General features: G+C 37.1%; 1 protein-coding gene across 1 annotated transcript; it reads right to left on the reverse strand.

Moving 5' to 3' along the window:
• Positions 1-21,635: 21,635 nt before the first annotated feature.
• LOC131061618 (uncharacterized) lies at positions 21,636-47,032 on the reverse strand. Its single transcript, XM_057995392.2, has 2 exons — positions 46,662-47,032; positions 21,636-22,081 (listed from the first exon to the last, which is right to left on the reverse strand). The coding sequence occupies exons 1-2, from the start codon at positions 46,906-46,908 to the stop codon at positions 21,975-21,977; spliced, it is 354 nt and encodes a 117-aa protein (XP_057851375.1). The 5' UTR covers positions 46,909-47,032; the 3' UTR covers positions 21,636-21,974.
• Between the last annotated feature and the right edge of the window lie 25,057 nt (positions 47,033-72,089).

The following is a 72,089-nucleotide window of genomic DNA, read 5'->3' on the forward strand; positions in this document are numbered from 1 at the left end:
GTCATATGGTGTCGTTAGGGATCATATGGTGTCCTGAGGGGTCATATGGTATCGTTAGGGGCCATATAGGATCCTAAGGTGCCACACGTGTTAGAACACCATATGACCCCTTAGGACATCATATTATCATAAGGGGTCATATGGTGTCCTAAGGGGTCATAAGGTATCTTAAGGGGTCATGTTGTGTGCTCAGATGTTAAAAGGGGTCATATGGTGTTCTAAGGGGTCATATAGTGTCCTAAGGGGTCATATGGTGTTCAGAGGGGTCATATAGTGTGCTAAGGTGTCATATGGTGTCTTAAGGGGCCACACTTGTGCTAGAACACTATATGACTCCTTAGGACATCATATTATCCTAAGGGTTGATATGGTGTTTTAAGGTGTCATATGGAGTCCTAAGGGGTCATTTCATGTACTAAGATGTTAAAAGAGGTCATATGGTATCCTGAGGAGTCATATGGTGCCCTAAGGGGTCAAATAGTATTGTTAGGGGTCATATGAGGTCTTAAGGGGTCATATGGTGTCGTTAGGGGTCATATTGGGTCCTAAAGGGCCACACATGTGTTAGAACACCATATGACCCCTTAGGACATCATATAGTCCTAAAAGGTCATATGGTGTCCTAAGGGTCCATATGGTGTCTTAAGGGCTCATGTCGTGTACTAGGATATTAAAATAGGTCATATGGTGTCCTAAGGGGTCATATAGTTACCTAAGGGGTCATATGGTGTCCTAAGGGGTCATATAGTGTCCTAAGGGGTCATATGGTGTTGTTAGGAGTCATATAATATTGTTAGGGGTCATATGGTGTTGTTAGGGTTCATATGGGGTCTTAAGGGGGGACACATGTGTTAGAACATCATATGACCCCATTAGGACACCATATGACCCATTACGACATCATATGGTCCTAAGGGGTTATATGGTGTAGGGGCCACACATGTGTTAGAAAACCATGTGACCTCTTAAGGTGTCATATGATGTCCTTAGGGCTCATATGGTGTCCTAAGGGGTCATGTCGTACATACCAGGATGTTAAAAATGGTCATATGGTGTCTTGAGGGGTCATATAGGGTCCTAAGGGGCCACGCATGTGTTAGAACACCATATGACCCCTTAAGACATAATATTGTCCTAAGGGGTCATGTCGTACATATCAAGATGTTAAAAAGGATCATAGGTGTCCTAAGGGGTCATGTCATACATACCAAGGTGTTAAAAAGGGTCATATGGTGTCCTAAGGGGTCATATGAGGTCCTAAGGCACCACACATGTGTTAGAACACCATATGACCCCTTAGGACACCATATGACCCTTTATGACATCATATTATCCTAAGGGGTAATATGGTGTCCTAAAGGGTCGTGTTGTGTACCAGGATGTTAAAAGGGGTCATATGGTGTCTTGAGGGGTAAGTAGAGATGTGGACGGAAGGAGGGAAGGATGCATGAATAGAGAGAGAGGAAGAGGGGAGATAGTTATAAGTTTGGAGGGGGGAATAGATAAAGAGAGGTGGAGAGGGAAGGAGATAGAGGTAGGTGAGATATACAAAAGTGGAGGAAAGAGTTGGAGTGAGGGAGAGAAGGAGAGGTATTCAAAGAGAGGGAGGGAAGGAGCGGTACTCTTTACTCTACCTCTCTATCAAGTACCCATTTATCTATACTCTCTATCTCCCCTCTCCCTTATATATTTATATCTTCTCTCTCTATGGGCATCTATCTTCCCTCCTATTCTCTTTATCTCCCTTCTCCCTCTCTCTACCTACCTCTCTTTCCATCCCTATCTACTTTTATCTCCCCTAATTATCTACATCCTTCTCTCTATTCTTCTATTTATCTCACCCCTCTCTCTCGAGCTCTCCCTTTATCTCTCTCCCTCCCTCCTTCCATCTCCATACTCTCTCTAGATACTTATCTCTATCTACCCAAAACCTATCTTTAAATAACTCTCCTCTCACTCCAAGCCTCCCCTCCACTTTTGTATATATCATCTATCTCTATATCTCTCCTTCCATCTCCACCTCTCTCTATCTATTTTCCCCCTCTCAACTTATCCCTTCTCTCATATTCCTCTCTCTTTCTCTATATATATCTCCCTCCCTACAATACCTCTATTTCTATCTTTTCCTCTATCTACAAAAACTACCCTTACCACTTCTACCAATCTCACTCTCTCTCCACTCTTTCTCTATTACCTCTTTCTCAACCTACATCTCTCTCCCTCCCTACCTATATATCTACCTCTCTCTCTTTTCATTTCTCTCCACTTATCTATATCTACCTACCTTTTTCAATCCCCCCATGTAATATTTATCTAAATACCTAGATAGAGAGAGAGAGAGAGGTGCAAAGAGAAGGAGAGAGATATAGAGAGGTTAGATAGATAGAAGTGAAAGTGATAGAGAGAGAGAGAGAGTAGTATGAAGGGAAGGAGGTAGAGACTTAGGTGAGTTAAAATTAGTGAGGGATAAAAAGAGAGGTAGGTAGAGAGAAGGAGAGAGAAGATAAAGAGTGTGAGATAAAGAAAATAATATAGGGAAGGAGGGAGGAAGGAAGTGAGAAAGACAAAAGTAGAGAGAGATTTATGAAGATGAATAGAGCTAGGGAGGAACGGAAGAAGATGTATGTATAGAGAGAGAGAGAGAGAGGGGAGATAGAGAACTAAATACATAGCATGGGAGGGTGAGAGAGAGAAAGAGAGATTTGGGGAGGGGGATAGAGAGGTGAGATACAGAGGAGAGAATGTGTGTCACATATTTAGAGAACAAAAGGGAGATATAAAGAAGGGTGAGAGAGATATGTTTAAATATTGGAGGAGAGGAGATAGAGAGATAGAGATATGGGGGAGAGAAGGGGAGAGGGGGAGTGATAGGTCTAGAGAGAGAGAGAGAGATTAGTGATTACGAAAATTTGATTATGTTTGAAAAATTATAAGATCTAAATCTTGGGGAGAGAGGAGAGAGTGAGATAGAGAGAGGTTAAGGGAGGATGAGAGAGATAGGAAAATAGATAGGTCTAGAGCTTAGGGGAGACAAAGAAATGAAAAATAAATCACCAATGGTGGGCTCTCACGTGCCCCAAAGAATGCAAAAGCATATGTGTTGCATAAAAAAAATGAGTATAAATAGAGGCAACAATAAGCCAACAAGCAAGTTGGATATGATGATGGAGAGAATCTCGTCCTCTCATTTGATGAGCTTCCTTGGTTTTTTGACCATGAAGAATAGAGAATTCATATGCCTACATCAATAGAGGTCTTCAAGCAATAAGAATATATTGAAAAAATTTGATGAGTTGTTAATCTATGATGATAGGTATGAGAAAGAAGGGGAGAAGATAGAATTGTAGGCCCCAATATGGCACGAAGATGAGGGTCTTTTTCATGAGTAGCATAAGTATGAGGATAAGTGTAGTGTCAAAAATTACACAACCTTGCACTTTCACGCTGCACAAAGCCTCCCTTCAGCTTGATAAAAGATAAAATTATAATTATGATATGATAATATTAGAATGTTAGTTCTCTAGCAAAATTATTATATCCCTCAATTTTTTAGTTTCATTTTCTTGGACTAAATCACTAAGTGTGGGCATTTTCATGACGTGTTAGTGTGCGATGAAAATGCATGATTCGACTAACCATTTGAGTGTTAATCTCCCTAAAAATTTCTAGTATAATGCTCCCACCTACCAAGTTAGGTCTCGTAGACAAACTTTAACTTTCTAAGTTGAACAACATAGACCTTCCCTTTTGAAATATAAGAAGAATATCTCTCATTCATGCATGTTCACACATAGTTTGGCTATGCAAATTGACGCCTTGGAAAAAGGTTATTGTATACAACATTCTCTTAGGCTCTGGCATTTGATTTTTCATAGTGCATATGTGAAGTACAATTCTTTGGTGTTTTGGAAGACCATTTTTTGTTGTGATAACTCTCAAGAAGTGTTTTCTAGCTAGGTTGATTGTTTCTTCCTCACTATATGTTAACTTGAGACTATTATTTTAGCATCTCTGATATTATCATAAAATAGATCATTCTTTTATCAAAGACATCATATTTCATCATCTATTATCATTATCCATTATCTCTTTTATCCAATTTGGTTATTTGTGGAGGTAGAAATACTAGTACGAGAGTTTGACTAAGGCAAGCCTCTTAACACAACAACCTCAAACATTTTTCCTTCTTTCCTTATGTGGAGTTTTACTGAAGCATTCCTCTTTTTTGGATTAATTGGCAACTTTTTCCTTTGATTCCAATATCTTCTTTAAATAAATTAGGTACTTATTATATTTTATCAGTATATTTTATCATACCTTGTACTTCTATTTGTCTTTGGAATATGCACAATAATTATCTTCACCATTTTCTAGATCTCCTTGTTTTATGTTTATGTACGACAACAATGTGATACACTATCATCCACAAGAAATACTAGTGTCTGTTAGAAACATGGTTGTTGCACTAAAAGATTGACTTGTTAATGCTCGATACAATCATGAGATTTAATGAATCCATGAGAGGTGGTTAAGCCATGTTGCAAACCTAAGCATTGTCATACGTGCAACACAAGGAGACCAAGGGCGCACACCTTGCAACAATCCCCCTAGCACAAGCGGGGGATTTGAACCCATGACATAGGATCTAATACCACTTGTTGGCCCAAGGTTTGTCATTGTGCCAAAAGATTGACATATTAACACATGATACAAACACCAGAGATAAACAAACCATAAGAGGTAGTTAATCCATGTCGTGAATCCCCTAGGGTGGTGCTAAAGAACCAAGGGAATAAAGGCACCAACCTTCCATCATGTGGATTCAAACTATGCAAGTGATTTTGAAAGAAGAACATCTGCTAGAGTTTATGTGTTTACTTTATTTAGTGGTGCAATTAGTTGGATGAGTAAGCAACAAGTTGTGGTTTCTTTGTCCACTACTGAAGTTGAGTATATGGTAGCTACTCATGCCTATAAAGAAGCCATTTGTCTAAAGAGATTGTGTTAAAATATCAAAATAAAAAAGTCGCAATTGAAGTTGATTGTGACAATCGGAGTGAAATTTGCCTAGCTAAGAACCCAACATTTCATGCTCGAACCAAGCACATTGTTGTTCAATATCATTTTGTTAGAGATATGGTGAAGGATGATAGGATGAAGCTAGTAAAGGTAAAGACTATGATATATGTTGTAGATTCTTTATCTAAGGTTGTAAGCACAAAGAAGTTCATATGGTGTTTGGAGTCTATGGGCCTTGACCCATAGTGATTAAACGATGATGTTGGAACCCCTCCCATCGTTATTGTGTTGGATGGTGTTCAACAAGTGGGAGATTTGTTAGGAAATAGTTTCTCAATGTTGTAATGATTAAAAGGTAGTGTTGATAAAAGGATATTATTTATACACAATGATGGGGGTTTGAGGATTGCCCTTGACTATCGAGGCTTTAAGGGTAATGCACTGACCACAAGGGTTCAAGGACAATGCCCCTAGAAAAAAAATTTAGGGTAAACTTATCATTGTAAATCTTGACCATTTATCATTCAGTTATAGATCTAATAGTGGATATTTGGTATGCTTTGTTTATTCTAGAAGGCAACCCTATTTCATGAGGGCATTGAATTATGACTCTGTATTATAATGTATCAAAGAGTTTGATAGCTATTGAGTTGTCTTTGGATCCTATTGGTGATAATCCTATGAGAAGCTATTATGCAAGTATATTGTAATCTGTTGTTGATTTTTGAATAATATATTGGCTAGCTTTTGGAGTGTGAGGTTTTTCTCTTGAAAGGTATGCATGTTATTTATGTTTATTTTAATTTAAAGTTTTTGTAATTGTTGTAAAGATATGTAAAAAATTTGCATTACCCTCCTCCCAAGATTAGTGTAGGAAGTTGTCCCGCTACCTTAACTTCCTTTCACATATTAAAATATCAGGATCAAGAATTAAATAGTGAGAATTGGTGCACCAACATATTTAAAAATGGGCCCAATCTAGGGGGGACTATAACTCCTAGCACCCTAGTCCACCTATAAAGGGGTGAAACAAAGGTGACACACGTGTACAGAGACCCAAATCACCATATGGTCAATATGGCATTAATTTTTCAATTTAAAGCTATAAATATGCTTGGAAAAGAGCGAGGAGGAGACATGCCAAGGAAGGGGCACAAAAAGGAGTGTAAAATTATAAGGGTTACAATTTGCAACACTATATTTAGCCCCCATTTTAGTGCTCGATTATGAACTTACACTCATGGGTGGGAGAGAGAGAGAGAGAGAGAGAGAGAGAGAGAGAGAGAGAGAGAGAGAGAGAGAGAGAGAGAGAGAGAGAGAGAGAGAGAGAGAGAGAGAGAGAGAGAGAGAAGATGTCACAAAATATGAGGGAACAAGCCCCAAACTTAGGGTCTTAACTCACGCAATCACATACAAGGAAGGACATGCAAAACAAAGTCAAACAAAAAAGAAAAATAAATGACACACAAAAAGGGGTTAGTACTAAAACAAAGGCTCCAAGTCAACTAGTTGAAGAGACTTTGATAATCAAAATGGCTCAACTGTTAATATCATTCTTGGAATGCTATTGCAATCTAGCACATGTAGTTTTATAGAAAGAGAAAGAGAATACAACAAATTGATTAGACAAGAAACTATGATCCAAAAACTAGAAAAGTGTGTTTTTCTATGGGTTCATGGGAGAGAGAGAGAGAGGGGGGAAAGCATGAAGTTGTGTCGCACTTGGGGCTAATTGGGGGTAGTTCAATTGGACTACCATCTTGCCATGTGGTGCCCCGTGTTGCTAGCGTGGCGCCCATTTAGGCACTTTTTGTGAGCCCTTGAGCTTATAATTTTTTAAAATACTTCAAAATAGTTCGACCGAACTCAATTCGGTCAGATTGAGTCCGACCAGACCAAGTTCAATCAGACTCCCCTATCGGTAAGTGATGTGGCAACCAAATCACCTATTTTGTCTATATTTCTAAAACTTTTCACTTCTACTCAATTTTTCTTAAGGAAGAATATTTTTTTACAAAAATCAAAAAATACCCTTTTGTAGAGCTTGAAGTCACGAAGCTAGACATATAATTTTTTTAGTATTTTGATTAATTTTAATATTTTTTATTAATTAAACATTGCGAGTAGGATTTTTAAGTTGAAAAAGAAGTTGATAAGAAATTTTTATAAAATAATTAAATAATATTAAAAATATTTAAAAATATGTACAACCTGAGTTGGCCTAGTGGTGGAGAACTTGTGCTCTTGAAAGAGAGGTCACAAGTTCAAATCTCATAAGGGGTAGGGTACGTACACCTTATCGGCTTCGGCCAATTACCCATCAAAAAAAAAAATTAAAAATATATTACTAGATGAGAGAATCTTCTCCAAAAGTGTATAATTTTCTTTTTTGATATTCATAAATTTAGTAGACAAAAGGTGACACCAAATGAAAACTACCAAATTCAGCTATGTTGGACTTTACAATATTATTACAAGAAAAATATACATCAAAATTTAAATTTATTTTTTTAACACTACATATATATGTCATCTATTTGGAAAATTAAACTCAGAAAAAAAGGAAAAAAGAAGAAGAGGTTCATTTTCATTTTGTTTGGTGACGCCGACTACAATCCCTAATTTTTAACATTTTTCAGCAATAAAAAATTTGTCTTTCAATATATAAAGAAAATGTCAATTTTTTATTTTAAAAAAAATTAAAATAACAGACATAAATTTCATTAATATTCCTATATTTGATTAGTTTACATCATTTTGAAATTCAATTTATAAATGTCACTTTTATGCGGTCGAAGTTAAATTGTTTTAGTTGTGTTGGTCACTTCCTTTATAAAAGTGTGACACAACATTATGCTTTTACCCAAAGAGAGAGAACAAACATGGATTTCACTCACTAGCAAGTTGTGTTATGCTAGGTGATCTGTGGGAAAGCACGAATTCCACTAGACAATAAGGTGTGTTATGTTGTGTGATCCATGTGAAAAGAAAGGAGAATCAAATCAAGGTCTAGCAAGGTGTATTATGCTAGTTGACTCATCCTGAAAAAGAAAGATTACCAAACAAAACTCAGTGTTTACAATGAAATATACAACAAAATGGGTATTACAGTGACACCAAGACAAGGATAACCAAATGAAACTTGTTGTTTGTAAGGACATTCTACTGTAAATTGGGTGTTGCAATGATACCAATATAAGCTAAGGATAACCAAAAGAAACACAATTTTTGTAAGGAAATCCTACTGCAAAATCGGTGCTACAATAACATCAAGATAAGGAGCAAGGAGGCCGCATATATGCCCCCCTTAAGATGTCAACATAGTCATTTGTTGATATATTAAGGTAAAAAGAGAATATAACAAGGATAAAGACCCTCGTCACCAAGAAGATGTATCATTTATGCAACAATGCACATACATTCCAAGCTACAAATAGTGTGCTTCCCTTTTAAGAAAGGAAGAGTTGTTGTAAAAGAGATATAGATAGAAACAAGTGTAAAGGGATCCTTTTGAGGGATACATTATTAGCAAAGGAGATGATACCTTTGTCCAAAGATATCTACCTCCAAGTGTAGATCTTTAAAAAAAATAACATCTTTAACCAAGGGGGAGAAAGGAGACCAAGGATGCACACCTTCCCTATTGCTAGGAAAGGAGACTTTTGATCAAGGATAACACACTTTCATACCAAGGAGAAATAATTTATAACAACAAACACTTTCAAGAAAAGAAGAGGTTCTAATCAAGGATACGCACCTCCAAGAAAGGTTAAAATCTTCATGAAGCACAAATGATTCTATATGAGAAAGGATATCCTCATAAAAAATGCAACTCAGCAAAGGAAAAGTGAATCCTTAGAGAAAGAGAAAAGACAGAAAACTATTCTTGCCCCCCTAAGTGTGGAGACAAAAATAACAAGACTATTATGTGCTATCCAAGTATGATCGCATATGAAATTGTACCACCATGAATGACAAAGAGACCCCAAAATGGAAAGCTAATAGTGTCACATAGTGAGGAGCAACATAATAGGGCCAAGGAGTGCTAATGCACTACTTTCAAAATTGGATCTTAAAAAAGATCAACATTAGGTGTAGTTGAATAAGATCTCTATCATATAAATCTTGAACAAACTCTTTAAAATATTTACAAACAACAATAGAATGAGCATACCTATAATGAAGGAGACAATAAGTACTACCATCAATAAACATCAAGTTTTTTGTGAATTTTATAGAAGAAAAACTAATAATTTTATCATGTTTAAGTTTCCAAAAGATTATCTTTGCTAAATCCAAACAAGTATCAACATATATAGGATGGGCTTCTTGTGGGATAGGAGGACTAGATTGGGAAGAAGTATTCTTATCATCTAAAGACTCATCTTTACTCAATGTTATATTAGGTGATATGTCATGAAGAAAATTCATAACATCATCTTGTCTTAAAACATGTTGATGGCTAAGATAAGTTCTTGGAGAATAAGGAGGATCTAAGATGATAGAAGTAATAGGTAGTTGATTATTATCTTATTCCTCCTTCACCAAAGTACCCTTGTGAGATAAGGATTCATCCTTGTTTTTCAATGCTACATCTCCATTGGAGAGATAATTAACAAAAGTGTTAACTATTTCCTCATGAATGAGAGATGCTCTGGGAGAAGTAAAGTGTGATTTATTTCAAGATCATCTCTAGGGTTATCAAAGGTTCCACTTGAAACATCCACTAAAGCTTTAATGTGACCCAAACATTCCATGAGCTTCTTTAAAAATATCATCATATAACAACATGAAATATGTATGGAAGCTTTAAGAAATGATTTAATGTAGGAAACATCTTTGAAACCCTCATATCTCAATGCAATATATTAAAGTGTTGTGAATGAATTCAAGGAGTATGAAGTGCAAGAAGTCATTATCCAACATATGATTTGGATAAATATAACTAATAAATAATGTAATCACATGTGAAATAGAAAACCAATCAATTTTTGTAAATTCCATATTGAAAAATTAGATTTGAAAACACCCAATCAAAAATATACAAAATATTAGAAGCATCGAGTTCAGCAAAATGTTAATGGTGAAAAATGGGATTCACTAGTCTAGCTACCTAAACTATGAATCCAATCACCTTAAATCATTTAAGGAGATTCAATAGGCCCTACCTTAGACTTATTGAAAAGGGTTGGGCACTACTGACTATTCTCCTTGTTTTAGTTGAATTGAACTAATAATGGAAATGGTGTGAATTAGGGGTAATGATATTAAATTGACAATGATCAGCATGAATAGATGGTTTCAGAGTAGATATGTAGACACGAAGTGTAGATCTGTAAATTAGAAGCAAAGAGGAACCTGTGTGTAAAATTTGAGCTCATAAATGTTGGATAATGTTGCTAGGTGACCTTATCCCAAAGTTATCAGATGCGGATATCGGAAACAGTTTCAAGATCAGCATGTTGCTTTAGTATCTCCCTAAAATTTTATCGAAAAAGTGTTAGACAATGTTGCTAGGCCACCATGTCTAGGTTTTCCTTAGTCAAACCCTAGGTTTGGAATTAACCCTTGATGAAATAAAGGAAAGGAAATTTGTAAAGTAAACTGTTAGATCCACAATATTATACCTCAAGCTTGATGTTGTTGATGATGGGAATTATGCAATGCTCTTTGAATAAGACCCACAAATGTTGATGCAATAACATGGAATGACAAGACATAAAAGAATCAACCATAAAAGCATGCTTGCATGAAGATTTTTGCAATTTGTTGCTCCATAATACTCAAATCTGAAGAATATTTGCTTTTGAATGATGTAGGATATGGTGGGATGAAATAATGTCTCCTTGATATATTATGATATGAAAATGATTAGAAAGATGCTCTTATATAGGGTTCCCAAGGTATTTCATAAATTAGGTTGACCTCCAATGATCATTTTAAAATATCAAGATTGAGAATCAACTAGTGGGAATCAATACACCAACATATTTAAAAATGAGCCCAAACTAAGGGGACTATGGCACCTAGCGCCCTAGTCCACTAGAGCAAGGGTTCCTAGTGCCCTAGTCCACCCCAAAAAGGGTGAAACAAAGGTGGCACAGGTGTACACAAGCGAGCGCCCCAGTTCGCTGGAACAAGGGTTCCTAGTGCCCTAGTCCACCTAGCACCCTAGTCCACTAGAACAAGGGTTCCTAGTGCCCTAGTCCGCCCAATAAAGGGTGAAACAAAGGTGGCATAGGTGTACACAAGCTCTGGACAGAGACCCAAACCACCATATGGTCATATGACATCAGTTTTGCAATTCAAAGCCAGAAATATGCTTGGAAAAGAGCTAGGAGGAGACATGCTACAGCAAGGGCACAAAAAGGAGTGTAAAATTGTAAAGGGTTATAATTTACAAAACTAAAAAAATATTTTGATCTATATTAATATGAAGAGTAGACCTCTATTGAGGCGTGATGTAATGGTGTTTACAAATTCAATGAAAAAGTTTGTGTGTTAGAAATAGATTCTATTTGTTTTTGCATTTTGTGTTCCTTTATTGTCTGTGTTTTCAAGAACTCTTATCAACATTTTAGAAATGGGTAACTATTTTCTAACTCAACTTACTCCTTATAAGGGCAAAAAGTGCATACTCATCTCCTTTTGTCTTATTATTTGGTTCTAAGTTTTGATTAGAGTGATTTTTATGTTATAGGAAGTATATAAATGGTGTTTTTATTCAAGAGTATAAAATTTGAATCTTATTTAATTTATCTATATTATATTCTATTGATTTTTTTTCGCTATTAATTTCATTTCTTCTTCTTTTTTTTAGGTGAGATTCATTATTAAAAAAAGTGATTTTGACTACTTCAACGCTCAAAAAAATGATACATTTGTTCTTAAAAATAAAAATTCAGCATGAGTTTAACTTGACTTTCTTCATAACAATACCTAATTAACTATAATATCTAATATTTAAATGCATGTAAGGATAATAATATTAAAAAGTGTTTTGGGGGATGTTGGATTGTGAGGGTCAATTTCTCCTACCCAATCCACTTTCATAGATTGACTATATTGTCTTGGGTGAAAATTAATAGACAACATTCTAAACTTTGTAGATGATCTAGATGCATATTTGATTCTAATGTAGATGTGCTATTTTTAACCTTTAAAATTGAAATGTTTTAAGAATGATTTAACCTTTAAATTTTAAGGATTGGAAATGAATCAAGAAAGCACGATTTGTGAAAATTCTAGTAATGCCTATGGAGATGATAAGATAATAGTGTTTGGGAATCAAGAAAATAAATGTAGGTAAAATATTCAATGTATGTGTCTTTGCATTAAGAAAAATCAAAAATCTTTTCTTGTAGGCATTCAGTCTAAGAAAATCAATACACATTCTTAGCAATGCGGACATGTAAGTTAAAAATGAATGCAAATTACTCCCTAATAAATTACATACTAGCATAGATAATGGAGATTGCAAGGGACATCCTTCATAATGTGGACATGTAAGTTAAAAATGAATGCAAATTACTCCCCAACAAATTACATACAAGCATAGATAATGGAGATTGCAAGGGACATAAGAATGCTAACAAAAGGCTTCCTTAACTTCACAAACCCTCCATTTGCTAATAAAGAATAATCAATATTCTTTATTGATAACATACTTAAAAATATATGATATCATTTCTATCTTTAAAAAAAATTATGTAAAAGGTGGAGAGATATCATTCTCTAAGTGCTTATTTTTAGTAGAATTTTTTTTCAAGCAAATACAGATGATATCTCATTATGTCTTTCACAAGATTTTTTGAAATATAAATATGCTAGTTATTAATAACAACTTGATTTATTATTAGTACTATAAAAAATAACAAAATTTACATTATTATATTATAAAAAAATACCTAAGAATATTTAAATTTATAATTAAAGATAATATATTAAATTAATTTTTGAAATACTAAAACTAATTATATAATATTAGTGATATCAGTTTTCCACAATCAATAATATTGTAAATGTGTTGGTTTTAGATTTAGATTGAGTGTTTTTATTTGCATCAGTGTTTCGGATCACATTCTACAGTAAGATCACAAGAGTGATCGGATGATGCATATAAAAACATACAATCTAAATCCATAAACAGCACATTTACTATATAATATAAATTTTAAAAAAATAATAATAATTTTAAAATATTCAAAAAGATGAATAAATACCACTGATTCTAAATTTATTTAATTATATGTTTTTAATAATTTTAACTAACATTTTTTAATGTTCCAAAATTTTGAATATAGAAAATTAAAAAATGTATATTTAAAAAAAAAATCTTACCAACATTTATATATCATAAAGAATGTACTTACCATACGTGAGCCTTCCCAAATATGATGTTAGAAAGACAATTTGGGAAAAACAGAGATATTTTTGAAAGAAATGTGGCAAAATTTGTGGGAGGATAAAAGCATTTAAAAATGGAACGGTGTTTACCTTTTCAACAGGAACCGGCGTTATCCGGTCACATTTCTAGCAATATATCTAGAAGTGACAGACATATAACACAATTTTAATTTCACTTCGTATGATAATAATAATAATAAAATAAAAAATCTTATTTTCAATTTCATAAAACAATTTTTTTGAATTTTATTGAAGGCAACAAATCTCTATAAATCTTATTTTCAATTTCATAAAACAATTTGTTTTTGAATTTTATTCAAGGCAACAAATCTCTATCTGCCACAACTAATCAGCGCTGCAGGATTCTGCCCACAATCTGTCTGTCAGATGAAAAAGTTATGTTCAGAGATTCAAAAGTAACAAATTCAAAAAAAAAATTATGAAATGAATGTTTAAAGGCAATATACAAAATTTAAAAGAATGTATTTAATTCCAATTTTCACCAACCGACATCATCAATTCAAATATAAAGCAGTGATTTGGCATATATTTCAGCTGCACAAATCTGCAAATTGTTTGCTCCATACATAAACTTTTACCAGTTCTCTCTTTTCTACTTAATTTTTGTATCCTCTACATATTTGCTTGTGTGGGTATATATGAATGATTGAGATTTGAAGAATGAGTAAGGAAGGAGCAGAGAGAAAGAAGAACAGTATATCACCATGTGCAGCCTGCAAACTGCTGAGGAGGAGGTGTGCAAAGGAGTGTGTATTTGCTCCATACTTTCCTTCTGATGATCCTCACAAATTTGCCACAGTGCATAGAGTGTTTGGAGCCAGCAATGTAAACAAAATGCTCAAGGTTCTGTTCCAACCATTTCAGAATCATACAATTATTGAAGATCTTGCATGTGTTATTGTCAAATGGTGCTGATTTTCAGCATGAAAAGAGAAAAATTTGAACTTTTTTTCATGGTGGCTGTATTGCCTTGATTCTTTATTTTTCTTTTGTTTTCAGATTGTTTATAGATTATATGCTGTGTTGTATCAGTCTGATTAGGCAGATGTAAAGTTTAAACACCATTTTTGTATCTTCTCTCATGTTGTCAAATATTGTTATGACAGGAGCTTCCAGTTCAGAACAGAGCTGATGCAGTTAGCAGCATGGTGTATGAAGCAAATGCAAGGATAAGAGATCCAGTATATGGATGTGTGGGCACAATTTTTTCTTTGCAGCAACAACTTTCAGTCTTGCAAGCCCAGTTGGCTCTTGCTCAGGCAGAGGCTGTGCAACTGAGAATGCATCACCCCAATTCTCATGTCTATGTCTCAAACTTCTTGGGAGGGCTTAAAGAAGACATTAGAGATGAGGATCAGAAGACCACTACGTGCCAACCTCTATGGACTTGCACTTAAAAGCAACAACAAATCTTGAACATCATTTTCTTTCAGTCACTTGAATGTTACATTTATGATATAGCTTGTGATTGCCATGAGATGTCAAGATCAACCAACTTCTCCAAGGAAATACTTGTCTAGTTTCTTACATAGATAAAAAGTATAATCGAGTCTGTAACTTGCATAAGCTTGGCTTATAGATCTTTATATATGTTTCCTGTTGTAAGGTTTCTTAATCAAAAAACCTTGGATTTTATATTGGAATATTGTTTGCTTAAACTCAGGAGTATGAAACCAGGCAACTCTTAATCATTTTGACTGTTTTATATGTTTCATATGATTGGATCTGCTTGTTGGCTTCCATTGAATGAGATTTATCTTGGTCTGTCCATTGCCTGTATCTTAGTAATCTTAACGTTTGAGATGTTTGTTGTTATTGTTTGCTTATTCTATTAGTCATAGTATATAGAATACTGCAGTTTGTATTCCGAGCAAATGCAAAAATGCTTAGTTTAACAGCTATTCTGAATGTTATGTAACAGAACATGATCTTTGAAGTGCGATGGCAGACGAGGTCTACAGATATCTATAAGCATTTAATTTTGATTTTTGAGATTACTACGATGCTGAGCATTAGAGGGCGATATGCTGGCTGCTTCCTTCCTTCTTCTTTTGAAACTGTAATCATAATTTTTGCAATATAAAAATTAATTAAAACAACTGAGTTAGTTTTGGCCACTAAGATAAATTAAATTGTTTTTATAAAAAAATATTTATATAAATTATAATAGGTTTTTTAAAATGTATTATAAAAAGAGATGATTTGAAATAGTCACATTGCTTTAAACATAAAAATAACAAAATTAAAGAAGAAAAAGCTATCAAACAATATTTTGAGTTATAGATCTCATAGTAGGTGGGTCATGATCACATGCAAGTTACGCTTGGCATTAGGAGTGGGAATCAACAATACTATCATCATGAGATTGATCTTCAATAAGCATTAAGAGTGGGAATCAACAATACTATCATCATGAGCTTGATCTTCAATAGTTTGAAAATGAGGGGAGAAAATTTGCCATTATTTGGCCATCTAAGATCTTTGCTACTACAACATTGGGGAGAAATTGGATGCTAGTGGGATTACTAAGGTCAGCCATAAACACTTGACCATAAGCTTTGCAAGTTAGTATAGAGTATGGCAACCACCATGTCAATAACTTCACAAAGTGGATTTGTACCTACTGGTGGGAGGGGAGGTTAGTGGTTCTTTGAAAACCATACGAGGCACATTCCCTTTGTGATCAAGAGGTACCTCGAGGTGGGCTACAAATTTTTTCACCTCATCCCATATTTTCCCATCCACTTATTTTCTTTTTGGGTCTTTTTCTTGATCTAACACAAATTTTCCAATGCCTTCCAACCTTAGTTTAGTGGTATGCAACTAAGAAAGGAACCACTTTATAACATTATTATGGAGATTGTACTTTCTTGGAGTTTTTTCAATTTGTTAATAGTCCCAAATAATTTTAGCATTCAACAATCTGCTAAATATTAGGAGACTATGTGGGTTGGTAGAGTCACTATTTAAAATATTGTATCGAGCAATTATGTGTCCTCCTCTTTGGGATTTTATCTTTGGTGCTTTGTAACATGAGGTTTTCCAAAGGATTTGGAGCTATAGACATGGAGACATATGTATTTCAAGGGAATCATCAACCAAAATGGATTTTTCTTTATCACTTTTTTCAAAGGGAGTATGGATAAGGGGATTCATGGCAACTACTATAGGGTCTTCAATGAGGGACACTAATATCTTAACCACAGGGGTATAAATAGGTTCATCTTACACAAGAACTTTGAGTTGCTAAGGGGGTTTTAGTTTAGGCAAACTCCTTTATAAAATAGGAGAGGATGATTGACCAATGATTTCTGGGGAATTAAAGTTAGTCTATAATTTCAAGAATAAAAGTAGAGAATAGGTTTTATCCATCTCATATCTTTGTGTGTGGCAAATAATTTGTTGATGGACAGAGAACATTTTTTTTAAAAGAACATTGAACATAGATTGTTCAAGATAATTGTATAGGAAAAAAGGAAATCTCGTCTTTTTGTTATGCTTGAGATGATTTAACATACGAAAAAGATAGGAGTAGAAATGGTTTTACCTACCTTGAAGAGTAAAATATCTCATGAGGAATTTGGCCACATCTTTCCACAGCCTTGGTCGGTTTTTGGGAGCTTGATCCCCTTTGTTCTTAGGCATGTCTACCCAAGGCTATATAAGTTCCTTAGACACTTTGAACAAAGTGCTCCTAACCTAGACAGTGTTGCTCTTCTAATTATTAGAAAAAATTTGTGATAAAACCTTGCCATGGCCATTAATGGTCTCCAAGTAAGGGGTGAGACTACCTCTTTGTAAGATTATTCACATCATAGCATTGCTATGAGACATATCACCTAAGAAAGATTCTACACTTAGAAGATTTCCCCCCATGCTATTTTGGTTCCCACTTCATCGAGAGGTAGCAAAAGCTAAATTCAACTTTATTGAGGAGAAAATCTGGGTCTATGATGTTGAAGAGAAAATGGCAACCAAATTAGCAATAAAATGGCATGAAAATCCTTTAAAATCACATTCTCCATCACAATATCATTATTCTTAACATACTTCATAAGAATTTCCCTCATGCTTACCCAACTTAGCCTCAAAGGAGGCGACATCATTAGACAAGAGTTTCACCCAAGTATTGCCTAGAAAACATGGCCAACTTTTACATTATTGAAAATATTTATGATTTTCTTGACCTTATCGATAATGTACTTAAAAGACCAATAAGGGCTAGCCTTTTGTTTAACATATTAATTATATTCTTTGAGTCCCCTCAATCACTAAATTTTTGCAGTCATTATCCTTAACAATAAAAAAGCTAGTTAGGACCACCTTAGATTTATTATTAGATTGAATGTCAAGGTTCTCTATAAAAGCAGCACTAAGTTCCCCTATGTTGTTTCTCAAAACTAACATGTCAAGATTGCCTTTAGAGAATTAGTCGAAGTTCAACTTGAACCAACTAGGGTCTAAGAATGAAAAAGTCGTAATTATTCTCATTTGAGATTTCCAAACACCCACATTGTCAATATTTGTCATAATATTCCAATTATTAGCAATTTTATTTTCCAAGTTTTTGGGTGGTATTGGGAACCAATTTTGAAAAAAATAAAAAATTTCAATTTCTATTAATTTTCTCTTTGCTTCTCTTTTTCCCCTTAAAATATTTCAAATCCTCAAATTTTGAAAGTATTTTGACCACCTTTGTTTTTCCTTTGTTTATATTGCCAAATGTACAAAAAGTCAAGAAGTTCACAAGTTCATGAATTCCTCAACACCCTAACAAATCTAATTGCTCAAATCTTTGATGTTCAAGTTTTTGTTAAGTTCATGAGTTCTCAAACTCCCAAAGCACCCATAATAAGAAGGATGAAGTTTGCCAAATTTATGGTGCCACAAAGTTTACGAGTTCTTGACTATTGTAAAAAGCTGATAAGTTCACACAGACTAACATACCTATAAGTTAAAGAAAAAAGGTAAAAATAAAGAAATGAAAAAAAAAAGTGATGAAGTTTCGCATGTCACAAAATTCACAAGTTTACAAACTCTAAAAAAATGCAACGAAGGATGGATAATTTCAGCAAACCTTTAAAAAAAAAACTTTTCACAAAAAATAAAAAGCTACCAAGGTTAACCGCGTCATCAAGTTTACAAGAAAGGAGAGTAAAGAGGAGAAAGGAACTGAAATGACATGAAAGATGAAAGAAAATAGAAGGAAAGGAAGGGAATCATAGAGTTTTTCTGTGCACCATTATGCCTTGTACGTGCTTCTACCATTGGGTTTCCATTGGTGCATCGAATGGATCCCAGTTTACTAGGGCACCATTAGTATTTTTATTTATTTCTATCTAACACTTGTCATCTTTCTATGGTCAAGGCCATCGATTTTGGGCAAGATTCATTCTTGGCCATTAATTTCATGAGATCAAGCAACATTGCATTTATTTCCCCAACCATTATGGTTCCCTTTTATTTTCCCATGTATATCTGAGTGGGAGATTTGAAGAATGTTCTATATGCAAATTTTCCATTTAGTAAAAGGGTCGATCATTGTTGTTTCCCATAAATATTTCTAAGTGCCAAGTAAATTTTAAAGTTTCAAGCATTGTAAGTTCAGTTTGAGGAGTGCAGTGGATTTATGAGGCATCCAAACGTTAATAGATTGTAACACGTGTCAAAGATTGAATGTCCCCGGGGTAATTTGTATATCTTAAAGAAAAATTATTACCTCTTGTTAAGCTTCTCTCCTATCACAATTGTTGATATGAATGTAATACAAATTTGATAAATTTAATAGTATTTTGTAAAATATTGCAAACTCGTGATGATCATTTCTTCCTTACATGTAGATTTATGCAGTATAATGCAACATGATTAGTATGCTATATCTTTGATTGCATTTTATGCTTAGTTCAATACTTCTGTGTTCCTGGTCATTATTTTTTCTCTTGTAAACTTTGTAACTCCTTTGATAAGCAACAATCTAGAAAACCAATGATTCAATGAAAGCTTCCAACCATCATGCATGTGCCAAGTTTCTGACAAAGAGTCTTCATGAAAACCTCTCGTGCAACTATTTAAAAACTGTTGCATTGCAACTAAAAGATCTTGCACAATGAAAACCCTTGTGCAGCAACTTGGAATTGTTGTGTAGCAACTAAGAGCTGTTGCGCCACTACTAAAATCAATACACAACCATTAGAAACCCTTAAGAAACAACTAGAAAATGATGCATGGCCACTGAATACTTTTAGACTTATCTGGTTCCATAACTTTCCAGTATAGGAGACAGTAGGGACAAGAGGCCTTTTTCTAGGGTACAAGAGATAGCAATTTTCAAAATAAGAAAAAACTTCAAACTGAAGAAATCTCAATAATTCATGTATAAAGCATTCATCATATACATTAGAACCATATATCATAACATAAAAGCTAAATTAAGAATTCACATGAGTGAACACACAAATTAACAAAATTACTTTGTTTTCATTATCAATATATATATATATATATATATATATATATAGAGAGAGAGAGAGAGAGAGAGAGAGAGAGAGATTATTTTGCTTTCTTTACCATCACTGGGTCTAGAAAGCACGCTTTGTTACTAGCTATTACAGACTACTTCAATTCTTAGGGGTTAATTAAACTTCCATATGCACAATTATATCAAAAGAAACATACCTTTGACTTAAATTCCTTTGAAAAAGCATTATTTCATTTGTTATCATGTAATAGTTGTACACCACAACCTCTTCTCTGTTGTGGTCTAGAGAAATACCAGACATAATTGTGCTTACTTAGTAGATATGATCAGTAGTCACTCATTCATTGCGAGCACTTTATGTTAGCTCCTTTGTTCAAGAACTTGGATGATAGGCCTCATTTAGGTCAATTTAGATCTCCCTCTACTTCTCTTATCGATGCCTCAAAGGATGCAGTCTAAGTAAACTTGTAACTTACTCTTAAAGATTAGTCAATATAAATATGCCTCGTAACTCGCAAAGAATTTTCATTTAAGAGTAAATTTCTGGCAAAACCTGGTAATTATCAAGAATGGAAAGTAGTAGCTGAAAATTGTTTTTTTTAATGCATGACTAAGTTTAATGAGGCTTTCTCGTATTATCTAATAATGAAAAGACAACAGCAAGGCCATGCACCCAAAAAATCAAAAGCTTAACTTGGGCCAGTACTCTATGAACCTGCTTGGTTATCACTTTCAAAGATCACACATGACTTCTGATCAAATGGAATTAGGAAAAAGCAGCCTCTTATGTAGCAAGCTCGAATAGTTTGTGATGGTGTTGACGAAAGTTCCTATCAATACTCCATAGGTCGAACTCAATTTCATATGTTGATGAAATACAGCAAGTTGGATTGTTAACAAGGTTAATAATATCAAATAAAGGTTTAAGTTGTTGCCTATCCATAAAAGGGGTACAGCATTTGGACATTGAACAAGATAAAATATTGGAGTCAATGGAACAATCTCCAATCAGAGAAAGTTTAAGAAAGTTTAGAAACAATATAATGGTTTTATGTGTGCTCCCTGCAACCTCTGATAATTAAACATGTCTGTGACTTTGTTTCTACTGCCAGCACATAGTGCATTCCTATCATATGCAGTTTTAAACATAGATTCAAATTCTTTCAAGAAAAAAGAAGAGACCAATGTGCCTACAGAAAATCCTCTCCAAAGCTTAAAACTTACAATAATATGAGAATCCAGACACTCGAAAAATCAACATTTGTGCAACTTTGAGGTCTCAACATTAAAATCGTATAAATCTCAATAGTACACAAAACTGCATTAGTAGAAGCTATTAAAGACAAGAATTGGCACCAAAGCCACCATCCTCCATACACAGAAAAACAAGAAGTACAAAAGGACACGTCATGACGTTTCATAAACACTTTCTTCCACTGTGATGGAAAGTCCAAAAACCACCTGACAGACTTGATCATGAACGACAGTGAAATTCTTGCTACATAATCCATCTAACAATTTAATGACAGTTATACAAAGAATATACATGTGTGTGTGTGTGTGTGTGTGTGTGTGTGTTGGGACGCAAATGGTTAGGGGCCCAGAAGGAGAGGGTTAAAATATGTCTCAACTTGATATGTTCTCTAGTTTCCCAAGCCATTGAGTGAATTCTTGAAGATCCTATGTATGAAATATGGAAATTCAATGTGGATACGTCTAACAAAATAAAAGCATTTGGAATTTCCATGAATGTTCTTTCTTCCAGCATCAGATACAAAACCACCACCTTTGAAACACAACTTTGCCATATGCATCATAAATTTCTTGCAATACAACTTGTCAAATAATCAAAGGCTCAAGAAATGCATTTCTAATATAATGAGGAGTTACTCCAAGATCACTTCAAGCCAAACCGTTGCGAGAAGACTCAATATGTCAACTGATAGTTGCTTCAGCTTGAATTTCTTGCTATACAGCTTGTCAAATAATCAAAGGCTCAAGAAATGCATGTCTGCTATATTCAGGATAAACCATTGCAAGAAGACTCAAGTTATTCATTGCATTTAATAATGGGGTCATTATCAGCAGCTTCAAGATGCCATGTGCCTCTAGCAATGCATAACGCATGGAAAGGAGCATGGACATAACTTTGAAGACCTACACAAAAGAAACGCAATTTAGTATATTTACTCGAAGTCATAAACACACTATGATTCACAATTTCAATAGAAAGGGAAGAAAACAGTGAAGAAAAAGAATACATATGGCAAGAAATAATTGGCCTAACTAAAAAGTATTTGGCTCTTACTGAGTGTGATAAAATCAGGTAAAATGTGGATTATGAATTATGATGCATACTAGTCTATGGTAAATAGAGGATATGTTCACTTTATTCTCATGATGAATCAATCTATTATATGAAACTAATGGTTTATCGAGACTCAATGGCTCCTTATGCAAAAGAACCAAACTCCATACCTAGCAGCTATTATTATTGCTATTAATGCTAGGAGTTTGCTGGATAAGTTCAGGATGGATGATTGCAAACCTTCATCTACACCTATGGAAAAAGGGTTGAAACTATCAACCAAATCAGCTTCGCCTGTAGTGAATGAATCAGCATTCAGGCAACTAGTTGGAAGTCTCATCTACCTAACAACCACTAGACCCGATCTCAATTATGCTGTGAGCTACATATCTTGCTTAATGACAGCCCCTAAGGCAGAACATTGGGTTGCAGTGAAGCGTGTACCGAGATATGTGATGGGTACACCTAACTTTGGCATTCTATACAGCAGGAGCAAAGATCCTTAGCTGATTGGTTTTACAGATTCAAATTGGGCAAGGTCTATTGATGACAAGAAGTCTACTTCTGGGTATGTTTTTAGTCTTGGCAAGGGTGCAGTCACATGGACCAATAAGAAGCAGCAAGCAATAGCTCTTTCCTCGACAGAAGCAGAATATGGAAGAATTATAAAAGCAGCAAGTGAGGCAGTTTGGCTTTGAAGGATGCTTTCTAACATGCAAATTTCTCAAGCAGGTCCTTCACCCTTATACGGTGACAATCAAGGGGTGTTGAAACTTGCCAAGAATCCAATGCTCCACGAGCACACCAAACATATTGAGCTTCACTGTCATTTTATCTGACAGCTTGTAGAAGATGGATCAGTACAGTTGCAATATGTTCCAACTGAGGATCAGATTGCAGACATCCTCACCAAGTCTCTCAACCTAGACAAGTTTGTAAAATTTAGGAGGAACCTTGGTGTAGTTGATAGGATGACCATCAAAGGTGGGTATTAAAGTAATATTTTATTGTTTAATGGTCATTTAGGAATATTTAGTTTTCTTTAGTTATTATAGATAGTTTCTATTTTTGTCGATTGTTTCGTTCAAAAACATCAATATGTAATTGTCTTTAAATTGAATCTTTGTTTTCATTATTGAATATCCAATTACCATTTCAATGTTAATGTATTTTACTTATCTAACCTATCGATGTAGTATATTTATAATACGATCTCTGTAAAAAATGATAACCTTGATTCAATCATTTCTCAAAAGCTTTAGTCAGCCATAATATAGATCTCCACCTATTAATCTTTCCAATCCATACCATTGAATATAGAATGTTTCAAAAATTAAATATTTAAAGCTTTTTCCAACTGTTGGTTCATTTATGAGCTGACAATCAGCACACCTTACGTCCTGATATCTTAAAATGTCAGATATGAGCAGCACTAAACATCTGAGCAAAAGTTTGATCAAAATCTTAAATCGTACTCAACTTTCAAATCATCTTATGATCAGCAATCCCCGCTGCTCAAGTTATGACATCATAAAATGTTAGAGAGCAACAGTGTTTACCATCCAATCAAAATCTCAAACTACAGCCAGTGCTCTCCCTCATTCCATTCTCATACTTTCACCCCTCAAAAGCTTTCTCACCATCAGATAAAAGTTAAATTTGTTGATTTTAGGTAATCAAATGTTAATCTAGTTACTTAAATTATAAGCAGACTGAGAATAAGCAGAAATAATAAAAAAATACACAACACAAGACACAAGTACCCTAGGAAAACCTCCCTCTTGGAGGAAAAACCCAGCATCAAAGATTCAGATCAGTTCCTTATTTATAAGCAGATTACATGAATCAGATTACTTATCTAATTTGTTTGCCAATCTAGGGCAGACTGAACCTAGCATATGCAGTTGTAGTGTGTCTTCAGAGAGAGCAGAATATCGACACCAATTGAAGAGGGAGATCACTGAAGTATAGCGCACCACCTTGCCCAGCAAGTTGTCCAATGGATTCGCTCAAGGATGAAGATATGGATTGCTCTCTACCATGCCAGATTCGCTGACTGTTCTTGCATAAGGCTGACAGCACTTGATAATGAATGAATGGTTGTGTAGAATGAATCTTGTTTATATACAAGATTCGTGTTCAAGTCTTCTAAGTCGACCTTAACCAATTCCCTTTATTTTACTTGGAACTTTGGCGCCCAATTTGGGTCCTACATAACTTGCAACTTGTGCCACGTTACCTTTTGGGCCCAACCCTATTGCTTGACCACACGTTACATTTGGGCCCAGCCCTATTGACACCAATTGCTTAATCTTATTACAATGAGATAATATTTTAATTGCCACAAGGCAACATTAAAATGTGATCCGAACTAGCTAACCATTTCAACACTCCCTCTTAGCTAGAGAGGATTCTATGAATAATCAAGTCTCAAAGTGACTACCACCATGGCTACTCCCATGGATGAAACAAATGATATGTTCACCATAGCTACTCCCAGAGGGTGAATGAACTCATCATGGAATTACTTCCATGATACCCACCATACCTACTCACAGAGGGTGGAACCACCATGCCTACTCGCAGAGGGTGGAATTTCTTCAATGATGCCCACCATACCTACTCATAGAGGGTGGGTCCACCATGCCTACTCGCAGAGGGTGGAACAAGGGCTTTCACCTCAAACTTCTCCCAGAGAAGAATGCATCACTACCATGCCTACTCACAGAGGGTGGAACGAAAACTATTACACAAAAGATGAGGCTTCCTCTAAAGCTGAAAGAAACTAGCTCCCTTTGAGCTTGACAAGCTCCCTCTGAAGCTAAAGATGTCAAGCTCCCTCTAACATTTCCTCCTTTTAGAAAAGGAAGTCTTCATTTGAATTTTGCTCCTTCTGAGATGTCCCTATGCTAACTTCTGCAGAGGAGGCAAGAGGAGTGGACCTGAATTTGCAATCCCGAGCAAAATGACCATACTTGTCACACTTAAAGCATTGGATGTGAGATAAGTCCTTCTTCCTTTTCTTAGGGGCAGGATTTGAATCTCCGTCTCTATCCCACTTCCTTCCTTTGCCTTTAACCATATGCGAAGCAAGGACTTGATTGTCTGCATCATAATGATCACGCTCAATTCCTCTTGCTATCAATCGTGACTCTTCTTGTATGCAATCTGCCCTCAAACGATCGAACTTGGGAAGATCTGGTCTTGCACTGATTCCTTGAATGTAAGACTCCCAAGATGCCGAAAGACCATTGAGGGCAAGCATCGTCAAGTCACTGTCATCAACAACCTTCCCAATGGATGAGAGCTGATCTCTCAAATCAGAAATCCTCATGAAGTATGCTATGACGGATTCACCTTTCATCATCTTGATGTGATGAAGTTGTTGCTTCAAAGCTAGAGCACGACTGGTGTTGTTGATTTCGTACATCTCTTCAAATGTCTTGAACATTTCGCTGGCAGTCTTCAGCTTGGAGATGATAGGTACAATATGATCCTTCACGGAGTCAACCAGCATTCTCTGAGCTTGAAAATCTTTCTTCCTCCATGAAGTCTTTTCCTCTTCTGCCTCAGGTTCAATGGAAGATCTCTCCACAAAATCTGCAAGATCACTTCCATTTAATGCAAGCATGATTCGGAATCTCTATGACGTGAAGTTGGATGCACCATCCAATCTATCTTCATCCCTAAGACAGTTCAACATTTCGAATGAAGTAATAAGAGCAAAAATGAAAGGAGAAGGAACAACTACAATCAATCTGATTACCCCTAATTCGAACTTGGCTCTGATACCATGTTGATTTTAAGTAATCAGATGTTAATCTAGTTACTTAAATTATAAGCAGACTGAGAATAAGCAGAAATAATTAAAAAATACACAACACAAGACACAAGTACCCTGGGAAAACCTCCATCTTGGAGGAAAAACCTAGCATCAAAGATTCAGATCAGTTCCTTATTTATAAGCAGATTACATGAATCAGATTACTTATCTGATTTGGTTGCCAATCTAGAGCAGACTGAACCTAGCATATGCAGTTGTAGTGTGTCTTCAGAGAGAGCAAAATATCGACAACAATTGAAGAGGGAGATCACTGAAGTATAGCGCACCACCTTGCCCAGCAAATTGTCCAATGGATTCACTCAAGGATGAAGATATGGATCGCTCTCTACCATGCCAGATTCGCTGACTGTTCTTGCATAAGGCTAACAGCACTTGATAATGAATGAATGGTTGTGTAGAATGAATCTTGTTTATATACAAGATTCATGTTCAAGTCTTCTAAGTTGGCCTTAACCAATTCCCTTTATTTTACATATTTTACTTTGCACTTTGGCACCCAATTTGGGGCCTACATAACTTGCAACTTGTGCCACGTTACCTTTTGGGCCCAGCCCTATAGACATCAATTGCTTAATCCACACATTACATTTGGGCCCAGCCCTATAGACATGAATTGCTTAATCTTATAGACTTATTACAATGAGATAATATTTTAATTGCCACAAGGCAACATTAAAATGTGATCCGAACTAGCTAACCATTTCAACAAAATTAATGGTCATCAATGCAGCACACGCCTCCAAAGTCTAGGCTAAAGCCTTCCCAATGACAGCACAATTCTGAACCATTTGATTAAAGATTAAATTTAAATCAATGGTCCTTGAGCTCAAAGCTACAATTGCCCGTTTGAATAAGTTTGACCCCACTAACAATTTCAACAATTGAATTGCAAAAACAACTAGCAACCTGCATTTACCCTTGCCATTTTTTCTCTTTCAAGAAAGCCTCCCCATTGCTAATTGAAATTTGGATAAAAGAAGAGCATACAAGAAAGGCAGGGAAGTCTTTACGGATGAGTCTATTGATTGAGAAGCTTTTGTGACTTCAGAAATTAGTATGATGAACTTTTGGATTCTTCATTTGTTTTGTTCTGTGTTTCCTCAATAAAGTTTAGTATCCCTTGTTTGGTATGCAAAATTCTAATTTGTAATTCTTTTGAAGTTTTGGCTTAACATCCCAATTTGTTAAATTTGGTGCCTTTCAAAGGTTTTATCGTATTCAGAAATCTCTTTTCGCAGGAATTTCATATTAATGAATTCTTCACTGTCCAATATCTTGCAAAAGATTTTGTAAATTTGTTTTCCCCCTTGCTGCAAATTTTGATGTGTGAATTCATTCTTGATGGTGCTGACACTAATACCATTAACATCTATTGTGGAATAATGCTTTAACTGATAAAGCTACTAGGTTAACTCCCAATTCTTGATGGTGCTCACGCTAATGCCATTAACATCTATTGTGGAATAATGCTTTAAGGTTCTCTGCAATTTATTTCAATCTTCTGCTTCGCACTTGTATCAAATCTTTTGTCAAAGATCAATCTAGAGATATTCCGCTGCCAAACTGATGAAGCTACTAGTTTAATTTCCAATTCTAATCAAAGCTCTTTCAAAAATTCATTTTCAGTCTTCCAAATTTGAAAATAAATGTCTAGACGTAAACAATCAAAAGCACTTGGTAGATATGAGGGATTAAGTATTAACCACTCAAATGAAAGCCATTCACCTAAAGTTAGAAGATTCTATATCTCAAAAGATGCCCGGGGTGCTAAGTGGTGCTAAGTCAAGGGGTAACAGAACTTAGATGGCTTCATCCTTAAGAGAGAATTCCTTTAAAAGGAATATTTACCACGATTTTAATCCCTAGTAGTTCGATTTATTTTGCTTGGGATTCAATTTTGGAATTGGTTTTGGATCCAGCTATAACTCTACCATGTTCTTTTCAGTGTTACACTTTCACGTAAGAACGCTGATACTATAAAGAGATGTGAGCTCAGTAATGTGTTGGATAGGCAATGGTATTGTTACAATAGCAAATCTTGGAGTTTTGTCATGGAAGAACTATAGCCATCTTCAAAATAAGTCTGGTAGTCATCCCTTCAGCATAATCATGCAGAAGAAAAGTTATTTACAATTCTTTATAGATTCTGCTGAATGAATGGTGTATCTTAAGGCAGAAGAGAACATTATTTCATATGGATGATCCTGCTGAGTTGAATGTTTTTTGTGTTAAACTTTTCTTAAGACCGGACCAGCGGAAAGAAACTATAAATATTACATATACATTAGTTAGTCGATTAGTATGTTTATTAATATTTTTTAGAGTGGTTTAGTAGATGATAGGTTTGTTTATCACAAATGGTTGAAGCTTTATGAAAACCATTATATTCAATGTAAAATCAATCGACCACTCCTGTGAAATAATATTACATTGTTTTTCTCTTCTTCAATCATGGTATAATTATTATTTCCTGTGCATTTACCATTTCAATGTGGCAGTGATATCAGAGCATGTTACAATGAAACTCTAAGTTACCGGGTTCGCCCTTGGACCCCCTTGGTACCGGTCCTGGTTTGAGTCTGGTTCGGACTGGGTTCGACCAGGGTTCGAAAAACCCAGAGGTGGTTTGTCCCTGGTCAAACCCAAGCGAACCCGGGTCAAACCCGGGCAGCTGGGCAGCCCAAAAAAGCAAATTATATGCAAAATTTAATTTTTTTTAAATTCCGCCTGCTAAAAAGTGAAACTTATACCTAAAAGTGACTTCTAAAACATTATATTCACTCATTTCACCTCTAAAAGTGGCATTGGCTCATCTAATGTCAATGTCAATGAGGAGGAGGAGGATGAATTAAATGATCAATTTGATGATTAAACTTTATATTGTTGAAAGTTGAAACAATGATACTTGAATATTTTGTCATTTTGATATTAAACTTGATGTATATGATGCTATTATGGTATCATCATGATGCTATGATTACAAGCTTATGTTTGTTTTGTTGTTTATATGATGCTATGTGACATGCAAATTTTAATTCATGCTTATAGGCTTCACAAATATCAAAATATATATATAAAAAAAAAAAATTACATGTTTTTGTACTAAAGAACCCAAACGAACCCAAACCCCTTTTCAAAATTTTGCCGTACCAGGTTCTTCGAACCCAAACCGATAACTTAGATGAAAATGAAAGGGGGGTGAAGACCATGCACTGAAATGTTTTCTGTTGTGCTGATATGACCATGTAGTATGCGCCCGAGAGATTTAAAGATTGAAGTGCAGCCCTTTTCCTCAAATTTTATGGTCTGTTCACCGTTGTGGACTGTTATGATCTGCATTGCCTTTTTTTCTAAGACTCGGATGATATTTTGGATTATTGATTATTTATTAGTTTTGTTGCTAGGTAAAAGCTTTACTCAATGCAAATCTGATTTGTTTCTGAGACAAAACTTGTGTTTTCCCCAGTGTTCCACGGAAACGCGTTCCCCCCCCAGGCCCAAGTCCCCCCGTCTCCGAAACTTTTTCCCTTTGTCCCCCCCTCCCCAAAGCCCGTCTCCTCGTCCCCCCCGTCTCCCTGTCCCCAACAGCCGTGGAACACTGGTTTTCAATTCGGAGGTGGATTTGCATCAATGGAAAAATGATGAATTGGTAGTTAAAAAGTGCCCAGAAGTATTTCACTGAATGAACACCGATTTGAGGCAGCATATGGTAAAAAGTAAATTTGGGTGCATTGCAAAAGTGGTGAAAACATTATTCAAGTTTATTTTATTTTTTCTGTAATACTTGCACTTTTTTATAAGGCAAGCTGTTTGCTATGATATACAAACAGATGTGCAGAATGGTCATACGATCAAATCTCCATATTAATATATAAATACTAAATAGAGCATAAATAAGTTTGTGCAGCAAATTTTCATTTGCTTATGAGTAGCATAGTTGGTGTCTATGCAACTTTCAAAGCTGTAACTGCTAACGTTTCACAGGTTCAAGGCTGCATACAGTAATTTTTAAATCGTGTCATTCAAACGTTTAAATATGCTCCATGGAATAATAGTTTTGAGATTTTTTTGTTTTGAAGCAAACATAGGCATATGACTAATCAAATTATAGGTTTTGGCAGCTTTTGGATTTGCTGGTGGTGTTATTTTTCCAGTTTTTCAGGCCTTCTTATAGGATACCTTGGCAAATGAATTTTGTAACGAGTGCACTCTCAATGGAATCTAACAACCTTGGTAATTGAATTTATAATGGCCAAACTAGAAATGCATGCTTGTGCTCTTGGGGCTATCAAAGATCTTTTAGTGATTTTCATGTTGCATCCAATGGGCAGAAGCTATGGTGTCTAAGAGGAGGTTGGAGTACTCACCAAGAGGATGGAGGAACATTTTCATCTCAAGTTACTTCGAAGATTGGGTACATTACTTGAGATGCACCGGCTCTTCATATTGTCTCCCCTTTGGATCAAAGGGGGAGTGTTCATGTGAGATGAGATATGCTCCCTTTGTTCATTTGAGGGATAGTTCCCTAGATTTATGTGTGTATGCAGAATATGTCTTGATTCATAGGTGAAGTATTGTGGATGTAGAGTATGTCTCGATTCAAATGACGAGTCTTGCACTTTCAGATAGAAGTATGTCTTAATTCACAAGTATCGATGCATACAAAAGGCATTCCCACTGATCAGTCGGATGTGTCCTTCAAGTGTGTTGTATTTGGACTGTTGTGTTTGTTCCAGTCAAGTACCTTTATTCAGAATGATGCAATAAGGGAATAATGTTGGAAATATTACATCTTGATTAGTATGATTGGTAGGCCACGGGTATTAAATAAATGTTAATTTGTAGGTTAGTAGATAAATGTCAGTATGTTTTATTAACACTGTCGAGTAGAGTGATTTTGGTAGTTGTGTAGCGTCGTAAATTGTACGCACTCGCTAGGGTGGTACAATTTCACACCTAGTTTAGCACCCGCCTTAGTACATTTGGCATTCTGCATTGCATTTCTCCTTAAGCACTTAATTAATCAATTTAATTAGGTCTAAGGTTCCATTTCATCATTCTCTACATCACAAAGTTGGGCCCTTTCACTAAAGCGCGCCCTTCGCATTTTATTCCTTCAATACATCACTTAATCAAAAACCCTAATTAAGTCCTATTCCGAACTTGGGGGCTTGGTTTCGGGGTCAAAACATCTCGAAATCACCTGTAACTTCGGGATTCTCTCTAAAATCATCATATCCGACGGCTCTGAAAATTTGGTGAAAAGTTGTCGGGACCGTGGCGCCCAGTGCACATGGTCCCGGACATTTTTCCCGAAATTTCGGGAGCACGATCCAATCATAAAATAAAGCTTAACCCAAGAAATAGGCGGGATATTCAATCTCTAGGTCGGCCAAAATACGAATTTACGACCTAGGGTTTCATACATAAAAGCTCTCTTTCCTCATTTGAAGGGATCCGATTTTTGTTTCCAGGAATTTCATATGCAGCGAAAGAGCAGATCTTTGAGGACTTCAACAACATTCAACATCATTCTATCAAGCATCTATCCAATTCATTCATCCACTTAGGGCTTGGAAGACATTGAAGAACAATAGGAGATTACCGACTGAAGATTGGCTTGTACTCCTCCCTTGAGGGTTGGGTATGATTTCGTATTGTTTTCATGTCTTTGCATAAGCTTTGATACATCATTTATTCATGCTTTAGATCACATTGCATCTTGATTTAGAGCATTTGCATTATCATTTACAAGCAATTAGGGTTTACTTTCTAGGTTGCTCTAGTTTGCTTTCTTGCATTTTTTGGACCTTGCACACACACTAGGTCTGCACACACAATACATTTTACAAAACAACTTGGCTATTCGTGGAGGTGGAAATCACCAAAGCGGGGGTTTGACTAAGGCAAAACCCTATATAGCCGCCCCTCCCCCTTTTCAAATATTATTGCAGGTTTCGGGATTCGGACGACGCCGCAGGATATAGATCCGGAGAGAGAAAGTTGGGACAGCACTCTGTGTGAAATTGCAGAGCAGGAGACCGGGACAGGGGCGCTGGGCACCCTGGTCCTGCCAGGACAGGGGCGCTGGGCGCCCTGGTCCCTGGGACAGAGGCGCTGGGCGCCCTGGTCCTCCGGATAGACAGTTTGCAGACAGTTTCCAAACAGTGTTTCAGAGTGCAGAACAGTGGTTTCCGGTGCAGTTTTCAGGACAGTGGCGCCTGCGCCCCCGTCCCGAATATTTTCAGTCCGATTTTGACTCCGGGTACATATTTGCATTCTTATTTTATCCTTACATTTACAGCTGTTCATTGTTTAATCTCAATTCTGCAATCTTGTTATTGGTTCATACTTGCATTTTGGGATTAGGGTTTGAACTTGCATTACTTGATCTTACAATTTCAACAAGGGAATAGGAATCCTAATAGATATCCCGTGGCTCTCTCTTTCACCAAAAGAAGTAGCCAATCGTGCGATATCTCTAGGCTCTTTCGTATTCCGTAATGTGTGTCAAAGAGTAGGATTAGGGTATGTTGACCTAGTCTCACTTTTTTTCTCCCACACATTTTGGTGAACCCGACGTGAATCCATCATTGCTTCCTCTTGCATTACATTTGTTAGATCTAGATCTACATTTAGTGTGTTTTCATTTCATTTTCATTAAAAGAGAAAAAAAAAAAAAAAAGAGTGTGTTTCTTTGCATTGTATATTTAAATTTTATGCAATCTTTTCAAAATGTCAGATTTTTATTTACAAAATGTTCATGCTTTTGATGATTATTATGAGTATAGCCATGATGAATTAGATGAAGCTTTAGATGAGTTTTTAAACCCTAAGGATGCTAAACCTTCATTTTACCAAAAACTCATAAACCTTGTTACTATGCCATTTAGGTGTGATGAGAAAGATAAGTCGAATGATTCCTCTCAAGGATACATTCCTATCAACTCTTCCCCTGAATCTAGTAACATGGTTGTTTTCAATAATCCCCTCTATGAGGAGATGTCTCCTTTTGAATCAAAAGACAAACCTTTTAACCGATATGATCATGCTTTGTTGGATGATGCTCTTGATGACTTTGTGGCTTTGTCGAAACCTATAAACAAAAACAAGACCTCTAAATTGGTTAACATGATAAACTTGAATGAACATAATAAGCCTCTCTTTGAAGTCCAAGGTGCTTATCCTTCTCCTACCTTTCAAATTCCTAAATCACCCCTCCTTACTGTCCAAGGGAGGTATGATCATGATTCCTTTCGTACCCCGAATAAACCAATCATCACTGTACAAGGAAGAAAACCTATAAGTCCTTACAATTATGCTAAACAAATAACTAGAGAGAGTTATCATGCGGTTGCCCATACTTATCATACTAGAAATAATAGGCAACCTAATCCTCCTCCTGTTATTCCAGTTTCCCTTCCTAATCCTCAACCAATTCTTCCTCAAGCTCCCCGTATTTCACAAGTTATGGGTAAGGAATATGATCTCATAGAACAACTTAAAGCTACCCCTGCTAAGATATCCCTTTGGGATTTGATTCAAACTTCTTCCGCTCATCATGGAATGTTACAAGATGCTTTGAAAGATTTGAATGTTCCTCCACCAAATACGTCTAGTAATATAGCATCTTTTGTTAACTCTGTGATGAATCCTAAAGCTCAAATTGTGTTTTCTCAAGATGAGTTGCCTACTAGTGAAATTCAACAACAATATGATCCCTTGATGATTGTGGTTGTCATGAAAGACACTGCTATAAGACGAACACTAGTAGATAATGGCTCTGGCCTTAATGTGTGTAGCATTAATCTATTGCATAAGATGAATGTGGATACGTCTCTTATGGAGCCTGACTCTCGTCCCATTCGTGGCTTTGACAATGTGGCTAAGACTTCATTAGGTATCATCACCTTACCTCTCACAGTGGGACCTGTTACTTTGCCTACTCCTATCCATGTTATGCCGGGAAATTTAACATATAACTTGTTATTAGGGAGGCCTTGGATTCACAGCATGCAAGCTGTCCCCTCTACGTTGCATAGACAAGTTAAATTCGTTTATAACAATAAGACATACACTTTGGTAGGAGATACTAATTTTCAAGCTTGTCTACAAACATCTAATTCCAAAGGAGAGTCTTCTAAGCCATCCTCGTCTAGTAATGACTCTTTAAACAAGAAACCTATCGCTGAGTCTTCGCTCTCTGATGATCAAAATCCTTTGGATGAGTCTGGAACTCCTGAAGAAGATCCTTCTCGACTTGAAAATACACATAAAAAGGATTTTGATCCTGAGAAGGTCCTCGCAGAAGATGATTGGGGATCTCTTGATTTTAACCCTACCTTTGTGGGTGAATATAAGGTTCCTTCTAGAGAAATTAAAATTGAAAAGAAGGAAGAAGCTGAAAATCATAAAGTTGAAAAGAAAGAAGAAACTAAAAATCAATCAACCTTACCTGAATCTATGAGTAATAATTTTGTCGCTGCTTCTCAAACTTCTTCTCCTCACATCTATAATTATGAAGAGTTTGATTCTTTGTCTTATGAAAAACCACCTTCTCTTCCTGAAATGGCTGATCGTTATGGTCGTGGTTTTCGCATTTTTGCTAAGCATGGGTATCATGGAAAAGGTTGTGGTGCTCATGAACAAGGGATAAGAGTTCCTCTAGAGACTAATTTTCACAATTATGCCTTTGGACTTGGCTTTAATCCCTGCAGACGTACTAAAGCTTCTAAAAGACCATGCATTAGTGTTAATGCTATCTCTACATCTTTATCAATACAACATCCTGAGTATATTGATGGGGATCCTTCATGTGCCTGTGCTTTGGATATCTTCCCTACCGACGATGCTTTAGCTGAGTTCTTGGGAGCTTATGACACTCTTCCTCGTTATCATCACAATAGGGGACTCCCTTATTGTTTGAACACTGAAGCTTATTTTGGAAAAGAGATTGATAATGATGAGATTGTGAAAGAATTCCCTCAGTTAAAGGATACTCTTCAACAAAGTAATCTTCTCATAAGTGACACCATTGATGTTAAGATGGATCCTTGCAACAAAGAGAAAGTTATTAAAATTGGGAAATGTTTGGATGAAGAGGAACAGAAACAATATGAAGAACTATTGCATGAATTCCCTGAGATCTTTGCTTGGGCATATTCTGACATGCCTGGTATAGATCCTAAGATTGTTACTCATAATATTGTCTTAGTTCCTGACGCTAAGCCCGTGAAACAAAAGATTCGAAAAATGAATCCTAAGGTGGCTCTGCTTGTTAAAGCTGAGATTGAAAAACTATTGGAGGCTGGATTTATCCGCCCTATTGACTATTCCCCATGGATTTCAAATATTGTCGCTGTGGCTAAACCAGATAACAAAATAAGGATGTGTACCGACTTTCGGGATCTAAATAAGGCTTCTTTAAAAGATGATTTCCCTCTTCCAAACATTGACATGATAGTTGACTCTACGGCAGGACATGCCTTGCTATCCTTCATGGATGGTTTTTCAGGCTACAATCAAATTTTCATAAACCCTCAAGATCAATTCAAAACTGCTTTCACTACTCCTTGGGGTACGTTTTGTTGGATAATGATGCCTTTTGGACTTAAAAACGCCGGTGCAACTTATCAACGAGCGATGACCCTTATCTTTCATGATTATATGCATAAGATTTTAGAGGATTATGTTGATGATATTTTGGCCAAATCCTTTCTTCGCATGGATCATGTTAAAGTCCTTCGTCAAATCTTTGAAAGAATTCGTAAATATCACATGCGCTTGAATCCCCGAAAATGTGTTTTTGGTGTGGATAGTGGAAAACTATTAGGGTTCATAGTTTCGCATCGTGGGATTGAGGTGGATACTAAGAAAATAGATGCTATTGTTAACATGCCACCTCCTCGAAATGTGTCTCAACTTAAAAGCTTACAAGGAAAGATTCAAGCTATTCGTAGGTTTGTGTCTCAACTTGCGGATCGTACCTTTCCTTTTACTCAACTTCTTAAAAAGGATATCACTTTTCAATGGAATGAGGATTGTCAGCAAGCATTTGAAGATTTAAAAGTGTATTTGGCTAGTCCTCCTATTCTTCAACCTGCCGAACCTTCTAAACTCTTCCTTCTGTATACAGCTACTTCCTCTCATGTTCTCGCAGCATTGTTGGCACAACATGATAAAGATGGTAAGGAATGTCCGGTTTATTACATAAGTCGTACCTTACTCGATTATGAGACCCGATATTCTGCGATAGAGAGACAATGCTTGGCCGTGGTATTTGCGACTCAGAAATTGAGACATTATCTTTTGAATTCAGAAGTCCATGTCATGGTAAAGTTTGATCCTTTGAAGCATCTTTTCTCTAAAACTGATTTATCAGGACGTCTAGCTAAGTGGGTTATGATGTTAACTGAATTTGACCTTAAGTTTGTTTCCCAAAGAGCAATTAAAGGACAAGCGTTGACCGATCACTTAGTTGAGGCCCCTTCACCTTTCTCCTTCCCTAACCCTGAGTCCTTTCCTGACGACTTCATTCTTTCTAGAGAGAAAGATGAAACTTGGGAGTTATACTTTGATGGCTCTAAGTGTCGTACGGGATCGGGGGCAGGTGTCGTTCTAGTTTCTCCTACAAAGAAACCTATTCCCTTATCATATCGTCTAAATTTCCTATGTACCAATAACATTGCTGAGTATGAGGCTCTTATAGCGGGAATAAAAGCAGCCTTAGCTCTGAACATAAAACACATACATATCTATGGAGATTCGCAATTGATTATAAGACAAGTAATAGGAATATATCAGGCAAAACAAGACAAATTATCACAATATAAAGACCTTGCTATCTCTTTATTACAAAATTTTGATTCTTATACCATGGAACCCGTTCCTCGAAAAGATAATCGACATGCGGATGCAATGGCATGTGTGGCTTCTCTAGTATCTTTAGAGGACCCTATGGTCGATCTTAATTTCGTTATTCACAATCTTATTTCTCCGGCTATTGAAGATGATTCTAGCTTGATAACATGTTGTGACTTTGTAGACTCAGATGAATGGTTCTCGCATATCATAAGATATTTGACCGATGGTACCTTTCCTGATTCCGCTAATAGGAACACTAGGGCTAGAATCCGCAAGCTGTCTGCTAGATATATCATCCTTTCTAATGTCCTTTATCGAAGGGGTTATGATGGTCTTCTCCTTCGTTGTCTTAACAAGTCGGAAATCCCCGTTGCTCTTGAAGAGGCACATTCAGGTGCCTGTGGGGGGCATTTTGGGGGCAAATCCCTGGTTCATAGGTTGCTTCGTATGGGATACTATTGGCAAACTATGCAGAAGGATTCCTTTTCATTTGTTAAAAAATGTCATCAATGTCAACAACACAATAATCTGATTCATGCTCCTGCTCAAGAACTTCGTTCTCAAGTAGCTTCTCGGCCTTTCTCCGCATGGGGTTTGGATCTTATTGGAAAAATTTCTCCTCCTTCATCTCAAGGACACACCTTCATTATAACTGCAACAGATTACTTTACGAAGTGGGTAGAAGCTATTCCTCTTCGCTCTACTACTGCTGAAGTGATTTGTCAATTTCTCTTAGAAAACATCATTTCTCGATTTGGGATACCTTCCACTATTATCTCAGATAATGGGACATCGTTTAAAAACAAGGACGTGAAGAAATTCCTCGAGAAGTATCATATCAAACATCGATTTTCTACACCATATTATCCTCAATCAAATGGCCAAGCCGAATCATCCAATAAGATAATTGAACAAATTCTTCGTAAAACCGTGAATAAGCATGGTAAGGATTGGAGTAACCAGCTGATCTATGCTCTTTGGGCCTACCGAACGAGTGTACGAATTGCTACGGGAACTACTCCTTATAATCTTGTTTATGGTGTTGATGCTATTATGCCCTTAGAATTAGAGATTCCATCACTTAGGGTTTCTCTCAAAGGTATAGTAGATAATGACTCTTATAGGGAACAACGACTTCAACAGCTTGAGATGCTTGATGAACAGCGCATAAACGCTCTTGAGCATATTCAAGCGTATCACAAAACTCTACAACGAAGCTATAATGACAAGGTTATTCAACGTTCCTTCTCAGTAGGTGACTTAGTCCTTTATGAGAACCAGCGCAATGTGAATGCCTTGCCTGCCGAAAAGGGAAAATTTAGTCCTAATTGGCTTGGACCATATATCGTTATTGAGGATTATGGATCAGGTGCTTACAAAATAGCGGATGTAGATGGTACGCCTCTTAAAGAACCTATAAATGCTATGCACTTGCGTAGATATTATGCTTAATTCTTCATCTATCTTCTTTTTCAATTCTTCAACATTGGATAATATGGTAGTATCTCTTAATTAAAGCAAAATAGAATTAAATGTTATGTTGTTTAATCTATATTGCTTCGTTCCTGACAAGCGTGTCTCCTTACTTTATAGTTTGTCTTGAATTCATTAATGTAAATTGTAAAAGGTTTACATTTCTCATTATGCTAGCATATTATACAATGTCTTTATGTATTAAGTAGAATCGTATCATGTTGTGTTTAAATTCAAAATTAAATCACATTAGTTATATGATTCTTAGGCTTAATGCATATTTCTTCCTTATCATCAATGTAGTACTTGATTAAACATTTTAATTAAGTCACACATGTATCAATTTAATCATGGAGCATTGAGAAGTCAATCACATGGAAATTAAATTCTGAACATACATGTACATTTACCAAATGTATTAGATTTAATCAAAACAAAATATACATTGTTTTAAGCATTAAAGATAACACATTTGAGACAAAAGAGAAGCATGTATATATACATATATATGTGTGGATCGTATACAAATCTAGGTCACTGTACATCCAAAATGTGACCTCTCTTTTACATCATAAAATCATCTCCTATCCCTAGGGCTAGTGACTGGAGAGTGTCGACTGGACGCTCCCTCCTGATCTGGCCGTGAAGGTGGACCCATGGGTGTGTAGCGTGATACAGATCGTGAGTGACTCCGAGAGGAACTCCTACGATCCCTATCCATAAGGATCGCGCGAGAGGTGGTAGCCTCGGTCTGAGCCGCTGCTAGATCTCGCCGCGCCTGCTGGAGGCCCTCTGATAGGACTCTCTCTCTCTGCCGCGCCTGCTGAAGGTCCTCTGATAGGACTCTCTCTCTCTCCCTCCATATATCTACCTGTACTCGGAATGGGAAAAACAAATCCTCATGCCGACCCGCGTTCCCCTGAGGCCTATAGGCAATCTGTGAGGAACTGGGGATCTGTGCTATCATGGAAATGTCTGTCATTGCCTGTTGAATCAAAGAACGCCATTCCTGCACATTAGCTGTGGCAGTAGAACAGATTTTTGTTAGTACCATTCTTTATCATCAAAACATTAAGCAATCAATATAAACCTACTATACCTGGATCTCCCTCGCGCCAGTAGGGATCATGATATGGTAGTATCTGTGCCTGGGCACTGCTAGGCTCCCCTCGCTCGCATACTCTATCCACGATGGGTGTAGGCTGGACGGTACTGGTGACAGGTCTCCGTATCGCCTCCTGTTCCCCCTGTTGGGGAATAAGAGGTGGATCCAGAGCTATGGTATCATCTCCTGAATGGTGGGGAGCTGCATCCGACTCCTCCTCATCATCTCTATCCTCCTCATCCTCGTCCTCATCTGCATCATCACCTGCATCCTCCTCATCCTCCTCTCTATCCGCATCCTCATTCTCCTCCTCCTCGTCGCTGGGCTGATCGCCTGTAGGTGGATCAGGATCTCCCGCCTCCTCATGACCCTCTCCCTCCTCTGGCTCCTCTGACCTGGATCCCTCGTCCTCGTCTCGGTCTCCATGGGCCTGGATAGCCTGTCGGATGATCTGGTGGAAAGATAGGACCTGGATATGATCTCATGAACCATGAAACATATCTACGCTGTGCTCCAGGCTCTGCAGAATAGTCGGTGACTACATCTTGATCAGATCCCTCTAAGTCTGTCGTCTCAATATCATCTACCATCGGTCTCGCTACTGCTCCAGGTCTGGGAAGGACCCGTGAGTGTCGAGTATAGATGGGCACATCGGCTGGAACACACTGCTCTAGTCCGAACCGCCTCCGTACTCGGTCAAAGTAGAAAGGGACTATGATGTGTGCATATCGTCCTCGCAGTAGGCGGTTCCTCTGTAGACATGCTAACTGTCTCTCCATACCATCCCATCTGTGCATCAGTAGGTAAGGTCTCCACACTATCACCTCGGATGTCAGTCTATCAACAATCACTCTCCAATACAACAAATCGCCAAATCTCCACTCTCTGGTAAGTGGATAAGCGAACACCCTAGGTTGCTCGCTCGCTGTACTCAGTGGAAAGCCGATGGGCCTGGTGCATGTGAAGTGCTCTAAAATCCACACCTGTAGAAGTGTGCATGTCATCAAACTACAACCCTGTCCGAATACATACTCCTCAAGGTCGTGATAGAGATGCGCAAGCATACTCCGACCCCAAGCATACACTCTCCTGTGTCTCTCCATCGCTCTGATACACCATGTGAGGCCCCCATGCATGTGTGTCCCTCGCCCATTAGGGCAGACGGCTAGTGCTATGATGGCTATCATAAGGCGTCTCAGAAGTGGTACCTCCCCTGTAGGATGTAAGAGCCAGCTGACCATGATGCGACCTCTCGTCTCGCTCGGCATGACTCTCCCTATGCAATACACCTGCTCTCTCTGATGATCCTCCGCTGACCGATCGGTCGCGTATGTAACCGTCGCTCCTCTGATAGGAAGACGAAGTATATGGTACACATCCTCGAGTGTGACCGTCAGCTCTCCTATTGGAAGGTGAAAGGTGCATGTGTCAGGATCCCATCGCTCCATCAAGGCCATCAGCATCGCAGGATGAAATCGAATGGCCGGCATGAGAATCGCGTACGACAATCCCACAATCGACAGTGTGTCTCTCTCTGACTAAGTCAGCCGCGGAATCTGATCTCGCAAAGTGCGAAGAATATGTCCCGCTGTGTGCTCTCTCATGTACGGGAGACCCTGCAAACGAAAACATGACGATAATCAGTACTCGATCATCGAAATCGCAAATGCAAACTGTTGTACATTGTATGCTAGCCTTGTAACCTCTCGCCAGGCCCTGATTGGGGACCATGGCGCCCTGATGGGGACCATGGCGCCCTGTCAGGGACCATGGCACCCTGAGGGGACCATGGCGCCCCTGTCAGGGACCATGACGCCCTGGGGGGACCAGGGCGCCCCTCAGGGACCATGGCGCCCTGGGTGGGCCCCGGTCAGCCTTCGAGGCCCGCATACGATCACGGAAAAATCAAAAATGCAAAAAATCAACAGTCAAACGTTCAGTCAACTCACCTCGTCCAGTGGCTCGTCGTCGATCACGGCCTGGCGCAGGCTCTCAATCCTCGTAGGACGCTCCGGTCGTCGTGAAGGCATGATGATGGCTAGGTGGGCTCCGCTACACTGAATAGTATTCTGAAATCGACAAAGTGACGAATACAAGTGTCACTTTCGAGGTATATACTCTCGTTTGTTTATTCTTACTTGTTGAAACCCTAATTTTCCTCTCATTTCATCATAACTTGAGTTTGGGAGATGCGATTTTCGAGCCGTTTGTTGCGTTGGAATCGTATTTTCCTTCTCCTACTCTCGGGATGTTCCAAAAAGTGCTCTGATGAAGCCTATTTAGCGAACACTCCTCATCAACACTCTCTTACACAATTTGTCGCAAGTAAACATGCTACCCTGTTTCACCTCCCTAATAAGCAAGTCGAAACAGGGGGGGGCATATAGCTACTCACAGATTTCATCACTTTCCCTAGTAAGCATTAGGTGATTTTGTGATCTAACGTGTGTTTTGTAGGGTGCGGTTCCTAACTGTGTACTGCAGATACCGCTGGGGGCTTCGTCCGACAACTTATGGATATATCCTTTTTCAAATAATGTTTACTTTTCTGTACTTTAGCTTGCATATGCACGTAGTACTCATATGACCGCTAAAGTGGGGGCTAAATGTAGTGTCGTAAATTGTACGCACTCGCTAGGGTGGTACAATTTCACACCTAGTTTAGCACCCGCCTTAGTACATTTGGCATTCTGCATTGCATTTCTCCTTAAGCACATAATTAATCAATTTAATTAGGTCTAAGGTTCCATTTCATCATTCTCTACATCACAAAGTTGGGCCCTTTCACTAAAGCGCGCCCTTCGCATTTTATTCCTTCAATACATCACTTAATCAAAAACCCTAATTAAGTCCTATTCCGAACTTGGGCTTGGTTTCGGGGTCAAAACATCTCGAAATCACCTGTAACTTCGGGATTCTCTCTAAAATCATCATATCCGACGGCCCTGAAAATTTGGTGAAAAGTTGTCGGGACCGTGGCACCCGGTGCACATGGTCCCGGACATTTTTCCCGAAATTTCGGGAGCACGATCCAATCATAAAATAAAGCTTAACCCCAAGAAATTGGCAGGATATTCAATCTCTAGGTCGGCCAAAATACGAATTTACGACCTAGGGTTTCATACATAAAAGCTCTCTTTCCTCATTTGAAGGGATCCGATTTTTGTTTCCAGGAATTTCATATGCAGCGAAAGAGCAGATCTTTGAGGACTTCAACAACATTCAACATCATTCTATCAAGCATCTATCCAATTCATTCATCCACTTAGGGCTTGGAAGACATTGAAGAACAATAGGAGATTACCGACTGAAGATTGGCTTGTACTCCTCCCTTGAGGGTTGGGTATGATTTCGTATTGTTTTCATGTCTTTGCATAAGCTTTGATACATCATTTATTCATGCTTTAGATCACATTGCATCTTGATTTAGAGCATTTGCATTATCATTTACAAGCAATTAGGGTTTACTTTCTAGGTTGCTCTAGTTTGCTTTCTTGCATTTTTGGACCTTGCACACACACTAGGTCTGCACACACAATACATTTTACAAAACAACTTGGCTATTCGTGGAGGTGGAAATCACCGAAGCGGGGGTTTGACTAAGGCAAAACCCTATATAGCTGCCCCTCCCCCTTTTCAGATATTATTGCAGGTTTCGGGATTCGGACGACGCCGCAGGGTACAGATCGGGAGAGAGAAAGTTGGGACAGCACTCTGTGTGAAATTGCAGAGCAGGAGACCGGGACAGGGGCGCTGGGCGCCCTGGTCCTGCCAGGACAGGGGCGCTGGGCACCCTGGTCCCTGGGACAGAGGCGCTGGGCGCCCTGGTCCTCCGGACAGACAGTTTGCAGACAGTTTCCAAGCAATGTTTCAGAGTGCAGAACAGTGGTTTCCGGTGCAGTTTTTAGGACAGTGGCGCCCGCGCCCCCGTCCCGAATATTTTCAGTCCGATTTTGACTCCGGGTACATATCTGCATTCTTATTTTATCCTTACATTTACAGCTGTTCATTGTTTAATCTCAATTCTGCAATCTTGTTATTGGTTCATACTTGCATTTTGGGATTAGGGTTTGAACTTGCATTACTTGATCTTACAATTTCAACAAGGGAATAGGAATCCTAATAGATATCCCGTGGCTCTCTCTTTCACCAAAAGAAGTAGCCAATCGTGCGATATCTCTAGGCTCTTTCGTATTCCGTAATGTGTGTCAAAGAGTAGGATTAGGGTATGTTGACCTAGTCTCGCTTTTTTTCTCCCACACAAGTTGATAGGCGGTTGTTTACGTGAAATGGTTGAGGCTTTCTAAAGGCATTGTATTCAATATAAAATCGATTGATCAAATCTTGGGAAAATAATATATTATTTTGATTTTTTCCAATGAGTAAAATTATTGTTCCCTGTGTATATACCATTTCTATAGTGAAAAGACAATCCATAAATCCAAAAGATGATGTAGAACTCTAACTGCATTTTATTAATCTATGACTAAAAGTATTGTGAACTTTACATTCTGTAAAAGCAGATGAATAACTATCTATCTTCTCTATTTAATTTAATATGTTTCTGTACAATAGTAATTTACTAATTTACCTAGGTTACCAGTTCTAGTACTGGTTCGGGTTCGGTTTGCAGGTTCGATCAAAAGAAATTTTGGGGTTGGGTTCATTTTGGGTTTGTCCATATAAAACATATGAAAAGTAGAAATAAATACATATTTGCATCAGTAATTAAGTTCAAAATACCATACATAGCATCATATCGTATAATAAACGTAACCACCATAAAAATAATAAATATTCCAATGTCAATTAGTCAAAATCAAATGTCATGATATGTATTACATATTAAACTTAAAAAATAATAATGTCAAGCATCAACAATCAACCATCACTAATCAAGCACTATCATATGGGTCTTCAAAAATACCATCACCATCCATATTATCAAAACATAATAATAGACATTGTACACTAACACTATGTCATCCCCCTAAAAGAAAAAGTTGTCTTCCTCGTAGTAAAGAAAACAAGCGAGTATCAAATAATATTAGGGAAGATTGTCCAATTTGATGATGATACAGTAGACAAAAACCTGTATGCAAACTTGGAGAGTAGGCGGCTAATCCAATGAGTTTAGTCAGAGTCCGAGGGCAGTGACCCAATAGGATCAACAGACAATGCCCCTCACAATGTCTATATGTAACGCCCCTAGCTATTCTTTGTTGTGATATTAGGCAGGATTGAAGGGCAGAGCCCATCCCACCAAGCCCAAATTAAGACCTTCAAAACCACACAGACCTTCATAGGGCACGTCACTTTGCATTCACAATAAGAGAAATATTACAATTCTTTTAGATCCATGTTTTAGGGTTTAGGGGGAGGGGGGGCAAATTTGGCTTTTTGGTCAAACTTGAAAGTCAAAAGGAAATAAATTAAATTAAAAAATTGACCAAATTTGCTGTTTGGGTGTTGGAAACTGCAAAATTCAGTACGGCTAAGCCTGCTGGGTTTATCTCGAATAGACCTGCAAACTATTTGCAAGACTGTGGATGGACCCCAGGGTGAACCTAATTCAGACCCGTATCCGGGCTAGACAGAACCCGAATTGGGAAGCATTGCCCAGCAAACCAATAATATAATACTTTACTAATTAGTGTTACAAAATGCAAAGGAACTATAACAGAAGATTTACAATTGCTCTTCCATAACTCAGCTTAAAAGTCATGGGCAAGTTACTTGCTGGACTGAAATTCTTGTGAGTACACACTAAGAGTTATGTAACAATTATTTGGTTGGAAAACTCCAAACTTCAATTAATTGCTGGTCTATCACTTTCACTTTTTTGGCACTCAAATTAAATGCATAATCACCGTCCTATGAAATCATCCCTACGGATAGACCTGTCCTTCCAACATCCAAACAGATAACACCAAATAAAGCCTAACAATGGGTGTCTTCATAGTGTTTTAGAGATATGCGTATTAATCTAGATTTTGGCTTCAAGAACAAGGCTGCCATTAACCTGCCTCCCTATCCTGACTGCATCAAACACTTGCTCTTCCATCACTCGGCTCAAGTTGTGGGTAAGTCACTAGCTGTTTGAAAATATTGTGAGTTCTTACCACATTTTAGAACCATGAATTTATAATTATCTAGTTGGAAACTCCCAATCTTCACTTGATCGCTAATCTTCCACTTTCACTTTTTTACCACTCCTAAATTTTGCATTAGTACAGCCCTACAAATCCAACCTTACAAATAGATCTCTCCTCCCAGCTTCCGAAATGAGTTCTAATCATTCATGAGAAGTCCTCTAGAGGCCTTCTTGGTAATAATTATATCCACTAAAATTGATTAAGCAATTGCTTATAAATTCATATCCTAATCTCTTCTCTCCGTATTGTACTTAGACTAATTCTCAATACTACCGCATAATGCCGAACAATGGGTGTTACTCTTTCACCTATTTGGGCACATTCTCCAAAATTTTAGGTGAACACTTCTCTGTTTTCCTAGCTAGTTGTAGCTCGTTGAAAAGCATCTAGTAATCCTCTTATATAATATAATAAGATAACATGATATTTGAATTTTTACAGTAGAATTTTTTTTGGTAATTTGAGAATATTACTATTATTTACCTATATTCTTCCCCTCTTTATTCAATATTTCTCTCCTTGAAAAGTTAAAAAATAATGAATTCTCATTCTTTAGAGAATATTTTTGTGAAGACTTTCAAACCTGAATCTTTCCAAACAACACGTATTATACTTTTTTATTTACAGGACAAAACATTAACACTAGTAAGTTCTTTATTATCTAGTTCGTAAATTAGAAATCTACTAGACCTAATTTTAGTTTGAAACCCTGCAACAATTTCGATTTGAAACTGAAACGAGCCCAAGTTTAGGTGACTTGAAGGAAGAGATAGGTTGTGAAATTTGAATGCTAAGCCGAAGAGTACAAAATGGAATTCGCATAAAAGAAAATAGAAGAACTTGAAGGAAGAGTTACTCTAAGTGGTGAAAACTAAGCGGAACATTTAAGAATTCAAATTACTAGAATTTATTATAAAAAAAAATAGAATTTGTAAATCTTCAAAACAAATGAAAAAACGAAAGTATAAATGAAAAAAAATATATTGTACCGAGAGAAAGGGCGCTGCAAGTCCTTGAGCTGACGGAGAGGTGAGATACAAGTTTAGCAGCAGCAACAGCATCATGCAACGGTATCATTGACTTGACGCATCTTCTTCTAAAGATTGCTGTTTCACGGCCATTTCTAGCTGGAAAGGAAATCGGTCTGCTGCGATTGGTACCCTCTGCATGTCTAAATGGGTTTCCAGCTGAACGGAACGCGGACCTAACAGTTCTTGACGCTGCTCGAGATGCCATGCTACAGAGGTTTAGGATTTTTAGAGGGTTTAACGTTTCACAGTCACAGCTGTTCAGTATTTCAGGAGGTTTCAAAACGGGCTTTGCATTTTCCAAATGTAACCCTTTACTCACCGCGAGTAACTCTGTTCCCACTTAAAAAAGAGGTAAACAAAAGAATTTTTATTTTTTTTATTTTTTTCTTCTTATTTAACTTTTTTTTTTTTTTTTTAATGAATAGGTCTTTTCTATTAATAAGAAATATTAAAGTATATATTCACAAAAAAGGGTTGGGGAATACAAGATCGCCCTGCGAGAGATTCGGCCGCTATCAGAAACAAAAAACAACAAGCTATTCATCAAAAAACTTCCTCAGGCAGCTAAAGCAGAGGTAGCTAAGGGTGGAGGATCGGGGTCATCTTTTTTGCCCCATACATCAGCGGGTCAGGGGTCGGGTCTAGCACAAACCACTCATCTTCAGGATCTTTTTCAATTTCACCTTCCTCCTACCTGGGAGGCGAGATCGCCAAAGCCAGGCGAGGAAACTTGGAGGTGGTGGCAGAGGGCCACCCAAAATCAACAGCAGCGGGAACAAAGGCCACAGGGGCATCAGAGGGCCACCTCGAGCCAGAGCCACACTGCAGCGAGGAAGCCGAACGACGACGCCAAGCATCATCTCTCCCGCCCGAGGGGCGGCGAGGAGGTTGGGACCGCGGGGTCTAAGAGCAGCGGGCAAAGGAGTTGCGACCACGGCGGCGGCCACAGGGCGGAGTACGGTCGGCAGAGACATAGTCTGGTGGTACTCGCGCAATCGCATAAGGGCATTGCCCCAGTGTTGAAGGAGCTCCTAAAGGTGGGCCACCTCAAGGGCCACCTTGTTAGCTTGTACCTGAATCTGCATTAATACATTGTTACAAATGTTAGCTTTAGCATAAAGTGAAACATTAATATCCAAGCAGTTGTGAGAAAAAATAACAGCATTTCTATCCTTCCAAAGAGTGAATAGGATCTCCATTCTGAAAGCATGCCATATCTGGGAGAACTTAAAGGGGATTCTAGGCGAATCACCCAGAAGAGCCATATGCCAGAAAAATGACTTAGGCCAAAAAGGCCGAAAAAAGTCATGAATCCAGCTCTAATACTGTTGAGCTCTTCTACAGAACCAAAAAACGTGCATAAAAGTTTATGGGTGACCACAAAAAGGGCATCGAGGATTAGGCACTCCCAAATGCTTGAGCCTGGAACCCAAAGGCAAACCTTGAAAGAGAACACACCAAGAAAAGTGTGCAATCTTAGGTTCGGTGATGGCAGACCAAACAGTGAAAAACTTGAATCTTCAGGTAGTCTGGGAAGACTGCAAGTGCCACCATTGATTGAAAGTATGAACCATAGGCAAGTGAGGAACCAACAAGAGATAACCCATTTTGGGTTTGTAGTTGGTAAAAGGAGTCCAAGGATACCACTTCCAGTCTTTCCACTAAGGTCTAATATCGAACTTATGAAGTAAATTTGAGGAAAGGGCCGAGACCAGAAGGTCATAAGTCTGTTGATCTGGCCAAGATAGATGAAACTGGACCTGGAGGTCTTCCCAGACCAGAGGCTCATAGTAGATCTAGAAAAAAGATCCTTAGGGGTATGAATGTCGCGCTTTTGAAAGCGCAGAGCACTGACACCTTGAATCTTGGCCAAAGGTAACCCTTGCACTTGAAAAAGAGGGGACCACCAAAGGTTGTGTTGATTCATGGATCAATTGTCTTGAAAGCCATTGTCGGCCCATCGCAGCCAAGGCTTGATAGCTTCCCATGCACACCAGATACTTTTGACCACAAAAGTACCCTGTATTTGAGTAGGGTCTTTCATGGTGAGCAAGGTTTGCAAGCCAATCCCTTTCCAAGCTGGCCTTTTGGAAGGAAAGCCTAAAGAAATGCAATGTCAGAGAAGAATTTTTCAGGCCTCATTGCCAAGTAAGGCTCTGATAACCCATTTAACACATAAGGCCAGCCCTTGGTTCTGGGTAGAAATAAGGCCGAGTCCTCCGGACTCCTTGGGGAGACAACAGTAGTCCCAAGCAACCCTGTGAAACCCATGATGGTCAGACCCAGAGGCCCAAAGAAAGGCCCGCAAAAGTCTTTCCAACTTCATGTAAGAGGCCTTTGAAGGAGCCCAATATGAAGAATAGTAAACATGGGTGGCAGCCAACACTTTGGAACAGACTTGGAATTTACCAGCCAAAGAGAGAGGCTTGGTGATCTAGTAGGCAAGCTTTTTCTCGATCCTGGCTAAGACCGCTTGCCAAACATCCGAAGGCGAAGCTTGGAAGGCAAAAGGAATGCCCAAAAAGTGAAATATTTCGCCATGCTAGAGCCATTTCCAATCATACTGAAGGATCCATGGCGGAGCAAGAAGAAAGGATTGTCTGTAACATTGCGTCTTGTGCCACTGAATGGTCGAACCAGAAGCCAAGCAAAAAGCATTAATACACTAAAGAGCGGACTGCACATTATCCTCATCCTCAATGAGAGTGAGAAAAGAATCATCTGAAAAGTGGCCATTGACAAGTTGAGAAGGTGACTCAGGCAGGGAGATACCACGAACACACCCAACAACGATAGCATTAGCAAGTAGCCAAACCCTTCCGCTGCAATAACAAAAGAAATTTAATAACTTATACGAGGTTAAAAAATGGTTAAATATAGTCTATGGGATATAACACTGCTCAAACTAATTTTGCATTCAATTCTTTTTTTCATAAAATTATAATATTAAGACAGCCAATAAATGTCAATGAGATAATAAAGATAGCATAGTAACTAATACATTAATAATAATTTATAAAGCGTTACAATGAGTCATAAGATCGCAGAAAAGTTGTAGAATGCTTAAGTAATAGTTGATCATTAGACATTACAAACATAGCATAGTTGAACCAGAAAATACAAGACAACGGTTTTAGGTTGGGGTCCCATGGAAGGGGGCTTTCTTAAAAATAGAGCGGGTGTTGTAGAGATTTTTTATGAATTTTTTTAAAGCAGGTGGTCCCATGAAATGTGTAGCACAGTTCTGCTTAAAAATTTAAGCCCCTAAGTTGAAGTAAGCTAGTGGTCCCATGAGCAGCAGTGAAAAATGAAATAATTTGTTTTTTCTATTTTCCCTCTAAAATGTTTGGTGAAATTCATCTCAACTCTTTTCTGATTGCCAAGTGGCAAATACAATTCCTAAGCTGGTGGGGCAATTTCTAGCCCCACCCCATTTTCACCTGCTTAAAAATGGAAGCCTAAAAAGTAGGAGCTTCTATTTTTTAGAAGAGATTCCAAATAATCCTGTAGCGCAAAAACAAAACTCCATGGGACTGCCTCTTCGTTAACAATAGAGCTTAAGCCCCTCCCATGGGACCCCTGCCTTAGAAACACTAAGTGACAACCAAAAGAACATGGTAGTTGTTGTAGAAAGATAAGTAACAAAATGATAGTTGAAGAACATTAGCAACTTGTCTTTTAATGCCACCAGCGATGGTATTAGCAATCTTGTAAAGAAGATCTTAGGCCCTTCTTTCTTAGACTGAGAAACATCTTGACTTGAAGTTTGATTTGTTGGATTTGGAGATCAATCTTTAGGTTCTTTTCAGCCTCAATCTATAATTGAGAAAAGAGTGAAGTTGGTTAAAAAAGGTCTGACTAAAGCCCTCGAAATGCAGCTTCTTGGTGAACATTTAGGTTAGTAAAAATAGCTTTACACATGTATCTCCATATATGAAACAAGATAACATGTCAAACTGCTTCCACAATAATATTAGTATGCAACCCCACAACAAGAATGGCTTCTTTCCAATTTAATTTGTGTTAAAAAATAGCTAGCAAATCATTAAAAAACGGGCTCCATTATTTTTTAACAAACTGACATCCCCAAAATATGTCTTATATTTACTTGCCTTATAACAAAATGAGCAATTATCTAGTTGGACCATCATACATTTCAACCTGTCTACAATAGGTTGTTTGCAATGTAAAATATTCCTAGCAATTAATTGAGCATATGAATGGGCTTTTGATTTCCAAATCTAAGCCATTTGACCAAAAAAAATCCTTAAACCTGCAATTCCATTTGATATTCAACCAAGACCTTAAGGGCAAATTTGGAAGTAGTTGCAAGTAAACCTTATTTAAAGAAAAAAATAGAAAAGGATATGATGACATCCATAACCAATCTTTATAGAAGTTGTAACAAGTAGGAGTGCATAATTTCATAGTTAGCTCTAGCAAAACCAAAGACTACACAAAAACCAAGAACACTTTGTATTTACTGCTTAGATTGAATTGGTCTTTAACAGTATACCATGATAGCCAACTCATAGTTTGAAAATCTCAAAGATCTCCAACATTACAAACTCTTTTTTTGAAGAGAACATAAGATTGTTTTGGAAAGCATAAAGCAAGGGGTTGATCCTGATAAAGAATGTGCTTATTCCACCAAATAAAAGAAGTGGAGAAACTGAAACCATGTTGGAGAGAGTTATCCCTCCATTTTGAAAGACATCAAAATTTATGTTGACAAGCCCTCCAAATAGACTACAGGAGAGATGAAGCTTTGATTGAGAAAAAGGAGGCATAAAGAACTTTATCTAACCATCCCACATGTTGCCATTTACCCTTGACAATGGTGAGATTAGTGTGGTTTCGTATAAAAATCTTCCATGGTTCATTCACATGGACAAATCTAATAATCTGTTTGGTAGTCAAATAAAACACTTGTGTTCTTCAATCTATAAGCCCCAAATCACCTTTTTATTCTAGTTGGATATGAGTCCATAAAGTGGATATGAATCCTTCATTGCCATCCCATTTAGCCCAAAGAAATTGATGGACAATTTTGATTAAATCTCATACCCATTTTTTTAGGACATCCAATAAGAGGAATAGTAGACATGTGTTGGAAGAAAAAATTTATTGATGACTTTTATTTTCTCAACCAAAGATAGAAATTCGCTTCTCCATTTGAAGATTTTATTCTTGATTCTATTAATGTAACAATTCCATATATCTAAAAGAGACATCCTGATACCAAATGGTATACCAAGGTACCTCATGATTTCCTTGTGTTTGATTTGCTACCATTATTGAGGAATCTAATTAGGAAAAGAGTCATTTTGAACCTTCAAAATTTTTGTTTTAGCATGTACAACTTAAGAGCCTAAAACAATGCAATACAACTCCAATATGTCCATCATATTGGCAATACGTTTTTCAGTATTTTGTAAAAATAATAGGTTATCATCGACATAATGGGAATTAGTAACAACCACATTATCAGGAATAGAGATTCTAGAGACCAGTTTTATATTATTAGCACTTTCAAATAATTATCCTAGAGAATTAGTTGTAAGGACATAGAGGTATGGGGCTAAGGGACAACCTTATCGGATAAATCTTTGTAAATTAATTAAATTTGTCATAATTTTATTGATAATAATCTGAGCATTAGCATCTTGAAAAGCATTTGAATATGAGCTCGAAATTTAGGATTGAAGCCCATCCATTGAAGCATCTTAAGAATAAAACTCCACAAAATTCTATCAATAGCTTTATCGAAGTCCAACTTTATCAAAATGGAATTCTATCCAGTTTGTTGAGCCCATTCACAAGTCTCTCATGCCAACATAAGATTATCAATAATAAATATGCTAGTAATGAAACATGTTTGTTTGGCTCCAACAATTCCTTGGACCACTTGTTTGATCCTAATGGCCAAGGCTTTTGCTACAATTTTATAGGAAGTGTTAAGCAAGGTTATAGGACACCAACCAAAAATGGAGTCTTCTTATTTTCCTTTAGGAATAAGTTCAATTATACTGTTGGCATTTTGCATAGAGATTGCATTAATGATATGTTGTCATTGATGTCAATTGAACTGGTAATGGTATTCATGTTATTGTCGATATTGTTGTTTTTGATATTGGCTAGTAACCGGTAAGAAGAGCTTTGTGGAAGATGTTGTAAATCGGTACGTAAAGTTTGTGAGTTGAACCGATGAACTGGTGTAAAGGGTTAAACCTTTCTATGTAATGTAACTGGTAAACCCTAGCAGTTGTTAAACCCTAACCAATCAAGTTTGATGGTTTATTATGTGATAAGCGGTAATGATGGAGACACGTGTGATCATTGTATGAGGATATGTTCAAATTGTTTTGGTGTGTTTGTTTCTTGTCTAGGGAAGGAGCAAAGTGGATTGTATCTAATACACAACGTGCGATGAGCTACAAAGTCCGATGAAGTGGTGATCATGGAGTGGTTGGAATTTTCTTGAAGAATGTGAAGAGATTGTCATGATTTCTAATGGTCAAGATTGTACCGACTTGTTTGTAATCTCAATGATGAGAATTAGGTTTTTGTTGTGTTACCGACCTAATTGATTTGTATTTAAGGTTGATGAAGTTGTTTGTAAAGAGCGTTGGCAAGGTTGATAGAAACCTATTGAGTGTGTAGTTGCCTAACCAGTGAATGGATCTGCACTTTGAGTGAAGGTAGATTGAAGCTTAGAAGGATCTAATCAAGCAAATGTAGTGCTACTCAGACAGATCAAGAAAACCTGTTCTTTTATAACAATTACAGCAGAAGTGAAATCCCTTAACCGGGTAAGCTCTAACAAACTTGGTTACTCATTAAATCCTCTAACAAGGTGGTCCATTAGCTTGGATTCTTAAATCCTCCAGCGAGGTTACTCTTAACAGGGTATAGTGCTTTTCATCAAGGCATATTTGTAAATCCCTTAACTGGGTGATTCCTAACCGAAATTAGTTCTTAACAAGACTTATTGTAAGGCTTTAACAAGCTTGGCTCCTAACAGGGTGAACTTCAGAAGAGTTCAGATAGCTATCCTTGCGAGTCTCATCTCACCATGGTTTTTACCTATTTGGGTTTTCCACGTATAAACATTAGTGTCAAATGGTGAATGTTTTTGTGGTTGTGATCTTATTTGTTGATTTGGTTAACTTCTGATAAGGCATGTTATGTAGAAGCATTAAGAGTTGAATATGTTGAGTTATGATTAAGCATTGTTGATGTTTATAAGATTGAAGTTGTTTACTGTTAAAGTTTTCATAATAGTTAAACCAATTGATGTCAAGAATTCTTATGAATGTTGATCTTGACTGAGTTTGAGTTTGGGAACTTTGTATCAGTTTTTCAATATATTGATTCCCCCCCCCCCTCTCAGTATTCTACCAGATACTTATTCTTTCATCATACCATCATATACCACCATTAATAATAGGGCCCAATGTTCCATTTTTAAAAGCCTCCAATTATAAGAATAAAAATCTTCCTTAATTTGTTGCCACATCACTTGATAGAACTCTATTGGAAGCCCGTCGTTGTCAAGACTTGTGTAAGATCCATAGAGAAGAGAGCCTTTTCTAGCTCTTCCAATGACAAGATTCTATCTAAACATTGATTATAATTAGAGACTATTCTATTAGGGATATCAACTTTAATCATATCCTCAAGGGTTTGTTGAATATCCTACCACTGATCATCTTTAAAAATATTTTCATAGAATCATTTGAAAACATTGAATATCTCATAAGGTTTAGTCTAGAAAGTATCAAATTAATCTCTTATCCCACTAATTCTTTCCTTTTTATGCTTATAATTGAGATAGTCAAAAAAGTATTTAGTGCCTTTATTCCCTTCTTTTATCCAATGAAGTCCAGATCTAACTTTAGCCCCTTGTCCTCTCTGGTGCCAAAACAATCAATTATACTAGGGCTATCTCTATGTTTTCATTCATTAATGATACTCATTAATTGCATTAGTTCATTAATATATGGGGTTTCTCACCCTAAAATTTGGCCAAGGGGATAGTATGAGTTGTTGCACTATTATTGGTTGTCAATTTTATGCAATAGATCCTCTATAGTAACAATAGAAGTTTAAATTCTAATATTAAAAGGATCATCATTCAGGAATTTTCTAGCCTAAACAAGTTTGCCTTAAAGGGATTTTTCCTTATGCTTGCTTTGCCAAGCCATTTTTTTGCCAGAAGAGCGTAGGAAGTTAGTGCATTGATCAATGGCTACACACCACTAGTCAATCCAAAAGTCTCATTCATTTGGCTTAGGAAAATAATTCCAAATTCCCACAAGCGAAGCTATACCAATAGGATTCTTTAGATAAGAAAATTTAGTTTGAATGAAAGAAAATGGTCAATGTGTGAAGTTTGAGAGAAACTTATGTTGTTGATTGTACAATAATTATCAAAAAGAGTAGCAAAATAGTCCATTAGAACACACAATCCCTCAGAATCATGAACCAAGGTAAAATAGGGGATATGTAGAATCTATCCAGCCCACTCAACTTTCTATACTCTCCCATTTTGCAATTAGAATAGGTAAACCATTTTTAGATCAAGACTAGTAGATTTGTCATGTCTACCACCCTAAAGAGTTATGGCAAAGGAACCAACTATCAAATTCCTCACAGATAAGATTGAATAGTTTGGACCAACTACAATCGTGAGAGTGTTAAACCATATTGAAATCTCCCTCTAAAATGCAATTAGCATTTGGAAGATTATTAGCCATCCAATTCTATAAATCAATTCACTCTTTAACAAGTTTGGGGTCATAATTAAGCAAAAACCTCTGAGTTGACCATTAATAAAGGCGAGGGCCCAAACACAACTATGAGAAGGGTCCTCCCCTTTATTAATGATGTATTTAGCAACCAATAGAGCAAAACTAATAACAAACTTGCCTCTTCCATCACTACAAGATGTATGTAAGAAATGATCATCTCTCCAAATATTATGTAATGAAGCACCAAGCTTACTTCTATAACTTTTAACTTATTGGAGAAAAAGTATATCTAGCTTCCATCTAGTCCTTTTCTTATGCAAGGTGATGATGAGCGCCCCTAGTGTCACAACAGGTCCCTTGTTGAATAAATTATACCAAGAGCCAATTGTCAAGATATTTACATAATTGCCCATGTTTTCCTTGAAAGCATCACACTCTAAAATTTTATTTTTTTTCAATTCCTTGACAACATTACACTCCAAAATGAAATGTTTTCTAGTTGCCATTTTCTTGGAAATGCAAAAAAAAGATACACTTTCTTCCCAATCATTTTTTGGTCTTTACCAACGTTTGGTTTCATAAGGCGTTGATCAAATTTAGTTCTTCTCTAGCAATAGTAATTTCGTCTCTCCATGAAATATTAACCCTTATGTCACTTTTTGATGATAATCACAAGTGGATTGAACTCTTCGATATATATTTTTTTATTTCTCCCTAGCCCTTTATCCCAAGTACACTTGTGAAACTTATCCATTATGAAATCCTTTGCCTCTTTACTATTCATGGGGTATACATTCAAGTAAATATTTCATATACTCATCCATTTGTTGTTTTGTTGCTTCAAAGTATTTTTCTTTTGCACAATATGTCATTGAAAACAAACTTAGGCCATCTACCCTCTTCCACATGCTGAATTATTTTTAGATATCTTATGAGAGATGTCATAGCAATTGTTTCAATAGGAGTGATCATCATTTCACTCAATGTGATATTATAAGGAACCAAACTTTTAATTTTGAACTTCTTTGTAATCAAGCATTTTGAATTTTCTCAATTTACTTCCACTATGAATTATAGGTACTACTAGCCCACAATTCACACCCTTAAAATACAACTGGAAGCACTATAAGCCCAAAACAATTTTGGGTTGTTTTCCATTCTCATATCTTTGCCTCTTTGCATCTATTTTGAAGAGCATAAAATTCTTTCCAACCTCCTAAAGTTCTCTTATTTTTTTAGTCTTCCCAACTTATATTTTTGTTAAAATCAATTATGAGGTATTTATGATCTCTAACTTCTTCAAGAATACTATCAAAGTATAACATATGATTCTTTTGTTTTCTTCTACTAGAGAAAACCATGTTTTTTGTCTTGCTAATATTGACTTGCAACCCCATCAGTTTGCAAAAATTCTCAAGGGAAAATAAGTGCTCTTGCAAACCAAGAGCCAATTTAGCAATCACAAAACCTACCATTAATTCCACCATCACAAAACCTAGTTCTAATTTTACCATGATCAACAATATTTAAATGAGAATCATCACCTAAGAGCACCTTACCTCCATTGAATTCTTTGTATTTAGAAAACTAATCTCTATTAAAAATCATATGAAAAGATGCACCTAAGTTAGTTTACCATGCATTATTACCTGCATGAGTAGCCAAAGTTGCAATGTATGCATCATCATCTTCCTAGTTAGACTTAGAATCAAAATCAAACTTATTTTTTTTCTTCTTTTCTTCTTTATAATCCTTACATAAATGTCAAGACTTACTGCAATTCTATCAAATGACTTTGGAGTTTCTAGGAGAGTTGGATCTTCCCCTGGACTTGGATTTACCATACTTCCCATTCTTCTTGTCTTTTTTTTATGTCTTCCACAAATACTTATGACATCCTTCAAACTGTCGGATACCATCCTCCACATATCTTCACTAAGAAAGACACCCACTACATCTTCATATTTCAAAACAATATTAGTACTATCAATAGTCATAAAAGAAGAATCCCACAAATTGGACAAAGAACAAAGCAAGATCTAATTCACTAAAGATTTCACTTGATACATCCCACCAAGTTTCTTCCATGGCTTCTTTGCAGATGTATCTTCATGGACATTGATTAGAATAGAGTCTATCAAGAACAACTTGATCAGACCCTTGGCTTTATGGTCCATAACATTATAATGAGTAACTGTATTAGGATCTATAGGTCTAGAGACATTCTCATCAATAGCATCCCACAAATCTCAATCTATTAGCATATCCTCTATCTTCAGCTTTCACATCTCAAAATTATTTCCATAAAATTTCTCCACGTCTAGTCTCCCTAACATACTACCATCTAAAAAATTCCTGCAATTTGATCATAAAGTATCTTCTGTGCAAGATCCCACTCAAATCTTGGTTATTTCAACAAACCCAACAACCCACAATTGAAACCAAAGGTGATCGGTCTCTAATAGAACTTCTAAGGAAGTTATGATAGTGGAACAAATTCCTACACTAATCTTGAGAGGAGGGTATTGCAAAAAATTTATAGATTTTTACAATAGTTACAACTTCTTATTAGAATAAACATAAATATCATATGCACCACAACAAAGCGATTTACATGGGAAAAAACCTTTTGGGGGAAAAATCCCACACTCTAAAAGTTGCCCAATATATTATTCAAAAATCAACAATAGATCCTGCCTAAGGTGTTGGTCCTTTATTGACCATCCACTCACTCTCTAGAAGTTGTTCTCAACCAACCCCCTCTTTTCTCGAAACAAAATGTTGGTACTCATTCTCCTCCATTTCTAGGAAGGTCGATATGTTCTCTCTTTGTTTGTTGTCCAATCCAGCCACTATTCATGACCTAAATTGTTCTCCTACTTGGCTAATCTCTTCATACTATTATTATAAAGCCTGTCACATCAATCATTGGCTAAAAGGGAGAAAAAATCCATAGTTCAAAAGCCACCCAATATATCATTCAAAAATCAACAACAAATTACAATATACTTGTAGATAAAATCTTCTCACAAAAGTATCACCAATGGAGATCTAGAGGCAAATCAACAAGTATCAGACTCTCATAATACATCAAAATACATATGCCTAATACAATACCCTCATAATATAGGGTTGCCTTCTAGGTTAAACAAAGCACACAAAATATCCAATATTAGATCTATGATCTTATGGTAAACAATCAATATTTTCAATGATAAATTATACATAAATTGTGGCTTTATCAAGTACCGAGCACTCTAAATGGACTTTCACAACATACAATATGCACAGGTAGGAAAAATCTAGCATTCTTTATCTAGCACTGAAAATACACCTAAAGTAGAAAAGAAACAAATGTCTATCTAATCGTATAAACACATTAGTACCCTTTTACTATTGCAAGGTTGAGCACCATTTTCCTAAAAATTATAAATCATCATCATATACTCATATGTACAAGGAGATAAACATGTCATACATCCCTCAAATGATCCCTCGAGAACTAGCAAACCATAATTCAACATCTAATTTAATGAGAAGACAACATAAAACATAATGCAACTAAAAATAAGAATAGGCAATACCTCTCATATGACTATTTGTTAAGTAGACCATGAGTGATGAAAGAGATTACTACTCAAAGATGACCTATTCATCATGTGTCACTCTAAGAAAAATGTCCTCATAGGTCAATGTTGAACTCACCTCCAAACAAAGTGTAGACTCCTCAAACTTCTTGTTGAAACCTCATCAAAGAGTAACCATCTCTATAAATGTCTCTAAACATAAGAAAACTCTAGCCTTACCCAAGTCTACAAGTATCCACGAGCACCTACTAATCAATCCATGCCAAGATCAAAATGCAACATAACATCATCATAAAACTTCCAATAAAATGACCATGAACTCAATACAAAGAGAACCAACAAGACCAATGTCTAGTCTCCAACCTTGAGGAAGATATCATGACATGATGATCTAACATCTCCTTAAAAGAAGATCATATGCTCCAATGGACATATCATACTAATAAGAGCACTTGTATCATGCCAACACTCTAACATGTGATGAAGAGTACATCATGAAATGTAATACCAACCATCCTATCAAATAAGGATCAAATGTAAAATGACAATTCATAAATTGACACCTCACCAAAGACTACAACAGTCCTCCTAGAAAAACCAAGATGTAATATATTCAATCACATCAAGATAATCATCCATCATCAAATGATGAATTCACATCATTACCAAATCTCCCATTGAATCACATAGCTAAGCTCTCTCGACATGATGATAACCATCTTCTAACTAAAGATCCTCCATGACCTCAACACAACCAAAGAACTCAACACTGTGAGCTCCCAAAGTGTATATTGTTGGTCAAAAAATAAAGTACAGACATGGATCCTAAAAATCTACCACATCTAACTACAAGAAGACTTACAAATATGAGCTTTAGAGTATAGGATGTAATCTAGGGATGCTATCTAATGGTCATGTCCCAATTGTAGATATAAGTATGTTGTAAGATTCATTCACCACAAGAATGAGTGAATAGAAAGTAATAATAAAGCAATAGTTAGAGATAGTATAGGTGAATATATGGAGATATAATGATATGTAATGAATACTGATTGAATATAATATTTATAGAAATATTTTTGAATTCTAATAGATGTTGTGTATATTATGTTCTTATTATGATTTACAACTAATCTTAGGTCCTAATATATTTCCTTGTTACCTCAATAGGATTGGGTATTGTGTATATGATGCTCTTAAATTCTGATTTACAACTAATCTTAAGTCCGGATATATTTCCTTGTTATCTCAATAGGACCGAGTAAGGTAGAAGACTACAACACCATAATTCATTAAGGTGTAGAATTTTGGTCTGCATCCCTTAGATTTATTTCTAACATTGGTTCCATTTTTAGGACCCTAGTTAGGATTTATTGAGGTTTATCAAGAAAGATTTTAACCTCAAATTTTCATATCAGGTCAACAAACAAAAAGCGAATGATAAACAGATATCATAAATCATAATTTTGTCTATTTGACGTCTACCCCATGAGAGGGGATTAGGCACCAAGGGGATGTAAAATGGAAAGAGGAAAAGGTCTAAAGAGACCTATAAAAATATGTGAATGTTAAGAAAACTACCAAATAATGACCATGGGAAAAGATAGAGGACTAATGAAATCCCAAATCAAAAAATACCCATGGCCAAAGGATATAAAATAAATTCAAGAGAAAACAAGGAGCAAATTTATCTATAAATGAGAGGAAGAATGGGCAGCCCATGTGGAGAAGAGAGAAGACAAAGATAAGTAATGGAAAGAGAGGATAGACACCAGAGAAGAATGGAGGTGAGAACAAGGTTAAGCCTAGAGTGTGTCATTGGTGGTGTTTTCGAGCGCACCGACATGGGTGTTGCCATAAAAAGAGGAAAAGATAGTAGAAAGAAGAAGGAAAAGATCTTGTATAAAATAAGGTTGTTACTGAAAGGAACGAAAAGGCTATCAATAAATTTAGAAAAGACCATACATAATCAAGAATCTAAAATCATGAAGTTAAAGGAAATTTATAGCATAGAAGCTCCTACTTGTCAAAAAACCTTTTAAAAACCATAAGCAGAAACGATATTTAGTTAACACAACAATTAAGTTAGATGACAAGTTTAAAGAGTTCATAAAAACTATGCATAAGATCCAATGTGTGAATGATGATTATTTGAAAAGGATGATTAGTACAAGTAAATTAAAAATAAAAGAGGAAAATAGAAAATAAGTTAATTTGGAATTGGGCGAAGAAGTTAGGTCATTAGCTAATTAAATGTGATTTACATGTCAAAGGTTGAAGCGTTGTGGGAAAAGTCACAACCCTTGGACCAATACCCATCCCCCATGTGGTCTAAAAGTAGAAGAATTATAGCACAAGAGTTACCACCACAAGTGAAAAGAAGAAGCAAGAGAGACGACAATTGAAAAGAGAAGTAAGTAAAGAGAAGGATACCCCTTGGAGTGAAATATTATGAGAAGAGTACTTTTATATAAGACTTGGGAGAGATAAGGGGAAAGAAACTAAACCATGAAGAAACATAAACAAGGAGAGAAAGCAAATTACCCAAAAACTAGAAAGGAAACCAAAATAGAAGCCCAAAATGCCATAAAATACTAACATGGGACAAAACTCAAACACAAAGGAAACAACAGTCAAGATTCCAGATTTTGGAACAAATACTATAGAAGCTTTGGACATGCATTCCTCTTTGAATTTATATGGGAAATTTTGGGAAAAGAAATATATAAGGATAGATTGTTGGATTTTTTTGGATCATTGAGAAAAGAAGAACTTGAATGGTATATGAAAAATTATCCTCAACATGCAACCACCTCAGATGAAGTGAAGGAAGAATTTTTAGCTAATTTTAATCAACATCAGGATTGGTCCTTATAGATGTACTCATAATCACCATCAATAATGGACCTTAGAACCCTGGGATCCCGCAACCATCAATAATGGACCCCAAAACCTCGAGATCCCGAAACCTTCAATAATGGACACCGAAACCCCAGGATCCCAAAACCTTCAATAATGGACCCTTTAAAGACCTCAGAATCTCAAAATTCCAGAGTCCCTTATGGTTTGGCCAATATAATGAATTTGATTATGTATCTTGTGTTGTAGGTTGAAGCATACTTATGGAGCCTTCCACCTCATCTTTAAAGAAGACTAGAGGAGAGATTGAATTGGAGAAAAACCCACCAACCATGAAATACCAAAACAAAAGCAACAAAACTACAAGCCAAAAATGCACATATACACCCTTAGGGGAACCTGTCGAAACAATCTTATGGTAGTTAGTATCCTCCAATCTTGTGACCTTACCAAAAACATCCAATTATGAGCCTCAAGTCAAGCCACCATGGTGGCAAGATCATTAACATTGTGAATTTCACCAAGGAAGAGGACACAAAACAAGCAATTGCCATCGACTAAAGGATCTTGTTCAGGATCTTATCGATAGAGGAGAAATTGAAATTGAAGGAAATGACCAAAAAAAATCCAATGATGATCACTTAATGTTCAAGAATCCACTTCCATCACATGATCAAAGGGGTCCTTCAACCTCAAGGAGAAACATGGATACCACAACCAATTACACACAAGCCGCATACAATTATATTGTGAATTACCTTTATGATGCGGATGAACAAGTTGCAACTCTTACCATAAAATATCAAAGTCCTACATGTAACGTTGTTACGCATCATAGCAAGATTACTATTCAAAAGGCACCACAAGGAACGACACCCCTCCCCAAATAATATAATCTTGCAGAGAAATTGGATAAGATGCCAACCCTCATCTCCATATTAGAGCTTTTACACTTATCCCCCTCACATAAAAGAATCTTGGACCAAGCTCTCCAAGAAGTGTTTGTCCCTGCCAACCTCAACACAGATCACTTTCAAACCATGGTTGGGAGTCTAAAGTCATCACCATGTCTCACTTTCACCGAAAGTGACAACACATCCTTCCAACAACCCCATAATGCCTCCCTCCATATTGAAGGGTTTTTAAACCAACATAGAATCAAGCGAGTCTTGATTGACAATGGAGTTGGCTTAAACATATGCGCATTGTAGTTAGTCACAACAATGGGTTATGTAGTAGAATCAGTGGATGTCAACAAGAAGATAACCATCAAAGCATATGATGATGCAGAATGTTCTTCCAGAGGAGCTGTTATATTACCCATCAGGGTTGTGCCAGTGGTAAAGCATATAGTCTGCCAAGCTCTAGACCTTCCTTTGCCATACAATCTCTTGTTAGGAAGACCTTGGATACATGTCATGCAAGCAGTCCCATCTACCTATCACCAGTGTATCAAGTTTCCACATAATGGGGTAGAAATTACAATCCTCAGTGATCCTAATCCATTTGCATATTGTAATAATATTCACCATCAGCTAGAGCTCACCATACCTAACAACAAAGAATTTATCCCTTCATCATATGTTAATCTAGCCTCTCTTTCCAGCTTAACAACCCCTACACCAAAGCAGGAGAAATTAAAAATGAAAATGGTTGAGGAAGGTCCTAGTGAATATAATCTTAGCCAACTCTTTTGTGTTGGACAGTTACTCACATCCCCTAGAACTCATGGCAAACCCCAAGGTTTACTTCAAACACCACTGGCCAAAAGAACTTTTACTTTGGCGTAATTCACCCCTAGTAAAAGTCAAGAGGAGGAAACCATGGATGAAGACATGGAAGAATGGATCTACACATACCCTATCAATAAAGAGATCCCGAAGGCTAAGCTACCCACCGACAAATATGGCAAAGGCTTCACTATAATGAAAAGAATGGGCTATGATGGCCATAGTGCTTTGGGACCTTGCAAGCAAGGACGACAAGAGCCCTTACAACCTGAGTTGAAACCAAGAGATAAAACTAAACTAGGTTTCCAAAGAGAATCTGTTCCTAAGCTTCGATTCAAAGGAAAACCCAGCAAATCTGTGTATCAGCCAATTACTCCAAGAATGCAATCCTTGACTATATCTGGAGCACCAGTAACCCTACCATCAGCACCAGAAAAACTAGCACCAGCAAACCCACCTCCAATAGTACACAAGCCAGTAACTAATGCACTATTCAATTCAAAATACATCCCAGTTTGGTATAGTAATCAGATGCTAGAGAGTGATTCTAAGATAGACTCACATGAGTGGGAATGGGATTCAGTGCATTTAAATACTTCAAATGAGGAAGAAACATCACCTCCACCACCTCGTAAGGATATAATAGTTTATGGAGAAGCATGGATTAAAACTTTTTGGAAACCTGAGCTAGAAGAAACTTCCACAGGCTCTACGTCAAATCCTACGCCCGAATCTGACAAGGAGAGTACCATCGATAAACTTTATGCCTCCATATTAAACCTCACTAATGCCTCCTACAAACTCAACTTAATCAATGAAGTAATGCTTATCATTCTTCCTGAACTCATTGAATGGAACTAGCCAAATCCCCCATGCCTTGACCATTTCCAAAACGATGAAGCACTCATAGAATTTATAGAATTAGGGGATAACATACCAAGAGGGGATCATAAAGTTGGGTTCTCCATTGAACTTAACAGCACAACATACTTTGGGGCAAATTCCAAACCTTTCAACTGCAAAAATATTACAATAAAGCATGGATCTTCTAGTGAAAACCACACAGTGGCACTGTTTGATCCCAAAAGAGTAAAAACAAAGAGTGTATCCAAAGGTGAAAACCTCTCTGAGGTGCCTGAGGATGAAAGGTTTGACATCCTCCCCTTTAGTATGAATCAGGAGAGATCAACCATCCTAATATAAGAAGCAAAAGAATTTAATGTAGGGACTCCTAAGACTCCTCACACAATACATTTGGCATCTCTGTTAACTCCTGAAGAACAACCAAAATTTGTGGAATTCTTCCAGAAGCGCCAAATCAACTTTGCATGGTCTTATGCAAACATGCTCGGCTTATATCCAGATTTGGTCATGCATCACCTAACTGTAGTAGAAGGAGCCAAACCAGTCAAACAAAAGCTCAGATAGATGCACCCACATATTTTTGTTCTTGTCAAGGTTGAACTTAAAAATCTCTTGGATGATGGTTTCATCAGACCAATTGATTATGCAGAGTCGATCTCCAATATTATACTTGTTGGTAAACCTAATGGGGGCATCTGTATCTACACAGTCCTAAAGATGACTTTCCATTACCAAACATTGACATGATTGTCGATCTAACAACAGTTCATGCAATGCTTTCTCTTATGGATGGATTTTTAGGATACAATTAGATTAAAATTGCTCCAGAGGATCAACACAAAACTGCTTTCACATGTCCATGGGGAACATACTATTGGAATGTGATGTCATTTGGTCTAAAGAATGTAGGGGCAACATATCAAAGAGCCATGACTACCCTCTTCCACTAAATGATGCACACAATAATGGAAGATTATGTGGATGATTTACTAGCTAAATCATTAACAAGAGAGGGTCATCTTGTAGTACTGGATAAAATCTTCAACAGATTGGAACAATACCACGTCCATCTCAATGCAAAGAAATGTGTCTTTGGAGTAGCTTTCGGGAAGCTCTTAGGATACATTGTCTCAAGTAAAGGCATTGAGGTAGATCCTACGAAAGTCAAGGCAATTATGGACATGCCACCTCCAAAGAATATCAGTTAGTTGAGGACATTAGAAGGGCGACTACAATCCATTCGGAGGTTTATTACACAATTGGCTGATAAATGTCATCCCTTCACCCATCTATTACATTAAAATATCCGCTTTCAATGGAATGCAAAATGCCAACAAGCATTCGAAATGCTTAAAGACTACCTAATGAATACACCAGTGTTGATTCCACCAAATCCAAACAAACCTCTATTGTTATACATTTCAGCTACAACCACAATATTAGGAGTATTGCTTGCACAACATAATGCGGAAGGAAAAGAATGTGTTGTCTACTACATCTCTCGAACACTGGTAGGATATGAACTTAATTACACACCTATTGAGCGAGCTTGCCTAGTAGTTATCTTGGTAGCCACCAAATTAAGGCACTGCATGTTAACACACAAAGTACAACTCATTGCCAAGATAGATCCACTCAAGTACCTACTCAACAAGGCAACATTGATAGGCCAATTGGCCAAATGGGTTATGATTCTGAGTGAATTTGATATTGAGTATGTGGACCGTAAAGCTTTCAAGGGACATGTTGTTGCAGATTAGCTAGTTGATGCACCACTCAAAGGCGACCATCCTCTTATTTCAAACTTTTCAAATGAGGAAATTTTCATGATCATATCTGCACAACCCTGGAAGCTATATTTTGATGGCTCGTACACTAGACTTGGCTCGGGGGCAAGTATTTTTTTTATCACACCTCAAGGTGATAGTATCCCGAAGTCATACAGACTCACTTTCCCATGCACAAATAATATAGCAGAATATGAGGTCTTGATCACAAGACTCAGATTGGCCATACAATGGAATTTAAAAGAGCTACAACTATATGGATATTCCCAACTGGTCATCCGACAAGTCACTGATGAATACCAAACAAAGGATGATAAGATCATGTCGTACAAAAGGATGGTGGATAGTTTCAAAGAATCATTTACAACTATCACATTTGAGCAAGTACCAATAGATCATAATTGAGTTGCCGATGCAATGGCTACAATTGCATCTCTCTTGGATCTTCCACAAAATTCGACACGCTATGAGTTCTTGGTGGAGCAACTTTGGATCCCCACTTATGATATCCCTGAATCTGAAATGATATGCCACCTTACCAGTTCGGACTCCCCATGGTACGGTGAGTTTTTCACTTACCTTTGTGATCACACACTTCCCCCTAACCAATCAAACAACCAACAAAAAACATTTATCCACCAAACCACTCGATATACCATCATTGTTGAAACCATATATAGGCAAAGTCTTGATGGTACTCTCCTTAGATGTTTGGAACAAGATGAGATAACAAAATCCTTGGAAGAGGTACATGAAGGAATTTGTGGGGCTCACTCAAGCGGTCCTTCACTAGCAAAGAAAATCATGTGAGCCAGATACTATTGGACCTCCATGGAGAAGGGCTCCTACTACTTTGTCAAAAAGTGAAAGAAGTGCCAAGTTCACATAGATCTGATACATGCCCCAGCATAGGAATTACAACCTATCACAACACCATGACCATTTTGTCAATGGGAACTTGACCTTGTGGGTAAAATCCATCCATCTTCATCCAAGAGACATAAATTTATCATTATCGCCACAGAGTACTTCACCAAGTGGATCGAAGTTGTTCCAATCACCCAAGTCACCAACAAGAAGATCACCTCATTCATCCTCAATTACATCATCTATCGGTATGGTGTACCCATATCCATCATCACATATAATAGAATCCCTTTCAAAAATCAAGATGTCTGTGAACTCTGTGAGAAGTTTCATATCCAACATCGTTTTTCCACCCCATATACCCACAAGGCAATCCTCAAAAAGACAATCAATGATGATGGTTGTGATTGGCACATTCATTTGAATCCAGCACTATGGGCATATCAAACTAGCATTTGAACCCTTACAGGCGCAACCCCCTACTCATTGGTTTATGGAGCAAAAGCCACCTTGCCTATTGAGGTTGAATTACCATCTCTACAAGTCTCCTTGCACAATCTAATAAATGATGAAGAATACCGAGTCTCATGTCTTCAGGACTTAGAATTGCTTGATGAAAGGCAACAAGCCACCTACAACCACCTAAAATCCCATTAGCAGTCCATAAGAAGAAGCTACAGTCATAGGGTCAAATCTCTCACATTTGAAGTAGGAGATATTGTTCTCAAGGAGAATCCTCGCAATCAACCGAACAAAGAACATCAAGGCAAATTTGAATCCAATTGGTTGGGTCCATATGTCATCACTGTTGTCTTTGGATCTAGGGCATATCAATTAGCAAATTCAGAAGGAGAACCACTAGCAGATCCGATCAACAACCTGCATCTGAAAAGGTTTCATACATAAGTTGTGCAGAGCATCAGGCTCCTCCAATATCAGAAAATACCAAAAACATTCAAAAAATAATCCTAAACAAAATACAAAAATACAAAAAAATCAAGATAATAGTAAAGAAAAATCATTCTTCCAAATGGTGAAAACCACTCTGGTGGTGCCTTGGGTATGTACGGTGGTGAAAACTTGGTAAACATGCACCATTCGTAAAGGCTATGGCTCCATTGTCTATTAAACTTATTGTGATCACATCCATTGCATCCATTCATCCATCATTTATACCATGGCTTGTTATTGATCTGCAATTAGGGTCATTACTTCATGTGTCCCGCATCACGCTTTCATAGAGACATCTAACTGGGGGCAATGATTCTTAAACCTAATTATGGGAGTTGCTCATTCAAAAACATCCTGAAATAATACCAAAAACATTCATAAAAAACTCAGAAAATGCCAAAAACATTTGCAAAACGTCCTGAAATAATACCAAAAATATTCATAAAAATCTCATAAAATACCAAAAACATTTGCAAAATGTCCTAAAGATAATACCAAAAACATTCATAAAATCTTAGAAAAACCCAAAAACATTTGCAAAATGTCCTAAACATAATACCAAAAACATTTACAACATTAAAAAAAATCCAAAAACATGACAAAAGTATCACAATCAATCAAAAACATTGCAAAGTATTTTATTCCTTGTACATGCACATTGCAAAAGACACAAAACAACATTTTAAGCTACTCAAACAATGACCACCTATCAAATCAACCAACCAATCTAAACATTTTGCACACAAACCGTCTTCACAAGGATGCATCCTTCCTCGCAAACAAGACATGGTAACATTTTCTTTGACAAGAAAATTTTGTTTGGCTGATAAGCACTTGGTCAATTATTTATTTATTTATTTATTTCTATCAGGTTCCTACGCTACTCCAGGATATCCACAATTGATTAGAGTAGTCGGGATGGTTTCTAAAGAAGTTGAGAAAGTACAACTTCTAAGATCCCAAGAGCATCTGCAAGCAAAATACCTGTCACAAGAGAAGATTGGAGACAAAACACAAAAAGACTCTAAAGAGAAAAATTATCATTCAGAGAGGGAATGAATAAGAAAAGTTACAATACAATCTTTATGAAAGGAAAAATAGAAACCCTAAAGATATGCAACCCTAAAGAAACCCTAAAGGGATAAAGAGTATCTAATAATTAGAATAATTATTAAATACCTACAATATTAATAAATGCCTAAGTTTAGCTTAAGTGTAGAGTATAATAGACTAATAATTATTAGCAAATACAAGATAACTCTAACACCCCCCTTAAGATGAACTTAGGGAGTAGCTAAAAACACTAAATGTAGGAAAAAAAAATGCAACTACAACAAGAAGGCAAATTTGGGTCCCGACAACAAGGCCTGATGAGGTACCCAATCACAACCAAATCTCTATGAAACGAAGAAATAGAGAAAACCACATGGGAAAAATCTCTACTCCAAAAAGAGATGGGAAAAGCATGCAAAAAAGAACATGAAGGAAGGAAGGCCTCAATGAGACCCCCCAAGGACAACTTCCTTCACCCCAAGCATAGAGCGCAACTGAAGATAGCGTGGAGATGCAAAAGGTATAGTGAAGATGTCAGCAACCTACTCCTCTGTAGGAATGTACTCCAAGATGAGAAAGCCATCTTGAATCAGCTGTCTGATGAAGTGCATGTGAAGCTCAATGCGTTTATACCTCTGGTGCTCCACTAGGTTGCGAGAAAGGTGAATGGCACTCTGATTGTCACACCAAAGAATAGTGGGACTATTAGGAGGGAACCCAAACTCAGTCATCAACTGCCGAAGCCATAAAACCTCCTGACTGGCTAACACCGCTACTCGGTACTTAGCCTCTGTAGATGATATGCAATAGCAAACTGCTTCTTACAAGACCATGTGATAGGAATAGAACCAAGGCAAAAAACAAAGCCATAAGTAAACATTCGATCTTGAGAATCACCAGCCCAATCTGAGTTAGTGAAGCCAACAATGTGAGGGGATCCTGAAGTATAGTGAATGCCAAACTGAGTATTGCCCTGAATTTATCGCAAAATATGTTTGGTTGCTTGCCAATGGCTCTCATGAGGATCATGGGAGAACCGAGAGACAAGACCAACCGCAAAACAAAGATCTGGGCATGTATGGGTCAAGTACAACAAACTACCAACCAATTGATGATATAAGGTAGAATCTATGAAAGGTGTAGATCAAGTGGGAGACAAAACACCACTTGACTGAAATGGTGTGGGTGCAAGCTTGCAAGTAAGCATGTCAAATCTATGAAGCATATCAAGAGCACACTTCTGCTGAAGTATGGAAATCCCGTCAGAAGACTAAATAACCTGGAGACCCAAAAAATAGTGCAGAAGGCCAAGATCTGTCATCTCAAACTACTCCATCAAGGCGCCCTAAATATCCTGAATCAAGGAGGATGAGCTACCAGTAATGATAAGATCATCAATATAGAGCAATTATATCAACCCCCTGATGTTGAATGTAAACTGTAAGATCAGAATGACAACACGTAAAGAGTGTGGAAAGCAAGAAAGAGTCCATCTTCTCATACCAGGCCTGAGGAGCCTGTTTGAGACCAAACAATGAACGTCAAATTCTACAAACAAAAGAGGAATCCTGCACAAATCCCTGAGGCTGCTCCATATAGATATCCTCACGAAGGTCTCCATGCAAGAAGACACTCTTCACATCCATCTGAAAAACTATCCATCCCTGTGAAGTTGCCAGAGAAAGTACAAAGCGAATAGAATTCATCTTGGTGACAAGAGCAAAGATCTCAAAGTAATCAATGCCCTCCACCTGAGAAAAACCCTTCACAAAAAGACGAGCCTTATACTTATTAATTTAACTATCTGCAACATACTTGGTATGATACACCCACTTGCACCAAACCAACTTTCTTCCCTTTGGAAGAGTACAAAGATCCCAAGTATGATTCTTCATCAAAGAAGAATACTCCTCATCCATGGCCCTATCCCACTCTAGGTGACCTGTCGCCTCTAAAAATTTATGAGGATCATCCGAAATGGAATGACTCAAAAGACTAGAACTAGATGTCTATGCATGAGTACGATGAGTGTTAGTAGGATCACCTTCCATAGAACCAACAACATCAATTGTAAACCGGGCCCACTTGGGCAAAGGTTGAGTAGTGGGTGGTGGTGATGGTGGTGGTGAAGGTGGACCATCATCTGCACCATCCCCAAGGAAGAATGAATCCTCAAAATATGAAGAGGGAGGAGGAGGCAGTGAGGGAGAAGGTGTTGATGGAGAATCCATCTAAGGAAGGTGCTCATCAAACTAGACATCTCGCCTAAACATGACCTCTCAGGAATCAGGAACAAACAACCTGTACACCTTAAAATCCTCACAGTAGCCAACAAAAATGAGTGGTTGGCTCTTCCTCTCCATGGATTTCTTCTGAGCATCTGGAATAAATGCCCAAGCCTCACTACTAAAAACTCGAAATGAAGAAACATAGGGCTTGACATGGGACCAAGCCTCTTTAGGAGTCAACTGGCGCAATGCCTTATGAGGCATCTGATTATGAATATAAGTGGCACAATTAACTACCTCAGCCCCAAAAATAGGTTGCATAGAACGTGATTGAAACATACAATTGGCCATCTCCCTTAGTGTTTTGTTCTTTCTCTCAGCAACACCATTCTGTTGAGGGGTAGGAGGAACTGATAACTGATGTTGTAAACCATGCTTGGTGCAGAAATCTGTAAAAGCTTGATTCACATATTCTCTCCCATTATCTATGTGAATCCTCTTTATAGAAAGACCAGATTGCTTCTCTACAAATATCTTAAAGACTCGAAATGAATCAAATACATTAGGCTTGTACTTAATTTCAAGTACACCCATGTACGTCTGGAGAAGTAATCAATGAAAGTGAGCACATACTTGGACCCTGAAAAGGATGGAGTCGGAAATGACATAAGATCACTATGGATCAAATCCAAGGGTGCCTTATCATG

The sequence above is a fragment of the Cryptomeria japonica genome, chromosome 4 (genome assembly GCF_030272615.1).
Source record: "Cryptomeria japonica chromosome 4, Sugi_1.0, whole genome shotgun sequence".
NCBI lineage: Eukaryota > Viridiplantae > Streptophyta > Pinopsida > Cupressales > Cupressaceae > Cryptomeria > Cryptomeria japonica.

Excerpts from the sequence above, each read along its gene's own strand:
- LOC131061618 (XM_057995392.2), bottom strand. The coding sequence starts at position 46,908 with ATGGCATCTCGAGCAGCGTCAAGAACTGTTAGGTCCGCGTTCCGTTCA. Across the intron at positions 22,082-46,661 it reads TTGCAGCGCCCTTTCTCTCG|GTCTTCAAAGTTATGTCCAT; the intron begins GTACAATATATT and ends TCTTTTGTGTAG.